Here is a 70,243-nt window from a genome sequence, read left to right on the forward strand (position 1 = left end):
TAAATATTTTTTTTTCCTTCATCAAATCATCCTTCCAGCTTCCTCATTATCATTCGCTTCATGCAATACCAGTTCTACACAGATAAATATAAACTTCCCTCCATGCAATATTTTGCAACCCATTTTTAATCAAACTAAACGTATGTCTCTTCCATTTATTAATCTCCGCTAGTATTTAATTTGAAGAAGTAAATAAATAAATAAATAAACGTATGAAAATGGGTTCTTGAGAAGAAGATGGATCCGACGTAGGAAGACCCCTGATTGTCTGAGTTGATATAACAAGTGGTTCAGTATGGTAAAAAACGTGTCGGAAGCCCAATAATAACAGTGACCAACAATTAAATATATATATATATATATATAAAAACCTATGATATTTGCTTTGCTTTGGGACATAAAGTAATTAAAATAATAATAATAATATTTATTATTTTATTATTCATACAGAGAGTGAAAAATAAAATAAAAGAGAGAAAGATATATGTTGGTATCGGTAGTCTGCAAGATTGTTAGCTTTTTTACACTTTCGGTAGTTTGTGGATGTGTTATGGAATGTCGCTCTCATTAATACTGTTTAGCTTGTTTTTATGATTTGACACCAATTTCTTCAACTCTGTAACCCATTCATCTATTCATTAATTACTCTCTTCTAATATATTTCTCCACATCACAACACTTCTCTTACTGATCTTAATTCAACTAATTAATTTTAACTTCCTTTTATTCTTCACATCTTCTCTACTTTCCTTCATTTTCAAGCTTTAGTACTAACACATACACACACACACACACGCCCCCCTATTGTTTGTGTATAGCACCAAATTTAATTAATGTCCTTTGTTTTCTTCCTCCAACATTATTGTAGCTTTACAAGAGAGAGATCCCGTTTTTCATACACAATTCCAAAGTATTGAACCACTCGCCCCCATAATGGGATCAAACATAATCACCTAAATCATGTAAGATAATATAATAATCATAATAATAATAATAATATAGAACAAAACAAAACTAAATAAATAAGATGAATAGGGCTAACATTTTCGAATTTTGTTAATACACATCATCATCTTGTTAGGGGGACCGGGAAGCAAGGTTGACAATATTTTTCAGACACCACAATGAGAAAAACACACACACATACATATTCAAACCACAATCAACTCATAAGATATTCTATAATTATTATTACGTATAACAAAACCACATGTCTAATTATGATGCAGCTGCCATTACATTCTACAAACACACATATTTATGATTGAACAAGAGATAAATATATTTGATTTGAGAAATTTAAGGAAACTTGTTTTTCAAATCATATTCAGACATGTAATAATTATTCCATTCTAAACATTAGAGTAATTTAATATGATCGACTCCCCCCTTTTGATCAATATAATTTATATAAAGAATAATGTTTGACATGCAAATTAAATGTGAGAATTCAGTATACAGATGGAAGAAGAAGAAGAGGAAGAAGATTAATGAAAATGACAAAAGCAAAAGGGTAGGGTAAGCCATGCTAGGGCTTCAAATGGTGGCTAACTAATTCAACCATTTTGCAACTTATTAATTAAGCAAGAAAAGAAAAGCATGCACTAAAGCATCACATAGTACTTATTAAACAAAGATTATAGGTGAAATGCATGTGAAGAGAAGAACTAATCATTTGCATTTCCCTCTCCTACATGTAATATAAAACCATAGGACTGAGAAATAAAAAACAGACATGGGAGTTGTCTTGCAATATATAGTTTTTTTAAGGAGAGATTTAAATGTTAGCTTTTAAACTTGAATGCAACACCAAATAAATTTATGCATGGGTAGGGGAAGTAGGAGACTCGTCCCCGACATAATATCCTCGTTATCCTAGGTTGTCGTTTATGATATGAACTATTATTTAATGAGACTGTCACAATTGATATAGTTGCTTACGAGAGGAACAATCATTCAATAAGACTACGACACTTAGTATAGTTGCTTAATATAATAACTACAACAGAAATTAAGAGAGTTCATTTTGAATAATTTATGTATAGAAAGATTGAAAAGAAAAGGTAAAGAAAATGAAGAATTATTGTTGTTATTTGAATTGAAAGCGGTATAATATATATATATATATAGGGGTAAGCAGGAAAAAAAGCAGTTTGAAACTGCAGAAGCAACAACAAAACGGTAATGGAAAATAATGGCAAACACTTAAACACGCAGAGAGAAAAAAAAAAGAAGAAAAGAGAAAGACAACAATGAATAATAATAACAATAATAATAACAATGATGAAAAAAACTTAAAGAAAAAACAAAGATACAGACACAGCACAAGACTCTACGCAACCACAAACATGTCGTACACAAAAACGACTTTGGATTTGAAGAAGAATAATTTTATATGTTCAAAAACTACGCATTGAAATTTGAACCGAAAATATATAACATTTTAATCCAAAATTGAAAAACAAGGCAACAGACTTTAACGCATTATTCTCCAATTTTGCTCTTAAAACATAACAACAATAACAATAATAATAATAATTATAATAATAATCTGACAAGAAAAAGAAAGGAAAAAAAAAAAAAAGATGAAGAAGAAGCATTTTCTCAAGTGAAGGGTTTTTTGTTTTTGTTTTTTGTTTTTTTGTTTTACTACAAATTATCAGCAGATCTATTGCGTCAATGTAGATAATAAACAGAAAGAAAAGTTCGTGAGAGATCTGGAAGAGAAAAATGAGAAAATGAAGCTGCCTAGATAATAGCTTTGTTTTTTTTTTTTTTTCTTTTAAGATCTTGGTGGTAGGAAGAATTGCGTACCCGCCATGAAGCTATTGAGCGGCGTTGAATATAAGGAAGAAGGATCAAGCAAGGGTAATGCCGCGGTTGAACCACCGCTTCCGGTGGTGGCATCAGCGGCTCCAGCGATGAAATTCAGTGGTTGCACTCCACTACTACTCCCACCACCACCGGACGAGGTCTCACCCGGTGGAATATAATTATTTTCCGGTCCTTGATCGTATAGAATTCCTTTGAAAACATGTCCACCAATATTTACCGCCGTTTGATACGCGTATTGATCGTCGGTATCATCAGCAGAACTAACACGAACGCAACGAAACACAGCTGGAGAGTTCAACTCAGCTGGGAAATTCCCAATTTCCAACCCTAGAAAATGAGAGATTTGTAATAATTATATGAAATAAAAGAAATTTAGGTAGGGATTAAATTAAAGAGAGAAGGAAGATGATGAAATGGGGTCAGGGAATACTGAAAAACAGAAAAAGGTAAGTGAAGAGAAGTTTTGACATCTGCAACACGCAATCTAAAGAAAATAAAAGTGAGTGAGAGAGAGATGATTGTATTTTTGTACCAGAAGTATTGTTGTTGGTGGGGATGAGAGTGCAGGCAAGTGAAGAGGAGTTATAATCTCTATGGCGTTTGGGATTATTGTCGCCGCCATGGAGTTGAAGTTGTTGTTGATGATGATGATGATGATGGGTTTGCAAGGCAGCAAGTTTATCTTGGCGCTCACGACGCTTGGCGGCAGGGACCCAAGTGCTTTTTACATGGGTTTCACAATGAAATCCTCGGCTCTTGCAACATGTCCTACATCTCATATGACTACAATCTTTCTTCGCTTGGTTACCACAATCTTGGCAGCTGATTCCACCTCCACCCGATCCCGAACTTATCATCATGAAATTACCCGATCTGGAGGAGGACTCATCGGAGTTCCGGACGGCAAGTGGTGCGGAGTAAGGAGTAGTAGTAGTAGTAGTACGAGATTGTGTTTGAAAGAGAGGTTGTTCTTGATGATGATGATGATGTTGCTGCTGCTGCTGCTGCTGCCATAGCTCCACGTTACCGGCTTTGTACCAAAACAAACTGCTATCCGGCGGGGGATGAATAAATTGGTTGGGGCGGTTGTTATTTTGTTCTTCGTCTCTTCCTCCGCCGCCACCGCCTAAAGTGAAAAAGCCAGACATTGTTGCTGTGAAGACCCAGAACCTGAGGGTGACCTAAAATCCATAATCAGAGGGTCGAAGCCCTCTGCCTGAATTGGAGGCGCCTGATCAATTATAATTATAATTATAATTAAAATTGGGGGTTTGATGGAATATGATGATAATCCTCGTATATGAAATTAGTTTTGGGAATGGAAAAGGGGGAAGGAAAAAAGAAAAAAGAAAAAAGAAGAAGAAGAAGAAGAAGAAGAGAAAGAGATGTGTGAGTGTGTAGTGTAGTTAATTACCAAACTGAGATGCAGCTGTTGCCTGCTGCTGCTACTGCTGCTGGCTGCTGGCTGCTGGTGATGGTGGCTTATAGTGGGGGCACAGCGCGTTAATCAGGCTTTCAATTCTCTCCCCCCCTTTGTTTGTTTTTTCTTTTTTCTTTTCTTTTAACTCAGTGTTAGTAATACATCCACATTTATGGCTCAGAATTACACCTCTCTCTGCAACGCCGCCATGCCTTTCTTTTTCCACCCCCACTTCTCTCTCCTCTCTGCGCAGTTTTTCTTTTCTTTTTTTCTTTTCTTTTTTTCTTTTCTTTTCTGGAAACTGAATTTAAGTCTCCATCCAAACTCAAAACACACACCTAAATAATTTCTGCTCTTCTCTATCTTCCTGATTCTCTTGTAGTTATTACCTCTTTTTCCCCTGAAACTACTACCTTACCTTTCCAGTATCCCCCATGGATCCACCATCCATCTCACTACTCCTAATCCCATCTTCATCAACTCCTCTCCCTCTATAATTCTCCCCTCATCTAATGGTTCTCCTCTTCCCACGTGTCAACCCACCAGCTTTTGCCCCCATCCTTCCTTTCGCGAAAAACCCGCTAACTTGTCTCTCACAACCGTTATCTCACCTATTTCCCCCCCTTTTTTTATTATTTTTTTTATTTCTTCTTCTTCTTCTTCTTCTTATTATTATTATTTTGTATTTCTAACAATATAAATTCTTTTTCTCTCTCCCTCTTTTACTTTCTACTTATTATTATTTTTTACATCCTTTTAATTCTATTTTCTCTCCCTTGTATTGAATTTACCAATTACAGCAAGGTTTTTAATTCGAATATGAAAATATAGATTGAGTTTTATTATAATTCAACTTAAATTTTATATTTATGTCATCCCCCAATGGTTAATCGTCGGTTTATTATTGGTAGGAGATGTGAGAAAGGGGTTGATGAACCCGGTCGAAGAACGAAACTGTTACTGTTAGTGTCCCATAAAGATATTGAGGCCCAGCCCCTTAAGCGAACCACATCAAACTGGACCTAATCGGGCTTAACCAACCTTCACTATATATTGCTTTGTTTGTAATGAGGGTGAAGTGTGTGTGTGTTTGCGTACGGAAAAGAAAAGATAAATAAAATCTTTGGTTATGTGAGCTTTTTGTGTAATTTGCTTTGGGCGATTTAAGCAAGGGGAATTGCTTTTTTATCTTCTCGTTTCCTGCTTTCGGACTTATGTCTCCCAACTTTCATCAGATAAAAGCAGACCCCATCACTCGTAACTCCCACACCAAATAAATAATATAATTTCCAAAATATCCAAAAATTATATCTTCACTTCTTTTTATCCTTTCTTTTTTCTTTTCTCCTTTTTTTGGTACAAAAATAAGAGAAAGGCTTCAAATTTTAAAATGAACTCATCATGATTGGAACACACACAATTTTGAAATTAATTTTTTAAATTACAAAAAGACAAAATCCAAAATCCAAAATCCAAAATATATGCATAAAAGATACCAATGTTAAAATTAAGTTATTTTACTATATCTAACTTAGTCAAACCTTACAAATTGTTTAATGTTGTTCTTTGAACACATGACACATTTTCTACTTATACTGACTACAAATTGAGATAATTCCAAATATAATATCTATATTAAAAAACATAACAACAATAAATTTATACCATCCATAGACCCGGAACTCTATCGTTGAATTGATTACAATTACGTTAGTATGGGAAGAAAAATGGAATTGAAGCAGTGGATTGCATTGAATTTGGAAGTATTTTTTTTTAAAAAAAAAGTAAAGTGAATTGTAAAAATGTATGTTGATCTTAATTGTGATATATAATAATAGAAAAAGAAAGAATGGGTGGAGGAGATTTGGGGAGTGAAAACGAGAGAAGATAGGGTTAAAAATTAAAAAGAAATAGTGAGATATTAAATATAAATATGAATATTGCTCAGAGTTGATGGCGTGGCTTCACAAGGACACAGCGCCACTTCTCCTCGTACCTTTTATTTAACTATAAATAATCAATATCTCCCTTTTTGCCTTTCCCTCCCTCCCTCCCTCCCTCCCTTCTCTTTTAATTTGAACCCTTAACCTTTCTTTAACATCATTTTTTTTAAAAAAAATAAAAATCAAATTTAACCACAAGTTCGTATCTATTTTATTTTGAAATTTTTATGTATGTATGTCTTATCGGTAAGATTCTAAATTATAACTCAACTTTAGTTTTCTCTAAATAAAAAACGAAATTGAAATAAAATTACAAGTTTTTAGAATAGTTTTTGAAAACATTTGAAAGAAAATATATTGTGGGGAGCATATTTAGAGAGTAACATGTGTGTTGGACCTTTTGGTGGGACATATTAGAATCTCTTACACCCACTTGTGAGACACATGTCTATTATAATTAAGGTAATATCTCTACTATTTATTATTTTTATACACATATATCTCTATATATATATATATATATATTTAATTATACCAGGTTATATGCTTCTTTTAATTTATAGTGTCACGTGATATCTTCTTTTCCCCCCTACTTCTACACACACATTGTATTTTATTACTACTTTTCTAATAATTAGAATACTAATGAAAGATTTTAATCATAATATAAAATCTACTATCTTTTTTATCAGCAAAAAAGTCTTATAGATCCCCATTAATTAAATCCATAAATATATTAATATACCAAATTGACCACTACCAATACCATCATCACCCATCAGCATGTAATGTTTTCATTCTTTCTTTCTTTTAATTTTGTTAAAGAAACACTAATCAATGCAATGAGTTATTCTTTCTATCTTAGTCTATGTACATATAGAAAATAAATTAATTATGAAAATATTTCATTTATAAAAAAAAAAAAAAGTATTGAGATAGAGAGAGAGAGTTGAAAATTGAAAGAAAATAAACAAAGAAATAGGGTGGGGGACTTAGATGTGATTGTCAGGCTTTTTGAGGGAGGGGGTTGGCAACTAAAATTGCGCATGCTATTAACAAGGGTTTCTAATGGAGAGACCTACGAGAATTCATCCCCTAAAGTGGAAACATCCATTTTCCTTTTCTTTAAAACACTCCTCCAAACCCAACCCTTTTTTATATTACTTATTTTTAACCCTTTTTCTTTTCTTTTTACATTTCACTCACAAAACACAACAATAACTATTTATTCTTTTTTTAAAAAAATCATTTTAAATGTTTAAATTCTTAATCCAAACTTGAACAAAATCTAGATTACAAAAAAGGAATAAAATGTAGGTAAAAGGGTATATAGAAGAATATATTTTAAATATAGTAGAGATTGAAACACCATTTTGATTATGTAATTTAAACCTTGATTTCGCTTCTAGTTTATTATATTAATTGACATTTTTTTTCTTTATATTTTAAAAGGATATGCATAATATTAATTAAAATGAAAGAAACTTGAAATATAGAGAGGAGAGAGAGAGTGAAGAAAAATGAAAATGAAAGGAAAAAGGTGAAAAGAAAGAGAAGGAGGGGAGAGTGAATGATTTTAAAAGTGGGAGTTCCCAATAAGCGTTTATACCTTATGAATGAATGGGCCTTCTGTCATCATCCATCCTCGAGCCTTGTGTTTGTTCCCATGGTTGACTCCCCCTCCCTTCAATTCCCCTTCCCTCCCCTTCTTCTTCAAAACCAAAAACTCTATAACCTAAAATATTAATAACCCACATTCTCTTTCTTCTTCTTCTTCTTCTTTCTTTTTTCTTTTTCTGAATTTTCTTTTATTTTTCAATGATATTAATTCTAACAAAATAGAATGGAATAGCAGCTGCCTTGGCATGCCATATTACAATATTACACACCACAAATCCCAAAGTTAACTAACTTGAATGAAAAGAAAAAAAAAAAATTTGAAAGGAAAGGATATAGGAAATGAAAGTCACTGTCGTAATAAATTAAATCAGGGGGTTGGGTTTTGATTGGATTGGAAACTGTAAGGCCATGTGATCGATCACCATTCACCTCCTCCTCTCTCTCTTTTCTTATTTTTCATTATTATTTTTTAAAAATTATTGAGAACCCATTTTGTATTTACCTTTTTATTGTCTCATAGTGTTTCTGTTGTCAATTTTGGTTTCTATTTGTAACCATTTTCATTCTTTTATTACCTTACAATCCCGTCACCATCTTCCCCCATCCATTTTCCTCACCCTCTCTTTTTCCCTTTCCTCTTATTCATTTCCAATCCCTAACCCCATTTCCCTTTTCTCCATTCTTCTCTTTTTCCCTATTCCCAAAACTATATACCCTTTCATTTAACTCTTCTCTCTACAAACAACCCACACAACTTTCATTTCTCCTGCCTTCACATCAACTAGTGCTCCTTTGAGTCTTACAAGCCTTTGATACCATACTAAAAGAATATGATGATCTCCACTCAATAGCTAAAAAGAAATGTTTGAAAACATATAAGTTTTAGTACAAAAAAAACTATTGGACTAATGGAACTCAATTCAAAAGATGTTACAAAAACCTTTTCACTACTACAAGACATTCGTCAATTGACCGTTATATATAGGCAATACATATTAGATTACATTAATTTTAGTAGAGGATCGAATAATGATTTTGTAACTAGCAATTGTTTTCTTCTTTCTAATCACGTTTTCAATATAGCCTACAAAAGTTGACTCATGTCATACCGTTGTTGTAGAAGAATTTTAGTAGAAAATTAAGACAATATAAAACTCTCCCCAGCAAGCATCTATCCATTATTGTTATTATTGAGTGAATGTGATTGATTTATAATTTCATTCAAACCAAAGTGTATGAATAAAAATAAAAATTAATCACAAGGGAAGGGAAGGGAATCAATGTATAGAATATAAAATCCTAAATAGTAAATAAGAATAAATATTCACTCAAATCCAAATAAGTGAAAATTTTGGCACATGATCACAATAGAATTTATTATAATGTACAACATTTCAGAGAATGTCAGAAGGGAAGGTTTTGCTGTCATGAAAGCATTTTTAGAGCCTCTAATTTGCTTATCCTTGTGGAGGAAAAAAAGAAAGCTTTTATTCATATCTGAAAAGTGCTTTGCATATATATATATATTATTTTAGTTAGGAAGACTTACATTACAACCATTCACCATTGAGACATTTCTATCTCTTTCATAGTGTATAACTTTATAATTGAAAAATCATTCCCTTTTAAATCTTTAAAGAAATTGACGTTTGAGTCTAATAAATTTTTATTAAACTTTAAATTACAGAATAAGTTAATAAACTTCTTTTATTGTTATCAAAATATCAAATAATTTAATAGCATTTCAATATTTTTAATTTATCTTTAATTTTATAATTTATATCGTCATAATAATATAGGGGTCATATGATCCGAAAAAGAAAATTTTAATCCCTAACGTAGATCTCCCTAGCTTATTAACTTCTCTTACAATGAGTCCATAATTTATTAACACCAACTCCATTAACTTATTAACTCCTCTATGGTTGGCACCACAACTTAATTAAAACCAACTTTATAAACTTTCACTTCTCTACTCTTTTAATTTATTTTACCTCACCCTCTGTCCCTACCCTTCCTCCCTCCAATTTATAATCTATATGCCATAATTTTAGGACCTAAAATTAAAAGAAGAAAAAAATGCATGGGATCCAAAGTAATACTCTTAAGAAAAAAAAAAAACCAAAATATTCATAGAATAATGTAGTAAGAAATCAAAATTATTTCAGATTTGAAGCAAAGATTTACCAACTCTAAATTAAAAACAATTGAACAGTAGAAACAGAATATAAACACTTTGTAATAAGTAATTAATTTGTGGATTAAACTTCCAATTATTGTTGGAAAAGAGCTTAAAGAAATCCAATGGTGGGAGAGTAAGATTGAAAGTTTAAGAAGGATGAAAAGCCAAAGTGTAAAAACAAAAAATGGTAGTAGTACTTTTAAGGACATATTGTAGAATAGAGGCATATTTTGAAGAATTAGGGTGGGGCCTAAAGTTTGAAGAGCTATCTTAGGTTTCTTTTTAGGTAGGTAATCAAAGACTTAAGGAATCTTTCAAATCTTTCTTAGTAAGGAGGATACCTTTCTTTCTTTCTTTCTTTCTTTCTTTTTTTTTTTTGCCTTAGGGTTTTTGTCTATTAGCCTTAGCCTATTGTGACCACATCTCTCTTGATCATCATCTGCATCTTAGTAAGATTTAAATTGGAAATAAAGGTAACATCAAAAAATTAAATATCTGAATCAAATCCTTTATATATATATATACATTCAACTCTTTAGTTGCTCTGTATACATCAATAACTTTAATTCCCATCCATCTCTTCATATTATTGCTTTCATTTTCCTAAATAACCTACCCTCCACCAATCATTCATCCAATTTTAATACTTCCCTTCTCTTAATTCCATCTATTTAAACTTTAAATTGTTTCGACCATAAATCAATTTAGTTTACGTATCAACATTTTGGTTGAAAAAACTTAAAGTTTATTGTTAATTATACTTCTAAATTTTTATTGGGAAATTCAATTCAACCCCCTTCTCCATTAGATTAGTTTTGAAAATAGTTTATGCATTTCAATGTTCTTACATTCACATTTTCAAATGTTAGTTTACAAAATGAACTATTAGAATTGATGCAAATAAAACTATATATGTAGTTTAAATTGATTCATTCATGAAAATTTATAAACTTAAATTGATATAGACGAATTTTAGATGATTTTACACATTGAAGGATGTAAGTGTCTACATTTATAAAAGTTGTAAGTCTAAATTAATACAACTGTCGATCACAATATTAAAGGATATAATCACACAAGTATTTGGAAAGCACAAATTGATATTCTTTTTCTAAAATTTACTTTCCCAAAGTAAAAATTAATAATAGCTTGATAACAATGTGAGGTAAAGATTAGGAGATTATCCTTGACTAGTTGATTATACTTTGGTTTTTTTTAGAATTGACTTCAAGATTTTGACTTCTTAATCAAGAGTATATATCTCAATAATTAATCAATTGAGTGTTGACACTTATTTATCAAAAATCTTATATGATTTTATAATATGAAACGTGTTATAACGTTATTCGATATTACAGTAATAGACTACTATGATTTGTTTTAAAAGATCAAACATGTGTAAGATCCCAAAAATTTATTCAACAAATTAAAATAACTAATTTATTACAAAAAAAGCATAGTCTAAGAGTAATACCTATTCTTAAAACAAGGTAGATCCTACTTTGAGTTATACAACAAAATCATGAAAGTAGATATCATGCTTCTTCTTTAATTTCTTTATCACAAAAAAATAAAGTTCTCTTTCAATTTTTTTAACTTCCAATAATCACATTATTCTCAATTAGATCGACACTTCTAATAAAAAATTTAAAATAAACAAACGATGAAAGAAAAAAAAAAAAAGAGAGTGTAATTGAGGTTTTGAGGGTGATATGGGCATGTTTTAATTAAATTGTAATAAATGTATAGCATTTGTAGGACGTATTATCTAACTAAGCCATTGAAAGGTCAAATAACCAAGAGGTTCTTTAATTAATGTTAAAATAAATTCAAAGGTCATATAATTGTGGTTATGGCCATTAATGGTTGCTTGGTTTGACAACCTTTATTCAATTCTTCTTTCTTTCCAACGTCAATACACACTTAAATGAAAGTAGGTTTAGTTTCATTTTTAACATATCTCTTCTTAAGGTTAAAACTATATTTCGTTTTTTATTCAAGTTAAAATCCATTTTAGAAGTCTTTCATCCACATGTTTTAGCGGATGAAATTTCGACTGATCCATAATTGGTGACTTATTTGATAATATTTTTCTTTTAAAAAGAATTGACATCCACGACGTAATTCGTAAGACATTAAATTTACGACATCATAAATTGAAAACTCACTTTCTCAAAACTTTTGTTATTTATCATGATTATTATCATTATTTACCGACCATGGAACCAATCACAAATTCACATATTAATCATCACTCAATGGCATTTCATAGAAACACCCTATACCATGTTGTTATAGATTTTTATGATATGGTTTTAAAGATTTAAATTTGAACCAATGTTTATATTTGTTTGTGGTTATGAATTTCTTGGGTACTTTCTTAAATATTACATTAATTTTTTTATTATATTGTACCAATTAAAACAAATTGATAGAATATTATAAAAAAAAATTAATTTAATTTATTGTCATTCATAAGATATACATATACAAATGTTTCATCCCAAAGCTGGTCAAGGATTGATTATATATTAGTAATACATATAATTATACTAATGTAAATTATATATTATATTCTTGTACATAATTAATAATCATATGACTTTAGTATGCTTCCAACCAAAAAAGTGTATATTTTGAACCTCAACATGACAACATTTTAAGCTCTATATCTTTCATGAATAAGTAAATATTGAAGAATAATGTGTATTCATAAATATACAGAGAATATATGAGTATGAATATATATGAAATGTGGTTGTTACACAAAGATGCTAACATGTTTATCAACTTAATATATCAATATGACAATATTGCATACTCATGACTAATTATTGAGAGAATCAGAATAAATACAGATGGAGAAAATTTTCCTTTAATTTCTATTCTCACACATTAACTTTATGAAAAGAATAAGGATTTCTTTCAGCACAGACTTGACACAAAATCAAGAGGATATATATATTGGTTTCCTATAAATCTGAAAGGAACAATCAAAACATTATCATATAAAATAATATAAAGTAATAATACGTTATTCTCATTCGTATACTGTTATGTTGATATACTTCATTTAATATATATTTTTTCCTTAGTCCTTTTTCTGTACTTATGATTCTATAGTATACATATAAATCACAAAACAACACAACAATAATACATGAATTCATTCTAAGCTCAAATAACCTAATAATTTAAATATAAACTGCTTTTCTGATTCCCCTACTTTATTTAATTATTTTTTTATTTCTTTTTTAATCTATTCCATTTGGTATATATGTTTATAAGAAAACTTTTGGGAGAATAAATATTGATTTTCTTTATTGTATTTTTTTTAAAACGAGGGATTCGTAATTTTACAAATTTTAAAATAAGATATATAACTATGAATTTGGATCTATAAATCAATTAATGATTTTAAAAGATTATAAATGAAGATGGAACACTTTTCAAATATAGAAAAATAATAGACAATAATATACACTTGACCCAATTCAATAGGCAATTATTTTTAAATGTAGAAAAATATATCAAAATATTTTCGAACAATTTTAATAAATTTTAGTCTATTAATCGTTTTTTCTTTCTATAAAAAAAAGTAAATAATTTGTTTTTTTATTATAATTATTTAAAAACCCAATAAAATTTATATAAAATCTTAAAATAGTCAAACTTTGCGTAGTCACATTGACTCCAAGAGAAAAGAAAAAAAGAAAAAAAAAAAAGAAGAAGAAGAAGCAATAAATTCATTAAATAGATGACATAAATTAAGGAGACATTTTGACTTGTAACATTCTACAATAGAATTGGAAAAGAGCTTTAAACACGCAACAACAAACCCATTACTTCCCCAACATTTTTACATTATATCTTTATCTTTCTTTCTTTCTTTTTTAAAAATAAAATATATAAAGTTGAAGAAAGATGATGAAGAAAGATCTGTAGGATAATTTTAATTGGGCAGTTAAGTTAAGTTAAGTAAAGAGTTGATGGGAGGCAGAGGCAGCTTAAACTTAAAGCAACATAAATTAGAATTAGATTTGATGATAATCCCCCTAAGATAAGTAGGGTAATTAAGGTCATTAATTTGGCTCATCGAGCTTTGTACCAAAATTTGCCAATTATAATGGGTTAATTATGGATAAGTCGACAAGGCAAAGAAGCCTTAATGGGATTCCATTTCATTGGCCTTCCTCTCTTATTTTAATTTCCTTCTTGTGGCTAATCTAATTATTATTTGTGTTAGCAAAGCATCATATAAAATCGGCAGTCAACCAAAAATGATGCCCTACTTTAGTTCAACCTTTTAATTCTAATTATTAAAGTTCTGCTGCTTTAGGCCATCACCTACACACACACACACACACACACACACAGTTGCATAATCAAATTATATGTATATTCTTTTTCTTTTTCTATATGCTTTCTTTTAAATATCATTTTTACTCTTTTTACTTCCCTCCATATACTTTTAATACATTTTAAATTTAACATTCAAATTTATTATTATTTTCTTTTATCAATTTTTCTTAAATAGTAATGTAAGAAAAATTGAATTTGTAAAATTGAACAAATCTAATCAAAATACTAAAATTAAAATGATATCTTAACCTAATAATATTTAGTAGGAGTTGAAGCAATCCAATATATATATAGCTAGCTTATCTTTTTCTTTAATCATTCAATTTGTTGGTAAATAAGTTTAACACTATTAAAGTTTGAGTGCATGTTAGATAAAATTGAAGCTTTCATACTGCATTTGATTAAAAAGAAAAACATTTGTCACATCAATAAGATAAATATATATATATGTGTTTTGTGTGTTTATAAAAATTAGGATGTGAGCAAATAAACAATATAAGAAATGATGAGGAAGAGAAGAAAGAAAAATATGGAGAAAAGGAAGGGCAAGGTTTTCGGAGAAGAACATAACCTTTGGGAACACTCATCATTAAAATTTGTTCCTTGATTTGACAAGCCACCTCAGCATACAAACACACTTACAATAACATTTAATAGGCCCCATCACTCCACATATACACACATTACACACACTCATTTTGTTGCTTAATCTTAATCATTCTTAATTATAAGAAGAAGTAAATATGAACAAAGTTCAATTATAGCAATAATTCAAAATCACATTCATACACACACACACACATATATATACTGGTTGACACGATGTAAACAGAAGGTAAGAATAAGAAGGCCCTCATATGATGAGTGATATTGTGGATTATCTTAGGCTTTTGCAGTGAAAAAAAGAAGAAGAATGGGTCAGGGCCCATTAATGTAAAAATCTCTTTAATGTATTGGGCCATTTCCAACCACAAGAAGATTTTATCCCATTATTCTCCATTTCACTGTATTTGATTCTCATCCTCCCATCTTCTTCTTTTTTCTTCTTTAGGGAATAATTGAACTCAATGTTTTCATATACTTTCTTCAACCTTATATAAAATAATACAACACTTTTCAATTTGGCTCTTTTTTTGCCCCCTCTTACTATATTATTGATATTGAGTTCTCTAGTTTCCTCTCGGGAGATGTATAATTTTAAAATGACTTTAATACTGTTCTAACATTCCAAATTTTACTTAACTAATAAATTATCAAGTTCAATATTATCATTAACCAAAAGATTAGTGATTTGTATCCTCTTCTACTTGGTAACGTTGATACAAGGCTCGTAATTAAGAGGCATAGACTAATCTTCTTTCCTGAAAAATCAACTATATTTTTTTTTATAGTAATATTGTGTAGATTAATGGTTCAAATTCACATGCTAACATAACTAACTACTTCTCTAATCATAAAAGATGGATGAGCAACCATGCGTTGCTTATAATATTTGAGAGATTTAACATGTTTGTTATACGTGCATTTCATTGTATAAATAATAACATCTCAATTTAGTTTTAGTAATATTCTTATTGTGAACTCATTGTTCGATAGCATCTTAAAATAGATACTAGCTAGATGTGGGGGAAGAGACCATAACTTTAACAATGAAAAAAAAGAAAGAAAAAAGACAAGGACAAATGGAAGAGAAGGAATGTTGCATGGAATGAAAGTAGGAGACGAAAGAGAAGGAAAAGACAATGGATCTAATTGTCCCATTCAGCAGAATTATTATATGGCCAATTTCGATTGTTCATTTCAAAAAAACTTGGGTGTGTCTCCGAGTCCTTTGGATCTTTAAACCTTCCAAATTTAGAATCCTTTGTCTCTCTTCCACAATTCCCCTTTTCTCATGTTTCTCTATCCTCTTCCCATATTATTATTATTGTTGTTATTCCTTCCCCTTTGAACTCACCATTAACAAAACTCCAAGCTTCCTCACTTTCATTTTCCTTCTCTCCTTATGGCTCTTGGAAGGCCTCGTAGTAGCAAAAGATCATCCTCCTCTTCTTCCTATGCTTCAACCGTTACAACTGTCGTCTTCTTAGCCTTATGTGTTCTTGGAGTATGGATGCTGACCTCCAACTCTGCTGTTCCCCCGCAAACCACCACTCGCACTTCTTCTGACTCTTCAACTTCCTCCACCTCCACCATTGCCACCACCACTGACTTTGTGTCTTCCTCTGAGGAACCCCAACTCCCCAAATCCGAGGACAAAGAGTCCACTCCTGCCTTTGAGGATAATCCTGGTGACCTCCCTCTTGATGCGATTAAATCCGATGATAGTTCTAATATTGTTAGCGATAATGATGCAAAATCTCGTGAGGATCGTCCCAAGGATAACGCCAATGATGTGCAAGAACCTAGAGATAACAATGAGGCTCAATTGTCGGAAGAGAGTACAATGACTCAAAACCAACAAGTGGAAGCAACCCAAAAAATTGAAGAGAAATTAGATTTGGGAGGAAACCAAGAACAAAATACTAATTTACCTGATCAAAGCAATGAATCAACAGAGCATGTAGAATCTGACAATAGTAAATCCAATGATACACCCAATGATACATCGTTGGAAATCAATGGGCAAGAACAACAGCAGCAGCAGCAACAACAACCGGAAGAACCTGAAAACAACGCTAATCCACAAGATATTCAAGCAACAATCGCAAACATAGAGCAACAACAAGCAACCGATATCCCGGAAATAAGTGGAGACTCCCAAAACGATCAACCGAAACTTGGGACTGAAGGCGAAAAAATTACACAAGAACCTGAAATTCATAACCAGGATGATGATAAGGCCCAACAACAGACACAACAGCAACAAGAACAGGACAGCTCAAACACGAATAACAACAATGAAGAAACTCCCTCATTGGAGCAAAATCAACCACGAAAGAGACACCGAGGCAAAAATAAGTCAACTGAGGATCAAGAATCCCAACAAACAGAATCCAAAGAGAGCCAAGAAGTCCCAAAGGACTCGAAAACGGAAATCAAAGTGGAAGAGACAACTACAGCAGGGTCACTCGAGACCTCGGGGATACCCAAGGAGTCAAAGGAGTCCAAAAAGTCATGGTCAACGCAGGCAGCGCAGTCAGAGAACGAGAAAGATCGTCGACGAGAAGAATCAAGCAGTGATGGCAGCATCTATGGGTACACATGGCAGATGTGCAATGTCACAGCGGGACCTGATTACATTCCTTGTTTGGATAACGAGAAAGCAATTAAGCAGCTACGTACGACAAAACACTTCGAGCACAGGGAGAGACACTGCCCGGAGGAGGGACCTACCTGCTTGGTCTCTCTCCCGGAAGGTTACAAAAGATCCATTGAATGGCCTAGAAGTAGAGACAAGGTAATGTATAGACAGATGATTCTGTGACTTGTGATTAGTCCATCACGAATCCTTCTGAACTTGATCATATCATTACTTGTCTTTGTTTGTGGATCGACATAGATTTGGTACCACAATGTACCACATACAAAACTTGCTGAAGTGAAAGGCCACCAAAATTGGGTCAAGGTCACCGGTGAGTTCTTGACTTTCCCCGGCGGTGGCACCCAGTTCATCCACGGCGCTTTGCACTACATAGAATTTCTTCAACAAGTAAAACAAAATAACCTGAAAATCAAATTCCCAACTTGATTTCAATATTAGAATCCAATATAAACTAATATATCAATTCAATGCAGTCGGTACCGGATATTGCATGGGGAAAGAGAACAAGAGTGATATTGGACGTAGGCTGTGGAGTCGCCAGCTTCGGCGGCTTTCTGTTTGAAAAAGATGTGCTTACAATGTCGTTTGCTCCAAAAGACGAACATGAAGCTCAAGTCCAATTTGCCCTGGAGAGGGGAATTCCAGCCATTTCTGCTGTTATGGGCTCACAACGTCTGCCATTTCCAAGCATGGTTTTTGATACTATTCACTGTGCTCGATGTAGAGTGCCTTGGCATGTAGAAGGTTATATAATCAATCATGGATTTCTTAGTCTTTATAATTTTTAATTACAATTTTAAAATGGTAAACAGTACCACTTTTTTCCGGATGATACAGGTGGAATGCTTCTTTTAGAATTGAATCGAGTGCTGAGACCAGGGGGTTTTTTTGTTTGGTCCGCAACTCCAGTGTACCAGACCCTAGAAGAAGACGTTGAGATTTGGAAAGGTGTGTTATTAGGCGAGAAACAAAACATGTTTAACAAATAAGCGACTGCATCACTTGTGGGTTTTTTTTTTCTTCAGAAATGTCTGCTTTGACGAAATCTATGTGTTGGGAGCTTGTGACAATTCAAAAGGACAAGCTGAACTCCGTAGGCGCTGCCATTTACAGGAAACCAATCTCAAACGAATGCTACGATCAAAGAAAACACAAGCGTCCCCCAATGTGCAAAAACGATGACGACCCAAACGCTGCATGGTAACCAAGGCATAGGGATATCTTGTGCGCTGCTTTTTACAATCGTTTTAGTTAATGATTAGTTTGATTTGATTTGCATTGGACTTTCATTTTCAGGTATGTGCCACTGCAGGCATGCATGCACCGTGCGCCGGTTGACAACACTGTGAGAGGAAGCAGCTGGCCAGAGCAATGGCCTCAGAGGTTGCAAGCACCACCTTACTGGCTAAATAGCTCCCAAATGGGGGTTTATGGCAAACCGGCTCCTCAAGATTTCTCAACTGATTATGAACATTGGAAAAGAGTAGTGAATAAAACTTACATGAATGGATTAGGCATAAATTTGTCCAACATTAGGAATGTGATGGATATGAGATCTGTTTATGGCGGGTAGAGTAGTTCATTCTGTTTCTTTTCAACTCACCCACAATTTATAACTTCCACTGCAAACATTTAACATCATGTAAACATTGTGATTGCAGGTTTGCAGCAGCTCTGAGAGACCTTAAAGTCTGGGTAATGAATGTGGTGAATATTGACTCTCCCGATACACTTCCAGTGATCTACGAGCGCGGTCTCTTCGGAATTTACCATGATTGGTGTGAATCCTTCAGCACATATCCAAGAACATATGATCTACTACATGCTGATCATCTTTTCTCCAAATTGAAAAAGAGGTAGTAGAGAAACTTACTGAAGTCCTCCATTTATGTGTTCTTTTAAGCTTCTCCTGCAAAAATAAAGACTACCTTTTTCTCTTGTATAGATGCAAACTGCAACCTGTCTTGGCAGAGGTCGACCGAATAGTAAGACCTGGAGGCAAATTGATCGTTCGAGATGAGTCCAGTACAATTGGAGAAGTGGAGAACTTGTTGAAGTCTCTCCGTTGGGAAGTTCACCTGACCTTCTCCAAAAACCAGGAAGGGCTGCTGAGTGCTCAGAAAGGTGATTGGCGACCAGATACTTATGCTGAGTCTTCCTGATTTTGTAGACAAAACAAGCATCCAATTCTAATAAGATTACCCCTTAGAAAGATTTCTAGACCAGCTAGAATCTTCGAAAGAGTTGCAGTAGGTAAAATAGGTGCATACCTCGCTTGCAATCAGCTGCTTTGAAACTGCGAGTGCTTCAGTAAAGAAAGAGAGATATTTGGTCCACAAATTATTAGAATTATCCATAAAGTTAAAAATCATTACAAGATATTGTATTTTGACACTCTAGCTGGAAGAAAATATATTTAAAGTTAATGTGTTCGTTCCAGCTTCTTGGGAAAATACAGGCACTTTGTCTCCACTGGATAGATGGTTCTTCTAAACAGAAGCTCAACTCATATTGCTGGCTAATTTTTAATCAGAAGCTTGCCCCTTAATTCAATAGCCTAAATTTTATCACTAACATAGGAATACTTCAAATTAAAGCTTCAGCACAAAATTCATCTTCAATATGTGCGCCACTACAACATTGGTGAGACACAGCAAAAGCAATAGAATATCCAAATCAAACACCTTTTGAACATGGCTTTCATATAATGAAAAGAAAAAATGCAGATTCTCATTAAAGTAGAGGGCGAAATTTGCAACAGAATTCTCTGTTGCAGAGTTCAAACGAATAACAAATATTATCAAAAGTTTTCACAACGTTAAACTCATCTACACAGCTCATGTAGCTTAAGTTCAATAAATATGTGGTTCATCGTTCCAAGAAGGCAATCAAGTTGAAGCCAGAAGTTTCTGCAACTGACCATTGGCAACCGCAGCCTTCAGATCTGTAAAAAGTATGAAACCACACCGAACCAAACAGTGATGGAAATGAGAAATTTACTCTACTAGAAAAAGACATGAAGAATTCTTTTAATAATAAAGGAGCTGAGAGAGCTCACCATCAGAGCCACCAATGTGCTTGCCATTCACAAAAATTTGAGGAACAGTCCGCTTTCCAGTCAGGTCTAGTAGAACACTCTGAATTTGAGATCCATCATCTGAGTAAATGTAGATACTCATTATGTGGTCATGAAAAATGAAAATGCTTCTTCAAACAATCATTAATATTGGAAACGATCAACAAAATTAAACAGTTATACCTCGAAGATCAAGCTCCACAACAAAAGGTTTTTCATGGAGTTCGCTGAATATACGTTTGGCACCCAAGCAATATCTTCCAGAAAAATAAAACAACATTAGAATATGAGTCGCTCGATAATTAGAAAGGAACAGAGAGAAACATTTAAAGGACCATATTTTGAAGTTCTTCAGTTTTTGTATACGAAGATTCTTTCTTTCCATTTTAGAAGAAACACAAGGCATGGTTTAATTATAGATGAAATAACAAAACCAGGAGAGAGAGGAAAGAAAACAGTTTGCAGTTGGAACCACCAAGAAAGAGATGAAGAATTCCAACCCAATATCAAGAAAGAAAATTTTCTGGCTCTGTCAAAATGGGGCCGACTAATTTGTTCAGATGGAGATATAAGCTACTTTCTTCGAGTCCAAAATTGGTCAAAGACAAGTGAATGAATAACTCGTATATCCTATATTCATTTCTCGAAAAGCCGGGATTCGCTAATATTAGAATTTCAGGTTCATTGGCAGCAAACAACTCATTAAAAAAATGATTGCTGATCGACTGATAACAATGTGCAGACATGCCGCAACGAGCCACGGAATAATTCAGGGAATAGGAAAAGGAAAAAATATATATATAAATAAAGCGTGTGTTTGTCTAATTAAAAAAAGGGAAAGAGAAGAAAAGAACATACGGGCAGTAGGATTTGGAGAACATAGCAATCCTGTTAGAGTAGATGACGTTCTGAACGAAAGCGGAAGTGGAAGTGGCAGCTTCAGCTCCGGTAAGGGCATCTCTAGGATAAAGGGCGGCGAGAGTGATCACCGCCAGAACCAGAGTCAACTGAAAATGAAATCCCCGCATCATCGTCGTCGTCGTCGTCGTCATCATCCTCCACCAAAATTACACACAATCCTTCGACACTCTAAATCTCCGTATATATCATGAGGCCCATTTGGCCTACTGGGCTTTTGACGGGTCATCACCCTCTTTTTTTGTTCCTCCACTACCTAACCGACACTTCATTCAAAAATATCAAAATTATATTTTTTGATTATTTGACCAGTTTTTTCTTTTCTTTAAAATGAAATGAAATTCGAATTCTAATTGAATGACTGACAAAAATCAATATCATCGATTGCTTAATGTCGAATCAGTTAAAAGGGTTTCGCATAAAATCTCGTGCTGTGCTATGACAAATGAATTGTGTTTATTGGCCTTCATCTCACTGAACAATTGTTCTTAAAGAAACAGATACAGATTCAATTTAATTTGAACTCGTTGAGTTTACAACAGCAAACAGATTCAATTTTCAATTACAAACTGGGGCTGGAGGAAGCCTGAAATTGAAATCTCAACAATTGGGGGGCGCCGAACCTTTCTCGCAAAGCTTGTTGTAATCTTCAAGCTCTTCGTAATACACGTCCCACACACATCGAACACATCCACTCCCACAACAATCCCCCGGCAACGGCTTCTCCGGCGGCGGTGGCAATTTCACCATCTCCTCTTTCTCTTTCTCTTTCTCTGCTTTCTCCTCCTCCACGCCTTTCTTCTTCGAATCAACTGATGATTGCATTTCTCTGGTTCCCTCGCTAGCCATGATCGAATTAGGGTAAATTCTTGACGATTGGAAATTGGGAATTATTTTGGTAGGGACTCGTCTCATAGCCCAGGGAAGAAATGGCCGCACATACTCTGGCCTTAATCGGCGAAGACAATTCGAATTATGATTCGATAAAGATGACAGAAAAAGGTAATTGGGAGCAAAATTTAGGTCGATCAATTTCATAAAATAGATCGCCCCCGACAGCCAATTGTAGCTACTTGTCGTCGGAAGGGTCAAACTTGTTCAAAATTGGGTGCCCTAATTATCGTCGCTCCAAAACCGACGACACGGCGCCGCCATGGGCTTTAATTGGGCCACTGGCCCAATTAACAATTTCCAGCCCAAATCCAAAGGAAATTGCTCAGAAAAAGTGTAAATACATATTTTAAAAATGAAATGGAAGATTGCAAATTGACATTATTCTTTATTGTATTATTATTATTATTTTGCAAATTGACATTTTGTATCGTATTAGATTTTGATCACATGATGTTTGTGACATACGAGGTTTCGATAGTATGGGCTAAGTCATGCATCGGAAGGAAACCATGTTTTTTTTTTCGGTTGTCTTGTCTTATTCAATTTTCTATATGTTTATACCTCACTTTTCATTACTTCCAAAAAACAAATGAGAAATAAAAAGACGATTTTTCCATTATATTATATATTTCTATTCTAATTGTTTCTTACCAAGGACTAATGGTGAAAAAGTCATCAGTGTGCATACAACACCAGTCTTTTGTTTTTACAGGGGATATTCTAACACACACACACACTCGTGTATGTACACTGACGATGGTAGAAGGAGATTTGGCAGTGTTTTTGTTATCTTTGCTTTGCTTTGTCTCAAACCCATAATCTATAGGCAGTAAAATGAAATAAAGAAAGAAGTAAATAAGGGGGCTCTTAGTAGTTTCTAAAGATAAGAATTAAATGGATAAAAAATAAAGAATGGAATAAAGGAGGTTGATAACTATAACGGTCTTGAAGCATATAATAAATGCACACACACTGGAGACCCAATTGAAGCGTGTACATTAGGGGGGATCACAAGACAATGGTGAACGACTCCTTACTCTTCCACTACGCCACTCGATGATCCATCACATTCCACATTTTTCCATTTAAACCCACTAGATTCCCCCCCCTGCCTCAATCCATCAAACTCCCTGCCAATTGCCAAAACCACTCCTTAAAATATATTTAACTCCATATCCATTTCTTTTTCTTTTTTTTACCTTTACCGCTTTTGATCAGCCATCACAAGCAAGTTCTATATAATAACTTCTTCTCCCCTCCACCTTCCCATTCTCCTAAACCAATGGAATTCTCTCTTCATTTCTTCTTCCTCTTTCTTTTTTCATCTCTCTTCTTTCGGTTCTCTGATTCATGTCATCCCACTGACAAACAAGCACTTCTCCACTTCAAAGCCAAAATCACTTTTGACCCATCTCAGCTACTCCTTTCTTGGAAATCTACCACTGACTGCTGCTCCTCCTGGGACGGCGTCGCCTGTGATTCCTCCGGCAGAGTCACCAATCTCACCCGCCCTGGGATTGTCTCCGGCACTGACTTCATCGCTGATACTTTTATGTCTGGTTCTCTCTCCCCTTTTCTTGGAAACTTGTCGTCTCTTCAATTTCTTGACCTTAGTAATCTCAAAGATATCAACGGTCGAATTCCCTTGGAATTTGGCAAGTTATCACGACTCACTCATTTGTTTCTCGATTCCAATAAACTCGTGGGTTCCATTCCTAGAACTTTTGGGTGTCTTTTTCGATTGGAAAAACTCTATCTTGGCAATAATTTGCTCTCTGGAATCATCCCTCCTTCAACTTTTACCCATTTCAAGTGTCTTGAAGAATTGGGTCTTTCCGGAAATAGACTATCTGGGTCGATTCCTAGTTCAATTGGGAAGCTAATCCAGGTGAAAAATCTCGATCTCCATGCCAACAATTTCTCAGGAAGCATTCCTATGAGTATTGGTAAACTTAAAAGTCTCAAGTATCTCGATTTGTCTGAAAACGAAATAACAGGGAGCATTCCAAATTCGATTGGTGAACTCTCTGAGTTGGTATTGCTTTACCTTAATCAGAACAAGATTACCGGAAGTATTCCCCCTTCGATTGCCGGACTAGGTTCTCTGATATTCTGCCGTTTGTCGGAAAATAGGCTTAGTGGTCGGTTACCGGCGTCCATCGGTAAGCTTCAAAAGATACAGAGACTGATTCTTGAGAACAACAAGCTTACTGGGAAATTGCCTTCTTCTATTGGCCGTTTAACAACGTTAACCGATTTGTTCTTCTCTAACAATCTTTTTACTGGCAAGATTCCCAAGACATTTGGAAATTTAGAAAACCTTCAAACTTTAGAATTGTCGAGAAATTTGCTTTCTGGTGGGATTCCTCATCAGTTATCTAAATTGCAGAGACTACAGAGCCTGGATCTTTCCTTTAATCCTCTTGAGTTGCGAAGCATACCAAATTGGTTTGCAAAGATGAAAATTTTTAGGCTATTCTTAGCTAAAACAGGGATTGAAGGGAAGCTTCCAAAATGGTTGTCTTCATCCTCAATATCGGTTCTTGATTTATCGAGCAATGGATTAACAGGGCCGTTGCCTCATTGGATTGGAAATATGACAAATCTTTCATTCCTCAACCTTTCAAATAACGGATTTCATTCATCAATCCCAGCTGAATTCAAAAACCTTTTGCTGTTAATGGATCTTGATCTTCACTCCAACCACTTTACAGGGTGCCTTGACAACATATTTTCAAAAGGGGTTCAAGACCCACTAGGCCATTTCAATTCCATTGATGTTTCTGGGAATCACTTCAGTGGTTGTGTTGATCAGAATATTGGAGACAGAGCAGCAATGTCTTCAATCAAATCACTTGTTTTATCAAACAATAAATTGGAAGGATATATCCCCAAGTCGTTGTCGAAACTCATCGAATTGCAGGTGCTGGAGCTGGCTGATAACCGGATTTCCGGTGAAATTCCGGCAGAGCTGGGAGAGGCGGCAGAATTAACCACGATTTTGCTTTCGAAGAATAAGCTATGTGGGACGATTCCGAAAGAGGTGTTGAATTTGAAGAAGCTTTGGAAATTCGACGTGTCGGAAAACAGACTTTGTGGGAAAATTCCACCGCATAAAGCACATTTCCCAGTCTCTTCATTCAAACATAACCGTGGACTTTGTGGAACTCCTCTTCCCCCTTGCAACCATTCTTAGTGTTCTTTTAGTTTCCTTTAGATGATCAAAATTGTTTTATTCTTTTGTTGTTTATTTATTTGTTTTTCTTTCAAATTTCATTCCTATTGTATTTTGATCTGTTTAGCATTGAACCGCTTCTTCAAAATTTCGTCATTAACTTGTCACTTGTCAGGTATGCCATGAATACAAAAGAGAGTTGAATGGGGCCTAACAAACTGAACTTTTTGTCATCTTTTTACTGAACCTTTTGTACTAGTTTTTTGGGTGGTTGTGTAGATTCCAAATTTATAGAAAATGACAGAAGGAAAAAAGGACACTTACTTTTTCAATATTTAAATAAATTTCGACTTCACCAAAATCATCTCAACGGCTACTTCTCCTTCCGTATACTTCTGTCTGTTTCCCTTTCAAATCAGCATCTTCTATTCCCTTCGCCGCACCCCATGACTACAAAATCTAACTCTCTTTTTCCCAATCAAAATTACTCACTTACTTCCATTCTATGGTTAAAATATCTCCCCAGGGTGTAACAGTACATCATCTCTTTTATGATTATAATCACACTGTATACAAATTTCTTTACTTTATTAACAACTTAAATTATAATAAAAAGTCCAGGAAAACAAAATCATCCTTTCGTTTTTGTTTTTATATGTTTTCTAATCTAAAATATCTCCAACAAGGAGAGACAAGACGATGTATCATTGATTATCAATTCGTAATGTTTTTCTTATGTTGATTCTGAAAACTTTAGTTACATTCTCGACATAACTAAATGTAAAGAATTGTGTTGATTTACGGTGTATTTGTGTAAAATTAAAAAAGTGACTAGTGCCACAAAAAAACATGTTACGAATCAATTTTGAGGTTAAAACAAATGGAAAATTAAACACAACCCACGGTTTTACAAATAACTTCTTTTTAAAGTTAGACTTGCAGTTTGAGATATCTATACTATTTTATTTTTTGTTAGTCTCCTGTTGACAACAAATATGTTTAATCATGAGAAAACTAAATAGTGTTAATTATTTGTTTGCTTGCTTTAGGCGTTGATATTAAATTAGATGTATTAATGGAACAATCGGTAGACCATACTCAAAATATCTACTAATATAATACAATGTAAACGAATTAGTAATTATAAAAAAGTATTTAGAATTAGTTTTCGAAGGACGTTAGTGATACGTAGACCATATTGCTCAACATTTTTCTTGTAGTTATTATATACTTAATTATTGACCCAAAATAGTAACACTTGCAATTATCAATATTAATTAGCTGCAAAATTAAAATGGATGGGCAAAGCAAAATTGGAGTCCAGATAAATGTGGAAAGAGCACATTGATTATATTCATTTATTAATTATATTCTACATGGTTTAAAAAACCAAACCATAATCTAAATGTTTTTGGAACTTGGAATTTGTTTTTGGATCTTTTTATATAAGAAATTCCATTGGAATGAGTAAATACTAGAAGAAAACATCAAATTGGCTCACTAAAAACGCTTTCAAAATTAAAAAACTTACAAAACACTTTGTTTGAGTCCATTTTTAACATTAGTTACAATATTGGTTTTTATATGTACTTTGAAATTTCTTTCATTATTGTACTTTTAAATGTCTAATTTTAGTTAATATGATAGTCCAATTATTGTACTTTTAAATGTCTAGTTTTAGTTGATATGATAGTCCATATACTTTGTTGTAGTTTTTTTCATTACTTTTTATTTTTATTAATATTTGACTATAAATTTTAAAAATATATTTACATATTGTGTTATTTGAATAAAATTATTGTGATTATTTAATCCAGTTTCAATAAGTTTTGTATAGAGAGACTAAATTTAAGATTTAGTTAGAATACAAAACTAAAATTGAATACTTAAAGATACAATAACAAAAAAAAATTGAACAAACTTAAAAGTAATATTTTAAACTTAATGTATATTATGGCAACTCTTTGTAAACTTTATAAAAAAAATAAAGGGTAACAAATTTTATGTTTTAGTAACGAATCTGATGTTTTAGTGGTTTTATCGAGTGTAAAGAATTGATTAATTAATTAATTATTATTATTATTTAAAAAAAGAAGGTTTGTACTAATTTAATAATAATTTGGTTTTTATAGTTTGATTTTGATTTATGTTGGTTTTGTATGTATAAGTAAAATGCAATAGTAATTTTTAAAAAAGAAAAAGGAGAAAAGAGTATTTTTGAAAAAGTATAAGATGAATGCATATTGAGATGTAAAAATAAAAAGATGGGTATTGGGTTTATCTCTTTAAGAAGAAAAAAAAAAAGCGTTGAAAATATAGAAGTTAAAATGAAGATTTGGAAAATGAGAGTGTGCATGGGATGGGACCAAACCAACCAAATAATAGTATTTAGGGTTTCAAAAGAAAGAAAGAAAAAAGAAGAAACGAAAAGAAAACGGAAAGAATGGGAAAAAGAGAAACGGGCAGTTTCAGACTACAGGTCAAGGGCACCTTTGGTTTCCTTCATTCAATGTATTACACTTTTAAACCTATATCCCCCATTTCTCTTTTTTCTTTCCTACGTTTCTCAATGTATCCACTTCCCCAACTCCATTTCTGAAACACCCCTTGGCCCTTTCTTTCTTTCTTTCTTTCTTTCTTTCTTTTCTCTCAGTTTTGAATGCATGGACATCGAGTCTGCTTTCAAATCCACCCCCAAACTTCTTTTCGATGACTTTTGGTCTTCCAATCTTCAAAACGCTTCATCCCCATCTTCCGACCACATTTTCGTAGATCAATTCCTCAACTTTTCAGATGAAGAACAGCAAGAAGATGAAGAAAAAAACAACCATTCCTCCGTTTCTCCTCCCCTTCAACTTCAACAAGTACATCACGACACCGACCAAAATTCCAACCACAGCTCCACCAATTCCTCCGAAGATGACTTTTGGTCTATTACTTCAACAGATTTTGAAGACCTTGACTGGCTCTCTCATCTCGTTGCCGATTCCACCCAAGAAGAATACTCTGCCCCAACTCCCTCTGTTTTCTTGACACACAAACCTAGAAATCCCCTTCCCAATTTTCATTCTTATCTCAACACCCCATTTCCTTCAAAACCCAGAACCAAGCGACCAAAGATCTCCGCCCGAGTCTGGTCTTTAACGAATTTAATTCCATCCCCGCTGCCGGCGAAGAAATCAAAGAAGAATCATACAGACGAGGGCTCCGGGCGGGTCCAGGCGGGGCGCCGGTGCAGTCATTGTGGCGTTCAAAAAACCCCCCAATGGCGAGCCGGCCCACTTGGAGCAAAGAGTCTATGTAATGCATGCGGTGTCCGGTTCAAATCCGGACGGCTTTTTCCCGAATATAGACCGGCTTGTAGCCCGACGTTTTCGAACGAGCTTCACTCGAACCACCACCGGAAAGTACTGGAGATGCGACGTAAAAAGGAAAGAGAGAGACCCCAGTCCGGCATGGACTTAGTGTAAAAGGAACCCGGTTCAGATAAAAAGGCAATTAAGTTTTAGTGTAAAAATGTCATTTTCAGGGAGCCTTATTAGGTGCGGTAGGTCATCGGCACTTCTTTGTTGTTATCAATTTAATTAGAATACCTTTTATTTAATATATTTAATTTATCCGTTTCTTTTTGTTGAAAATTGATATTAATTCTGTAAAAAGAAAAGAAAAGAAAAGAAAAGGCGTTTTTTTTTTTTTTCCTTCCCCTCTCTGAAAAAGCAAGAAAGATGATATTGCGTAAGTTTTACGTGTTGTGAGAGTAGTGAAGTTTGTGGAATCTTGAAATGGAACATTTTGAGAAGGGGAGGAGTTGTCTACTTCGTTATTTGGAAAAACAGAAGTATAGGATACTTTTAACGCCGTTTTAAACTCGGTACCTACTGCCACTCACTTTTCATTTAACACTACACCCCTCCACTTTTTACCTTACTAATATAATCTACTTTTTCTTCATGTTTATCTCTTTCTTTCACATTAACCTCCCTCCTCATTTGCCTACACATTCCCCATCCTAATTTCTCCCATTCATTTGGTCAAGGTTTCAAATCTAAAGAAATTTAAAAAAGAAAGAATGAATTGATGAAATGAAGGAGAAGGAAGAAGGAAGAAGATGCGTGTCACCCACTACTACACCTAAGCAATTTGATAGGCGGGCCCCACTCAGTTTATTAAGAAGAAAAATAACCTTTTCTTCTTTTTCTTAATTTTTTGAACTGTGGTCCTCCAAATTACTATTATTTACTCTTTTTCCCCTTCCAATCATCTATCATCATCACGTGATGCCCCCCATCCCCATCCCCATCCCCATCCCTTTCTTTTTTTTTTTCTTCTAACTACTCTCCAACCTCTCTCTCTCTCTCTATATGTATAAATATTCAATATTCTTTTCCCTCTTTATATTATATAAAATAAGAAATAATAATTCAAACTACTTATCTTTCATATATTTTTTCTATAACAAAAACGTTTTACCTTTATCCTGTTCATAAATTACCCAAGTAGAAGTTGATTATTACCTTAGTAATACATTAAATTTTTTGAATTAATTGATAATTTAATAGACGGTGCATAATTACAAGAATCTATTAAATGAAGCAACAAAAATTATATTTTCTTTATCATCAACCAAATAAAATGTTCTGGGTTGTTACACAACCATGGCACAAGAGCAGAAATACCACTCATAATTTCTACAATGCAAAATTAAATGACTACTTAGTTATTTTTCAAGGAATTAATAGTTAAGCAAAATGTGAATTTGTAAGAAGTACATTATGTTATATTATGGATCTGATTTACTTTCTTAGATAAATCTCCATACTTCTTTTCTTTTTAGTTTGAGGGACCTTCTCTCCTACCCAATGCTTTTCCATGACCGTGACCGCCGCTGCCGCCCCCGCCACATCCCCAAATCCAACAAAACCCTCTGCTCCCTCCTCCCCAAAACCCCATCCTCCACCACTTCCTCCCCCTCCTCCTCCGCCACCACCACTTCCTCCTCCTCCTCCACCACCACCTCCTCCCCCTCCTCCCCCTCCGCCGCCACCACCACCTCCACTACCTCCTCCCCATCCATACCCTTTCCCATTTCCCCTCCCCCTCCACCTCCACCACCTCCGCCCGCGCCGCCTCCACCTCCACCGCCACCATTGCCCCCACCCCCTCCCCACCACCACCATTTCCGCTTTTTCCATGCTTCTTATTATGTTTTGTATCTTTCTTTCTCACCCCAACATCACTTCCCCCTCCTCCACCACCACCTCCGTGGCCCTCACCCGATGAATTCCGCCCACCCTTGCCGCCACTAATAGTCATATTTCTTCCCCTTAGGCTTTCATTCAAATCAGACCATCCATTGGATGTACTACCAACACTCTCGTTTATTTTAAAACTCTTCACCTCTTTCCCCTCAACCAAGTAAATGCTGATCAACACAATTCCAAGAAACAAAAGAACCCCACTTCCCCTTTCGCTCTTCATTCTGATTTATCTGTTTCAAAATTCAAACTTGGATGGATGATTCAATTTTCTTCTCCTCCCCACTGATCTCTTTTATACCCTTTCTACCTCCATTTCCAATTTCGTAACCAAACCAAACTGTCCCCACCTCAACTCACCCATCAACCTACTAAACCCTCTCAAAGCCTACAACCTTACATTAAAACAAATGATACTTCTGAATCTTGTTTTTGTCCATGGCTGGGAAAATAATGATACTAACACCCATTTTCTTTTTTAATTCAATAATTAAACATCCATTTTCCATAACCATACTCCCAAAGCAAGATTCTTCAAGATTATTATTTGATCAATTTTAAATGATGTGCGATTAGTTTGAAGTGTCATTTTTGGATGTACACTACCAAAAATTCAACTAACTTTTAAGTGGGACAACACTAGACTCTCATAAATTATGAAGAAAAAAAAAAGGTGGTTTCTTTTGCTTAACGAATTAGAATGGGATGGGAAAATGAAAGCACAGTGGTTTCCACGTGACGAAATAATAAATTTAGAGACTCTAAAGTGGAAGAGAAGGGCCAAGCCAACAGCATTTCGATGGCAGTGCTCGAATTCGTTAATGCTTCAAAGTGGATTCCACAACAAGATATTATGATGAAAATTATGTGTGTATGCATTCTTAATCTCAAGTTGAATATATTCATATACATTTTATATTTTTGTCGTATTTAATTGAATTGATGCATTAGGAAGGCAACATTAAATGGGTTCTGGCTGTGTTGTACCAGAGCATTACTATAATTATAATTATATATGTACATATATTAATTATTTTCTATAAAAACCAAAAACATTCCCATTTCTTCAAGCTTATGTTTTTCTGTTTATGTCTTGGCCATTTCTACCTTGTATGTAAAGTGAGGGACTTTTGTTGATTTGCAAGGCAAGTATGGCAATTTGTTGCACTTCATAATGTTGAAGGGTATCTTTTAGTTGTCTCTACTTCACCATGGTTCTCCAAGTGGTGCATTGCTATTATTTTCTTTCCAATTTTATTAAAATAATAATAATAGTGCTCTCAATTGATAATTTATAAGTGGAGCTTTGAAGTTGGAAGTTTAATAATCCTGTCCTAATTCTTTGATAACGAACAGAAAACTAGTAAAAGGTTGAAAACTGTAGTCCTAAAATCGTAGAGCAAGTCCAAAACATGCTTTGATTGTGTGACGATGTAAACTCAAAAAACAATGCCTCACCATAGTCGAAAGAGAGCATTGAACATGAGACTCTAAATCATTCATCAATGATTTCTCTAAGCAACCCGAATAAGATTTTCTAAATAAAATCAGCAACTGTCTTTTCCATATATCTTCTTGAAAACTAAAATTCATACCAATTTCCCCACCTCCAAAATAACCAAAATTCTTAGTAAAGAATTTACCCAAAATCAACTCCTCCCTGCCTGTATCTTCAACCCCACAATTTCATTCTCTTAGCACCACGAGTCTCCAATATGTGGTTAATACGCATGTTTTGTGACATATCATGTTTGTATTGGCAATTAACACCATTTCGACATCCTTTTGGACTGTTAAAGTAAATGCAATATTTCTGATTCTTGGCTTTTAAATGTTCTGCTTTCATCTCGTGCACCATATTAAGATTATATTCGTTCTGATTATTACCATTTAATCCAATTTTCTGTTCCTTACCATCCTTCTGATCTCCACCATGTTGTCTTACCAAGTTCTTATAATAGTTAGCATCCTTCACTATCTGACCTTTTTTCACCATATTTACCTGTGCTATGTCCACTTGGCTAGAGACTGCACCAGTTCTAGAATAGTTACCAACATTCGACATAGTGGTTTTTACCTTCTGGGGTTCAGGTGCGAGAGAGTGGCCTGGGACTGAGTCTGCCTTTACATTAGATGCTGCAATGTTAGTCACCTGAGGAAGTGTAGTTTCTGAAGATAGATCTCTATTCGACACACCCGATAAGTTTCCGTTTGAGAGCTTTGGTATAGTATTGGATTCTGGAATAGACAAGGAAATCGAACTGGTCGCTGGATTTGACATGGATATTGGAGCAGCAGGTGCAGTGGGTGGACTATTAGAGACTAATTCAAATAGAGGAAGAGTGTTAGTCAAATTCTGAATCATTGTTGGATCACTGAAAATCTTAATAAGCAAGTTGGTGTCGATCAAGCTTCCCTGCTCCTTGCTTTTCATTAAAACAGCAAATGCAGCAGAGGCTGCAGCTACCACGTCCACACCAACATCAACTAGCTTTTCAGACGGCTTTTCCCCTGCTGCTACTGATGATGTTTCAATGGAACTTTTTGGGATTGCAGGATCCAACTGAACATTGGAACTAGCCATCATCTGCTTAGAGTTCGTTGAGAAGTTTCCAACGGGACCTGAATCTAACTTCATAACCCCACATTCATCTTCTTCAATAGGAATGATTGGGACAAGAGGAGTGAGGCTATCATTGTAAGTTTCACTTTCAATCTCTGTAGAAACACTCGCACTATACAGGAAAAGACAAGGAGATATGAGAAATTATTGGACAAGCCGAAGTTCAAAACATTTAAGCTTTCAAACTGGCCTCAAAATCATGAGTTAGTTTAAAATTATTACCCAGTAGGGATATCAGAAGCCCGGGGATAAATTGCCTCCAGCAATCTCATTTCCCTAAAATTTTGAGTTTTTATCTCCGTACTTTCATCTCCTGCTGTCACACGCCAGTGGCAACTCATAACAAACTGTTGAGAAAGAAATGGTATTGTAGTTCGACAGATGGGACAAAGATATAAAAGGACAAATGTTAATGGAGAAAACACCAGAGAGAACATATAAAACTAATTGGTATTTGATGAGGAGAGGTGTCTAATAGTGCTAGCTAACCTTGGGAGGACAATTCCACTTAATCAAAGGAATGCCAGAAATATCTACTAATTGGTTTCTCAAGTGAGTAATATTGAATCCAGGAGGACAATTAGGTTCTTTAGTATGGGCAGGCAACATCCAGGAGGTTTTTGCTTGGAGATGTTCACAAGATTTCAGCCCAACTTTTGATGGGCATTCCTCTGACGAGAATAACTTCACCTATTTAAAAGACGCAAGCATATTTATTCACCATAAAATGATATCGCAGAACATAAATTTGCATTAAAGAACAGGCCACAGGGAGAGAACCACCGAAGATAAAGATTCTTTCAACCACATTGGAAGATTTGACAACAACGAAACCGATCAAGCTATTGAGTTTCAATTACAAACATCATCTGGTCAATAATATGCAATATCAAATTATCACTAAAATATACTTCAAATCAATCTGCCCTGTGTGCACCCATTAAGAAGTTGCCTTCAAATAAGGGGCATACTCATAACCGAGTACCCCGAGATTCTCAGTAAGACAAACAAGACATGACCAAAGGCATTTACAGAAAAAATAAATAATAGAAGATATCATATATGCTCTTAAAATGGGAAAAACAGGCATTTAGCCAATGTGACATTTCAGGAGATACCTATACAGTTTCAGGGAGTTAAAAAAAAGAAAGAAATTAGGACAAACAAAAATTTTCTGGAAAGGCATTTATAAATGGCAAGAAGTAGGATCGATCACCATCAATTTGCTAAAACATGCTACAGTTAAACATTATTCCATAGATTTTTACATCTAGCATGCTTTTAGTCTTGCAAGAAAAGGGATTTTTTTTAGAAATCTAGTATTCACTATTCGAAATTGAATAAATAATAATACCCAAGAATGTTGGTTGTTACTCTTAAATGGCTATCACTGGTATTGGTATTTTCACACAACCACAATTAGTGTCGCCCTTGGAAGTTCTTGAAGATGTATATAATACTTCTTCATTTTTTAGTTTTCACCACCCAAAAAGAATCCTTATCCTCTACGGGAATAGAGCGTTCAAGAACTGCTATTATGGACCATAAAATTGGCGTGGTTGGGTTCCCCTTCTATATAATTTTTTTTGGTCAAGCAAATTAATTTTTTTCATTTTTTTTTCTCTTTTAAAGTAAAAAAGCATAATGTATTTAGAGTAATATTTTCTGCCTTGCACATCGTCGTTTAGATCAGGACCTCATTCGATAGAAACTCTGCTGTACATCATATATTTTACCTTCAATTTTCAGAGATTCATAAATTTCTTGTAGTGATATTGGTCTTTAGAATCAAAGAACATTTCTAAAATCGTTCGAATGGACTGCATTTAACTCAGTTCTGCATAGCTGCGATAATGTTTTCCATCTAGCCCGGTGGTTTGCTCGCACGGCAAGATTAATGTTTTTAATTACAGATTTTATTACTTAATCCCAAATTTGGCTAACTTTTTGTGTTCTCAAGATAAAAAATTCAAGTAGCAACAAAATGTCGTTAATCCCTCGGTCCCAAAGAAAAGCGATGTAAATCAATCAATACTATAAATTTCATAGAAAAGGAAAATCATCAACTATAAGCAGCTTTTGTTTTTCCATTGTGGTTTTCTGATTTTTCACCAAACAAATTGAGATGACGAGGTCGAGACCATTAATAAGCTAACTAATCTAGTAAACTAGAAACCCTATGTATCCAACGAAAGTTGTGATTAGAAAATGTTAACGATTATACCTGACAAAGATTAAGATCGTGAGGCCACGAAACACACTTGGATTTCCTCGACCGCTTCATCTCTAAATCTCAGATCAAAAAGGAGTGAAGTTTGAGAGTAAAAGCATAAAGCAAGCGAAACAAACAACCAATGGAAGAAGATTTAATAAAATGTAAAAAGAAAAGGCCGATCCGATTTTAGAATAGAAAAACACAGAATGGGGAAAGAGGGAAAGAGGGAAAGAAAGAGGCGACGGAGGAGAAGTTGGAAGAAAACCCTAGAAAGGAGTGGGTAATGGCGGTTGAGTGAGGTGTGTAGGAGTGGGGTATTTTGGGAGTGAACGTGACGGCGGGAATGCAAAATGGATATTATAAGGACGGCGTTTTGTGAGAAAGAAGCTGAAACGGAGGGAAGAATATCATACGAAACAACGTTGATTGCTAAAGTGGCGGCGATTCGAAACCAAATTAAATGTAAATCAACACTTTTAATTATAGGTTAAATCAAGATTCGTATCAATTATTTACGGCCAAATTTCATACATTTTAATTTTATATTTCACTACATTAATAATTCAGTTTGTATAAAACTAATTATAATATATAAGCAATATTCATATATTATTATCTTATTTTGAATCTAATACCTATATTTGGTAGAATATATCATCTTAAACACTGAAACCATGGAACTATTATTTTATCCAAATGTTGGGCCGGATCCAACGCATCAATATTGGAAGACAAGCATGTTTTACGAGCCCAGGGTAGTAGGAGTTCAATGGGCTCACTAAATTGGACAAACTCATTTTTTCCTCGAGCCCAATAACTCAAATTAAAAAATCGGCCCGTTGCAAATCCACCGCTCAGTGATATGCCGACGTTATGCAATAAGTGAAGTAAAAAACAAAGCCAATATCGTCGTCCGCCGGTGGCCGCCATTGTAGACTCAGAAGTCTCCACCTCATACATAGATGGCCCAAAACACTCGGAATGCTATCGAACTCAAGATATCATCGCCTACTCAAAAGTAAAAAAAACTCACATGTAATGTAATGCTATAGGTTCTTCAGTATCTCCCTTTCAAAAAGAAAAGATTGTATTATACACCTATGAAAATAAAAATATTATATATGTGTGTGAAATATTGTATGGAAAAACGTTTATATCACCTTCATTTGGGTACCTTTCATGGTGACATGAATATCCTTTTGAAAATATGGTGGAGATGTCAGATGAGTACAATTATTAAAAGAAGTTGAGCATTTATTGTAAAATATAACAAGGGTAGGGTTCCTTGTTTGTCAATCCTAGCTCTGTAGCTAACAATAGATTTCTGGTTTCAAAATTTCAACAAGTAGGAAACAAAATAAAAGAATCAAAGTTCTTCAAATCCATTTTGAAAATTAATGTAGATCAGGAGATAAGAGAAAATGGGAAATTAATTATGAAGTAAAGCTCCAATGAAAAGCCAGAATTAGAAATTGGAAGTAGGAGAATTGACAACTTCCCACCACTTAATATGTGGGTATAGAGTGGACACGCCATTCAAATATTAAACCCTAGTTGAGCACCATATATATTTTCTTTTTTGTTCTATCCTCATAAATTTGTCTTAATAATTATCATCACATAAATGGTGAGAGAGAGTAGAACAATCTGTTCATAATCATATCAAATTGGATTTACATTAATCAACTATATCACTATGTTACATCTTTAAGTCAAATTACAAGTTTAATCTCTAACTTTTAAGTTTTATGTTAATGTCAACAAAAACTGAACTTTGAAACTCTAAATCCCAAATATGAGAATTGATATAATAAACTCTTGTCCTTTTTAGCATTCTACAGAGTTCGGGAGAGTTCCCTCATGAATTCACATCCAAATCTTTATCTATTTAACAACAATTACTAGTATATTTATTCTATTGTATATAAACCTAACTATTCAATCAGTCACTATGGTGACAATTCCCCCTCCCCCCATATATTTTTTTCAAAATATTTTCCTTTGGATCCATATTATTCCTTTGACAATTGTGATTTAAAAAGTGGAATGCACAAATTTTGGTGCATTTTAATCTTTTTTTTACGTAGTTACTTTGATTTCTTATTTTCTTCTCTTTTCTTGCTCGCTATTTGACATCTTATGTAAAAATTTTAAATTCTTATTAGTGATAAATTTATTAATCAAACTATAAATTAATAGTAAATTTTTTTGTTAAGTTGCTCTAAACGTGTTTTAAGTAGTAATTAAATACACTAATAATAAATGTACAAGTCCAAGACCTTTCTTTTAGTAAAACAAAGTAACTTCACGGGTGTTTAGGTTCAAATGTTTTGTATTCAAACACTTTGAGAAATATGACACAACTCGTTGCTTACTTTGGTTTCCATTATAAAAAGAATAAGAATAAAAAAAAAACAGTAAAATTTTATGAATATAAAGACTATATAGTCTATAGCACAAAAACGTATATTTTAGATATTCATATTTAAGGTAAAAATGTTGAATTATATGTGTGGCATAAGTTTGCATATGTTAAATTTTTACGTAATTCCAATACTATTTTGACTTATTTAACATTTTGGCAAGGATCTTACTCCTATTGGTCATACTATATGACAAATAAACATATAAATTAAATGTTTCCCATTGAAAATAAGGACTACATAAATAGGAAAATAGTGTATTTGACATTAGTGCAAAGAAAAATTCAAAAACAAACCTGTAGGTAAGATATAATAGAATTAAAAAAGTTAGAGGAGGCACTAAATTTGAGGATGAAGCAACTGTTTCAATCTAATCAAGTTGGTAGATCATACTTCAATTACAATAGTTGTAAAATAACCTTGTCTAAATTAATATTCAATCAATTTTATTAAGACACCTTAAAAACGTTTCTCATTACCATCTTTTTTTACAATTTTGCAAAATCAATTCTAGAAGAAGCTGACTCTTAAAAGTGAGTGTAGTTTCCAGTGATAGTAAACACAATATTGATAACACATCATGTACTAACAATGAATTTTAGGGCGATGGGTTTAATATATTTGTAATAAACAATATAAATGGTTGCATGTCATTAGCTAGGTTAAACTATACCAAATACTATTAGAGTTTGGTTCCATTTTTACTATACTTTCTAACTTCAAAAAAATTATTACGATACTTTTAAACTTTTAGGCTTCATTTGATATTGTTTATATTTTTTGTCTTTTAAAAAACATACATATTTAATATCTATTTTCATTTTTCGTTTTCAAAATTTATAGAAAATTTCTCAAATTTAGACAAAAATAAAGAAATCACGTGAGAAATAGTTTCTCCCTATTCTCATTTTATTTAAATTTATATCCATTATACTTTAAAATATCTAATTGGCTTATTTGTGAAGAGACGTGTCTATATTCATTATTTGTCTAATAGTCTTAGTTCAATTCTCAATATTAATGATTTTTTTTATTTATTTCTTCAAACAATTCTCAATAAATAATTTAATTAAAGAATGAGAACATAATGAACAAGAAACAGAAAACGAAAACGTTATGAAACGAGTTATAAATAAACCGTTTCTAAAATATCTTTAGTTTTTTTAAAAAAAAATATTTTCATTGATGTAAATGGTTGAAATTAACGTGACAATAATGTGTAAAAGTTGAAAGATTTAAGCCACATCAATTCTCATTCATTGATTTTTATTAACACCATTTTGTTGATATATATATATATGATGATGAAAACCACTAATTCTCATTCATTTTCCCAACTCAAATGATATATATTGCTGTTTACATCAGTTATATAATATATATTATTGGCACAATCAATTTTTATATATTAGGTGTCATGTCAAATCTACTTGCACAGTTATTTAATCTTATAAAATTGTAAATAATGCAGCATGTGCCTTCTAATTAATTTTACACATCAACTACCTTCACGATTTACACCAACTTATCATTTCAAAATAACTAAGGATCCACATTTTAGAACAATTCCAAAATTAATTTTAAGCATATCAAAATTTAGAGATATAAAATTGAAACAAATTAACATAACCTTTTTGGGTTAGTATGTAAAATTAAACCTACAAAGTGTTGATTAATTTATTTGAAAACTTTTTGTTTCTTCTCTCCCTATTATACATTCCGATCGGATATCAGGTTTCAAATTATATTGTTATAAATATCACATGTTTTAAATTAATTCTTCTAGAACTATGTTAATTATTTTCTCTAACCTTTCAACTACTCACTAAACATATATATATGGGTTTCAATTTTGAAATCAATTACTTATTATAACTTTTCAACTACTCACTAAACATATATATTGGTTTCAATTTTGAAATCAATTACTTATCATCTTTTGTTTAAGATAACGTCTCTCTCGATTTACAAGGTGGATTCAATTCTTTCTAAATAAATATTTGGTTTAGTTCAAAATTTTATTTGCTTGAAACAATAGACACCTAAAATAACAATATTTTTTTCGATTTATCATTTGAAACAGATCTAACTAACTTAGAATTAATGAATTTTAATTTCATATAAAAATATGAATGAACTCATGTTTAATAGGATTGTGAGTATGTCATATTTTTAATGTGAAGTTATTCATTCTGAAATGGGTGTAATGCAAACAAAAGAGGTTCGTACAACGTTATCAATTTATTTATTTTGATTGAATGACAAGCAAATATAAATCCAAATTTAAAAAACAAAAACAGTCTATGCTCCCATTGAAATTGCTTATGAGAATGGAATGGATCGGAATTAGTAACTTAAAATTCGGTTCAAGCTTCCCCCACGGCCCCCACCTAATTAAAAAAAAAAAGTGAAAGAAAAGGATAAATTCAATGAAATGTTTACCACGACTTGAATCATGAAAAATACCAATTAAAATGCTTGAACACAGAACTATTTTGAACTACATTTTTTATATATACCATTTCAAATAATTGATTCAACTTAATTAAAAGCTTAAACTTACCTATAAAAACTAATTTATACAATATTTTTAATATTATAAAATTGACAAATTACTTATCCCAGGACAAAATAAATGATATTTTTAATATAAAGTATAAGTAGTTTATATATATTTTTTTAATTTTTTTGCAAATCCATCGATAGAATTTAGATCCCTCTCTTAATTTCTATAATTTTAATTGTTTGACTTTAGTCTATGAATTTTTATAAAATATATTTAAAACGGAAGTTAGAAGATCTTAGAAAAATTAATATATTTTTGTTATATTTGAAAATATTTTCAAATTTTCTTCCGTAATATTTGTTAAATTATCTGTGAGTAAATATTAAATTAGTTTTTAGCTATTAATTTAGGGTTTTGAGTCCGTCCATAATTAATTAAATTAACCTCTATTAATTGATATTAATTCATGTTGTGGATATGTCATTTGTCACTTCTTGGTCAACATCAAATGATTGATCCCAACCTTAAGTTGCACAAAATAATATTTATTAACATTAATATTAATAACCACAACTTATTTTTCTGCTTTACATTTTTATCACTTATTTTCTAAAATTAACTAACTCAATTTTCAAACTTATTTATGGGTAGCGGTATGCTTTCACAATAATCAACAAATAAATTAATATTCAATAAATTTTAATTTTAAAGCAATATTGAACGACTTATTGTATTTCATAAATTAACAATAAACTAGTGTAATTTGGTTACTGAATCTAGGAACCTTATTAGTTTAATTATTTCTATATTAATAATTAAGTTATAATATTTTATTTATTAAAAAAATTATATGATTAATTTCAACCAATTCAAAAAAAATTGCAACAAAATTTGTTATAAAAATTGAATCAGCCTGGATGTTTCATTTGGTTGGTTGGGTGGATTACTAATACTACCCATTATGCTTCGAATTTTTTGATTCAAGATTTTTCATCCAACTTTTACGTTGTGTTTTCCAAAATTTAATGAGTGTGATGATTTAAACAAATTTCTTAAGTGCATAAACATTATAATTAAACATCAAAATATTATTGAAGTCTAAATTTTCTTCACACATAATTGTGTTTGATATTTTATTTCTTTCTTTATTCTTTTTCAATTTCCCTTATTATATTAACACTCCTTTTCTAAGTTGAATTTAGAAAACACTCTTGAAATGTTATGGTCTATTCAGAACGAATCGTCTTTTAAAAGAAACAAAATACTAAATTCTGTCGATCCTAATACCCAATAATGTTTGAAAATTTTGATTGCATTTTCTATGAAAGTCAATTACAGAACTAAAATGTCCCCATCAGAAAACAAAAATGATCGCAATAAGGGTAATTGGTAAAGCCACGTGGTATTGAAATTAAGAACTACTCTCTTTATATTTATGTGGCGGTTCTCCCAAATATGTTCTCTCTTTTGAAATTAAACCCCAATTCCCATCAATTTGGATTCAATTTTGAAAGTTGCGTAAGAAATTGAAATTAACAATTGTAATTCAAAATACAATATATCCCAACGACGGTCATGTCAATCAAACCACTGGGCTGGGGGATTGATTTTTAAAATGGTATATATTGTGGTATGTCTACAGATTCATCAAATCCTTCTGAACACCCTATATATAATGTTATTTAATTAACTACCAAATTTTCAAGTTAGAAAGAAGGGTGAAGTTCAAAGTATATAAGATTCATCTCGAATAATTTGATCTGTGTACATCTAAACTAATTTGATTAGTGACTGATTTTTTCTTAACTTTATTATTATTTATTTCGTGTGTAAAGGATAAGATTGGATTAAAACACAGCTAAGTATTAACTAAAATATAGGGTGAAATTATTTGATCCACGTCAACTTTTTCATTATCTATTTAAATCTCCATTTTTTCACTGTTTATTCCAAGCAATCAACATCATTATTATATTTAATTAAATGACGTTAGAGTGATGCCAATCCACCTAATCATTTTATATTAATTCATATCATTAAAATTCTAATAAAGCCCACGTGACAACTTTAAAGTAGTCATACAAATTTCAAAAATTCTTCCCATATATTAGTTATTATAATTATACTCTTAAATTTTAAATTTTGTACATCCAATCTACTATTATTATAAATTTAAAAGTTTAATCAATCCCACATATTAGATTGAAAAGTTAGAATTTCATTTGTTTATTATTGTTTTTGCTTACTTTTGGTTTGAGTAGTAAGATTATATTCTACATTTGGGTTAGATCTTATTTTAGTAGGAGTTCTCAAATTTAGAAATTAACTTTATCTGCTAAATCTCCTTAATTAAATGATTAGGGTAGTTGGGAAAAAGAAGTAAGATATGCAGTTTTGTCAGATTAATAATAATGAATCAGCTAAAATGTAGATTGAGGAATTTTTTGCAAACAAAGTTTGTTTTTATGTGAGTTTACAATGAAACTTTTTTAAGTAGTTATTTTTTATGCTCAATCCAAATTGAAACATCTCTTGCATTCTTGGTTTGTAGATCTTAATCTTTTAATTTTGGTATATATACCAACTCCTTAGGTCTTAGGTTTGTTTGTTATAGTTATTATTTTTCATTGGTGCTTTTTACCTTAAGCCCATTCTTTGACATTTCTTAATTATTACTATATTTAGATAACATTTTATTCAACAATTAAAATATCTATTGTAGCTGGTGATGGTGAAAATTTGGAATATAATTAATATCATGATCGATATGACTAAATTGACTCCACAAATTTTTGTTGTTTGTTTCTGAAATATTTCATTTATCCAATCTTTCCTTTGTGTGGTTAACAATATATATAAGATTTTCGTACAATTTATTGATTGGCAAAATATTAAGTAATGCACAATTCAACAAAAATATACATAAATATTAGGTAAGTGGTTAAATATATTAGAGTTAAAATAAAAACATTATTTTTTTAATTACTAATTAAAAATAAAAACTATATTTTACTCCAAATTAGTATTTGAAATTGAATAGGTACATTTAAAGAAATTTAAAAACAATAAACATTTAGAAAAGGAAAAATAATATTTAAGTAAGTAAAAGCTTGAAATGAAAGTAAGTAATAATCAGATGAAATATATAAAATAATCAAAGTTTAACCAAACCATTTTGATGGAATGAAGGATAGATGTATAATTTGGTTATTATATTTTTTTTTATCAATTTCATCTGAAATATTTAATTAATCTATATTACTGGATGAGCTTATAGGGAAATAGAAATTTATGAATTAACTACGGACATGTATTTGCTCATGTGGGTGTTTACGTGGATGAAATTTGAGGGACTGGGTCACTGTTCGGCGTAGATGAGTATGCCCGAGCCCCACCCAACCAAACAACAACAGCTCACATGGTAAGGGGTCGTAGTATCACATCAACATAATTTATTTAATTTATATTTACCCGTGGCATTTAACTATTTATATTCATTTGTCATTTCCAACTTTATTAATCCAGGACAACAATAGAAGTAACTTTGACTTTCACTATTACAACTTACCATTAATTATAATATTAATATTTTAATTTAAATCCTCGTTGCTATGATATTTACTCTTTTTCATTTATATCCCTTCTTACTCTTTGTTAATTCTTTTTATTATTTCTACATGAACAAGATTAACATATATCAATTACTATAATGTCATAGACGGATTATACTAAACAACTCATTTTCCTTAAACACCCTCTTAAAAAAAGATTTCTTCGTTAGGAAGTTTACGTAGTTTGTTTTACATCAATTCTAGTAGATTAGGTTCAATCAAGATAACGTTTCACTGTATTTTTCAACTATTCTTTTGAGTATCTTGGTAGTCTCAAAAATGATATATGGCCTTTAAATCATATTATATTTGTTCTTTATTGTGATCAAGGTTGTTGTTGTTGGAATTTGAATGGTTATGAGTTGGGTGTTAAATTTTTGTGTATTGTAAATGTTATTTAATTGAGTTGGTCAAAATTAATTACACTAACGTGACCTATTGTATATATTATGAGTACACGAAGATTGCATACAATATAATGTGTGATCTTCAATGAGCCATGTCGCCACCATTTATATCAACTATTTAGCCCCACTAACGTGACCTATTGTATATATTCTGAGTACACGAAGATTGCATACAATATAATGTGTGATCTTCAATGAGCCATGTCGCCACCATTTATATCAACTATTTAGCACCCTCCCCACCCCCCTCCTTTTATCTCCTAACTTTTCCTAAAATACGAATACAATACATTATTTTAAACTAATAAAAAAAGCATTAAATATAATGTTAATTAGTATAATTAATAATATTAAATATGGAAATAATCCATCTAAAACCCCTAAGCTCGCTTTAAATCTCCAACATTCATAATCTATATCAATCACCACATTTAATAGATTTCTTAATTTAAATAAAATAAACTGAAACTATTTACTAACTATAACAAAATTGTTATTGTTATGTTGTTAATAAATTTTAAATACTTTCAATTTTTCTGTTTGCTGTTTAGGATAATTAGGATAATTCTTCTTAAATTAAATTTATAAACAGTGTATTTTTTAAAACAAAACAATATAAATTCTCAATTAAGTTTTCATTTTAATATTGTTTGATATATATCACTAAAATGAAATTATAAATTCATATATCCCAGTACAGGTATTTTTCCAACCAATAATAACAATAGTAAAAGAAGAAAAAAAAGTTGGAAGTACTTTTCAAATTTATATTATTGCACAGTGCTGTGTGGGAAAGATACTATAAAGAAAGACTTTTTTTTAGGATTGTAGGTAGAACAGTCGAATTGTAAATCGAATAAAATATCTTAGAAAATGAAAGATGACATTAAAATTTAAAAATTTGCTAATAATAATTATTGTAATAAAGAATAAAACTTAATATTTGCCCCCACTCTCCATCTATAAAAACCCACTGAAATGAATCCACTTGAACCTTAGCAATAAACACAATCTCTCAGTTACCATAATAATGGATTCTCAATCTCTTCTTCAACCTCTCAATATGGCAGTCTTTTTCACTCTCCCTTTCTTGGTTCTGCTGACACTTCTGATCTTCCGTCGTCTCCGGCCAAAACTACCCTTTCCACCTGGCCCAAAAGGCCTCCCCTTCATCGGTAATATGCTCATGTTAGACCAGCTCACTCACCGTGGTCTCGCCAAACTTGCCGCACGCTACGGCGGAATCTTCTATATGCGCATGGGCTTTCTTAACATGTTCACTGTCGCCGATCCTGACATCGCTCGCCAAGTTCTTCAGGTTACTTCATCTTAAATAATAATTTAATTTGTATGGTGCTCAAATTTTTAATATCGATATTATAATTATAAATAAATTTAATAAGAATAAAAAACAATATTTTTTCAAGGATGATAAAGAAAATTAAACTATTTACACCCACACCCACACACACGAAAATGACAAAATTTGGTTATGGTTGATGAAGATTTAAATATCTAAATTATGGGAGCCTTTACTCATTTTTCATGTGAAAGCTTTTCTTTAAGAAAATTTAAGTATGATACTAATGCTTTTATTTGCACTGTGAACTAGGTCCATGATAGTATTTGTTCTAATCGTCCGGCCACTATCGCCATATCTTACTTAACCTACAGTCGTGCCGATATGGCTTTTGCTAACTACGGCCCATTCTGGCGACAAATGCGTAAGATTTGCGTCATGAAATTATTCAGCCGAAAGCGAGCTGAGTCATGGCAATCGGTCCGAGATGTGGTAGACAACACTGTTAAAAAAGTCGCTGTCCAAACAGGGACCGCTGTGAATGTTGGGGAGCTAGTGTTTGAACTAACGAGAGATATTATTTATAGAGCTGCGTTTGGGACGAGCACATTACAGGGTCAAGACGAGTTTATAAGTATCTTGCAGGAATTCTCTAAGCTTTTTGGAGCTTTCAATATCGCTGATTTCATTCCGGGTCTTAGATGGATTGACCCTCAAGGTTTGAACAAGAGGCTCATTGAGGCTCGTCAATCCCTCGACAAATTCATCGATTCCATAATCGACGAACACATAATGAAAAAAAGGAACGCTTCTTCAAAATTATCAAATTACAAGCTCGAAACTGAGAGTGATATGGTAGATGAGTTACTGGCTTTTTACAGTGATGATTCATCGATAATAAATGAATCAAATGATATACAAAACAACATCAAACTCAACCGTGACAACATCAAAGGCATCATCATGGTAATTATAATTAGGTCAATGTTAAATATATGAACCTTAATAAATCGTAGAGATCATCGTCTAACAATGTGCAAAATTTCTTCATCTAGAAAAAAAATACATGATACTTTTTTTGCGCAATAAATAGCATGGCATTTAAGTTTTACACAACCCTTTCATTATAAATGTCTTATTTCCTACACCTGTATTTTCAAAGTTTTAATTAGGTGGAGTCCACTCCTCTCTTTCTACTCAAATAATAATAAGAATATAATAAACTGTAAAATTTACAAAGTTAAACTTTTTCTTTTTATATTTTGTAGTTTTATCATTTATAATACTATATATCATATAAAATTTTGATTGGTTACTTGTTTTGAGTTTATGTATTGCACTCTTTTTTTCCAAATAAAACAAAATGGACTAGAATATTTATAAATATAACCAAAAGTCATTAATAAATATCAAAATAAACTCCCATATTTATAATTGATAAATGTATTTATTACACTATATAATTCATATATTAAGAAAATTTACTATATTGTAAACTTTTTTTTTTCTTGAAGGATTATTATTTAAAATAAAGTTTCATAATTATTTATATATACACACTTTTTTCTCAGCAGTTTGTAAACTTTATTTTGTTTAAACGTCACGTGTCTGTTTTGTGTAGGGCTACGTTTTTGTACTCATCCTTTTTTTTAGTTTTACAACATGTGAGGATCGGAGTAAACAATATTTAGGTGGTGAAATGGATTTATTCTTTTTGTAGCTGATTCCAATTTTAAAGAAAATAGTGAGACAGAGCTGAGATATAGTATTTTTCTTAATCTGGTGTGAATATATCAGTTTTAATTTGTGTTTGAAATTATAAGGATGTTATGTTTGGTGGAACGGAGACGGTAGCGTCGGCGATAGAGTGGGCCATGTCGGAGCTAATGAGAAGCCCAGAAGATTTAAAGAAAGCACAGCAAGAACTCTCCCAAGTCGTTGGTCTCCAACGACGTGTCGAAGAAACCGACCTCGACAACTTGACTTTCTTAAAGTGCTGTCTCAAGGAGACCATCCGGCTGCACCCGCCGATCCCACTCCTCCTCCACGAGGCAGCGGAGGACGCGGTCATCGCCGGCTACTTCATTCCGGCAAAATCTCGAATCATGGTGAACGCGTGGGCCATCGGGAGGGATCCGGCCTCATGGGACGACGCCGAGACATTCCGGCCGGCCAGGTTTCTAGAAGAAGGAGTCCCAGATTTCAAAGGGAACAACTTCGAGTTCATTCCGTTCGGATCGGGAAGGCGGTCTTGCCCAGGGATGCAGCTGGGTCTATACGGACTTGAGATTGCGGTGGCCCACTTGTTGCACTGTTTCGATTGGGAATTGCCGGATGGGATGAAGCCAAGCGAAATGGACATGAGCGACGTCTTCGGGTTGACAGCTCCGAGAGCGACCCGGCTTGTGGCTGTGCCCACAAAACGGGTTTTGTGTCCACTTCTGTGATGGATATAATTTGAAAATGGTATCTTTTATTTTCAATTACCAAGTTTACAAAAAGAAGAAGAAACAAAGAAAGCAGAGCTGAAAATCTAGGTGGGTTTGATGATTGTGCATATATATATGGATGTAAAAAAAAGTCCATCTCAATAATTTTTTCTCTCATTTTAATGAAACAGTAATTGTATTTTGCGTTTATGGACCTACGTCTTCTACCTTTGAATAAATTGAAAAGGGTTTGATTCCATGAAATTTCAAGGGTTTTTTCTTCCTCCACTTCCCAACATGTGTGCCAAAGTTAGAAAAAGTTATTTTTTTTATTTTGGTATATGTGCTATAAAAACTTTAATCCATTAATTACATTGAAAAAGTTGAAAAGGATATGTAACACATTAAATTATCAGTTTAATTAACGGCTAAAGAAGCCTAACATGTTTAGAAAATAACAATTAATGTTTCCGCTTAAATTTTAGAGTCCTATATCAATTAAAATTCTAAAATAATGTCATAAGTATATTAACTTATACCAATCATTAAAATCCTGTTTCAAAACTGTTAATAGTATATAGCTTTTACACTGTAAAATACTTCTTCAAATGCAATCATTAATCTAAATTAGAGAAAAATACATAAATCAAATGGATAAATATATATTTTTCTTTCTTACATGTTACAGAAAAAAAAAAAAAAAGAGCCGTATTGTTTATTAGCAAGTTTTTGTTTTCAAACTTTTTTAATTAAGCAGATGATCAGATACTCTATTGAGATTATTATAATATTTGAGGGCTCAACATCCACATCATATTTTTAAGGACAATTTTTGCAATTTGTCTTAATTTTAAAAGCGTTTTTTTAAAATAATATAACTATGTATTTAAAATAAAAAATATAAACCAAAGAGAAAAAGTTTAGAAAACAGACTTATAAACCATACGTGTACGTCATATATAAAGTTGGTATAGTACATTGCTTGCAAATGTAAAAGTTGAATACATATCATCAAATTAAGTGTTAGTTCTATAAATTTGAAAGAAAAATATATTTTGTACAAAGCTTCATTCAACCAAGAGATATTTTCAAAATATGTTTAAAAACACCGACAAACATAGTGATAGATGATAAAACTTCTGTGAATCCTTTTCTTCACAAGATTATCAAATATATCTATGAAAAAAAATCTGAGAATAGATGATATAAATGGAGAAAGTATGATTGGATGATTTTTATCATTCCCCACCACAGACAGAGACACAAATAAAAGCAAATTTATCCAAATATGTTGAAAAAGTAGACAACAAGGCACTAATTGAGTTGGATGTGATTGTGAAGCAGACGTGTAGGAAATGCCGATTTCCCCACTTCATGTTGAAGCAGTGTTATATTGGAAAGCTCAATCTTTGTATTACTCCATTGGAAACAAAAGACAAAATACACAAACCCACAATATAACATATATAATTACCTTACGTCCTCATACTGTTTCTTGTATTATTCATTAAAAAGTGTCTCCCAGATGAGCTTAGCTGACCACCATACAGAAGAAATGAAACCTTCGACGATGTTATATCTAAAAGTTGATTCAAAGAAAACCTTGGAGGTTCATTCACTCAACAGAAATATTAATTAATAACATCGTGCAACTAAAAGATTCCAAAAACTGTCGTATGAAATCCCAAGAACAAAATCTAAACTTATCCTATTTTCTCCCATTTTTTACTCAGGGTTTTTATATTTCGTTAAAAATATTTGATTTTGGAAAATTTACCATTTTAAATAGTTATCTAAAAATCCACTTTTTCAAAACTATTTCATTTTTTGCTTTGAAAATGTGACGAGAAAACAGTCGTAAAAGAAAACATAGAGCGTATAAAAACATAAACCAATAGGTATGAGTAATAATATTTGTAAATAATGACTTAGTCTGACCTTAATTTCAATTTTACGAGAAGAACAAATTAATTAGAATATAATAAGATTAGGTTGAAGAGATGAAGTAGCAATGTAAGGTTAGCATGTTATTTTCACAAGTTGTTGATCAAATCATTGAAAATGTGGTGTTGAGTTCAATTCAACAGATTTCATTACATTTTCATTTTTTTGTTTAGATTATTACTTTTTTTCATAATAAGATAAAAACATTTCAAACTTGAACCATACACTAAAAAACGAAAACAAAACAAAAAATTATACTAAAAATTATTTCTATCATATACAGATTTGTTAATATGTGATTTTACCATGTTGAATTTGATTTGATACTTTGTAATTTTATGAGGTTGAATTTGATTTATTGTAACATATACCATCAAACATTAGGAACAATGCCCTCACTTTACATGTTGGAAACATAAAAGTAACTATGGAGAATTAGACATCTATGGCTTAATCCATTGAACTATACTTTAATCATGAAATATATATTGTGTTTTTTAATTTTTTTAATAATATGATATTATGATTGCATTAAAAGTTTTAAATGTTTTGATTTATTTTATAATATATGTTTCTATTCTAGTTGAAAAAAGTTTATATACCTCTAAAGTAAAAAAAAAAAAAAATTACTTAATACTAGATGAATGATAGAGTAAACTTTTTTATAATTAAAATATTATGTCATTAGTATATGAGGTATACAATTCAAACATTTTTTTAGATAAACAAACAAGCTTAATTGATAAGTAAAAAAAGAATAATAATAATAAAGAAACAATTATAATTGTTAGCAATTTTATAGATAATATCAACCGTATATCAACGTTTTTAAAAAACTAAAAACACTACTAATATAATAAAATTTTGTAATGATAGATTTCTATTGCTGATAGAGTCTTAAGGGGTGTTTGAGACAAATAATGAGTTGTTATAGTCCTAGTTATTAGTTTGATTATAATATTTTGTGTGTTGGGGTATGAATTATTTTAGTTTGGATTATAACCGTGTGTTTAGTGGGTAGACTATTTCAGTTTGATAAGAAAATAGTAAATACTTGTAGCTAATTGGATATATTTTAAAACAGTATTTACTATAGTAAGAGGCGATTATTATAGTCATATATAATATTTGTCCCAGCCTTATGGTCTGTCGGTGACAAATATTTGAACAATAGTCTATTGGTAATAAACTCTAACTAATTTTACCATGTTTACACTTTTTTTTAATATTGGGGATATACAAATCTTTTGAATATAATGTTTATATTTGCAACGGTTAAAAAATACTTTTAAAAATGTTATAATACAAAAAAATCACCGACAATAATAGACATAAGCATCTTGAAGGAAGATTGTCAATCCACAATTACTTTAAAGGATACACCTGCTTATTTAAAAACGAACAAATTTAAATGGATATAGAGTAACTATCAATATTTAATTCAACTCAATTATTATTATTATGTCTAACTTAACTATCATAATTAGTTTTAAACATATATATATATATATTAAGCTCTAAGAAATTAACCTTTTAATCTTTAATATAATTAAAGTATTAAACTAGTTGGAATGTGATGCACACTCAATATGAATGAAGCTGTCTTTTTATGAATGGATATGGACATTCGAGCTTAATGATTTAAATTTCAATCAGTCTTCATATTGTTGATGATTTATAAAAATAATAAAATACTTAAGAGGCATTTTAAAATTAAATATTTATCTTTGGTTTGTGTCCAAAGAGAAAAGGAGAATATGCAAATGTTGAAATTTTGTGTGACTTGTAGCCATTCCACCTTCACACTCTATCCCTTCAATTTGATATATCAAATGTGGATATTGGATTTTTCTTTTTTTTTGTCCTTAAGCCCAATATTTTTGTTATTAATTTAACAATAAAACAAATAACATTTTAAAAAACAGCCAAATATTAAAATTATGTACAACATAATCATTAATTTTTTTTACTATAATTTGTAAATAATTTATTTTTTTTGGAAAAGGATAGAAAATAGATCATTTTAATAAATATTTACAAATTTTGTGGTTATTTGTTTTTCTATCAATAACAATTTCCCTTAATAAAATTATATATTTATTATAATTATTTTTAAAAATACAAATTTTACATTTTTAGTAATTTAACATTATTTTTAAAATCACTTTTAGAATTAAACACAATAATTCAAAACCACCTTTTAAAAATTTGAAAACCACTTGTTTTTTTAACTAAGCACATGTTTGATTGTCTAAAAATTGTATCTATGTTTCTTTTTCTAAAATGAGTGTTCAAACTATGGCCCAAAGCATAGCTTAAATAATAAACATTTTTTAACCATGTCTCATTTCAAATTTTCAATAATATTCTACTCAAAGTTGCTAGTTGGGCCGAGGCCCAATGAGTTTGTTTATTTACACATAATTCCAATATCAACAACATGCAAAATGTAATAGATGTTTCACATAGTCAACTTAGACTATCCCTTCAAAAACCATAAAATTTTGGGGTTAAATTCTATTTAACCCCGGTTAAGTTAGATGGGCGAAAAAATGAATTTGACCATCCTAACCAACCCAAAATTGTACTATTCTACGTAATTTTGTCTTTTAATCATTATGAAGCAGTATATTAGAATTAATATAGTAAATAACGGAACGTTTGCAGTATGTTCTTCTTTTTCTATCGCTACCACGAATGTCTATGTGCTACCACGAACTTCACTTTAATTAACTATTCTTTGATACTTTTTTTCGAGAAAAATGAGTTTTCCTTAACTATTTCTCATCAACTTTATTTCTCCCATTTGTATTGTTCCAAGGTTTGGTTGTCTTCCACAAAATTTTGGGTTGGTCGAAAAACTATCCTAAGCTAACCCGGTCCAATTGAACTATGAAGGCATCACATTGTCTTGAGTTTGGAGATTGATTTCAATTTAGTTTTTAAATTTTAAAATATTATAATTTAGTTTATTGATTTCAAAATTTACCATTTAAACGTTTCATAATAGTTATATTTTTTTAGGTAAATATTAATGTTTATTAATTAACTTAAAAGTATTAAAGTTAATTCAATTTCATTATTACGAAATAAAATTAAAAGTTTAACCTTTTGAATAAATATAGGAATAAGAGATTGAGACTAATTAATCAAACAAAACATTTAATTTAGAAAATGTAAACATAAAATTAGAACAAAATTAAAATGTAAGGAATAAGTGGTAATATTTTGTAATTTAAGTACCAATAAATAAAGTATGGGAAACATTTTGAATTTTGAAACTAACATTAGACAGAAAGATATTTAAAAAAAATAAAATAGAAAATTAGGTTAAAAACATATAAATGAAAAAGAATAAAATTGGTTTTTATAATATATAGGTTGAGGATTTTGGACCTTAGCCATATTTTGGAGTTAGCGTGGGAAATGGGGAAGACCAAGAACCGTATTTTCTCTGTACAAATACGAAAAACTTGGCCTTAGAAATCTTAATTTTCACCACCTGTCTTCCTCCAATCGACAACAAACTGCTCAACGGAATTTTTTTGATCCATCCAATAATCCAAACAAAAAATAACTATGCAGCAGAGATCGAGAAGACGGTGTGAGGGCACGGCTATGGGTGCCATCGTTCTCGATCTTCAACCCGGCCTTGGCCTTGGCCCTTTCAATCTAGGTTATTTCTCTAATTCCTTTATGTTTCTTTTCTATTTTCATCTCTTTCTGATTCTTGCTTCCCTAGTTCTTTTAGATGCATAAGAATCATTTTTGATTACTGTGTTTAGGAATGCCAATTTGTGAAGCATTTGCACAAATAGAGCAGCGCCCTAATATCTATGACGTTGTCCATGTGAAATACTTTGATGAGGTATTGCTCTTTGTCCATATTGGAATTAAAGGCATAATCTTGTTCTGAATTTCTTCCACTTCCAATGTTCTAATGAACTCTCTATCATTGTAGGAGCCTTTGAAACTTGATATCGTTATCAGCTTCCCTGACCATGGCTTTCATCTTCGATTTGACCCGTGGTCACAGGTATGTATTTTGGTTCTCTTATCATTTTCATTGAAAGAGATAACTAGGTTTACAAGGGCCTTAGAAAAGTTTTGTTGTATGGGTTGCACACTTTGAGTTTGATTGTAAGTTCCTATGACTAGTTTTTGCTCCAAATTAACTAATGCTAGTTTTTACTGCTTGCTAGAGACTACGTCTTATTGAAATATTTGATGTGAAGCGACTTCAAATGCGATATGCTACTTCTCTGATTGGGTAGGTGATCTAACGCTCACGCAGGTTTTTTTTCTTTCATAAACTAATGGTCATTACTTGATTGTAGAGGACCATCCAATCTTGCTACCTTTGTAGCTGTGTATGCACTTTTCGGGCCAACTTTTCCTGGAATTTATGACAAAGACAGGGGTGTTTACACTCTGTTCTACCCAGTATGTATTTATACTTCCAGGCATACCTTTGCAAAATAATATAATACTCTGTCTGCCATTTATTTTTCATGTTTGATATCATCTGTTTTCTGTTGTAGGGACTTTCATTTGCATTTCCAATACCAAGCCAATATACAGATTGTTGCCATGATGGAGAAGGTATTTTACATAATTCTGGTTCTCTTTGTTTTTCTGTCTCTTGGATTTTAGCGTTCTAAGGAGACTAAATTGCTACTCTTAAATACCCAAGCGGAGCTACCTTTGGAGTTTCCTGATGGTACAACTCCAGTTGCCTGCCGTGTCTCCATATTTGATAGTTCTACTGTAAAAAAGGTTGGCATAGGAGCCTTAATGGATAAGGCTTCTGCTCCCCCATTGCCTGCTAGCAGCCTTTATATGGAGGAGGTCCACGTTAAGGTCTAATTTCTCTCTTCATCTGCAACTTTTGTTATCAATGCATACCTGCTTACTTTTTTCAATCTGGTCCAGCTTGGTGACGAATTATACTTTGCTGTGGGTAGTCAGCATATTCCTTTTGGTGCATCACCACAGGTAAGTTTGTGGCCCCTTGACATGTTTAGTTGTTTATGTCTTTTTATCCTAAAATACTTATCCATCTATCAGATTAATTAACTTAGTGACATGCTAACTTTATTGAGTATTTTGTCCTTTTTTCCCCACTGAGCACAAAGCACATGAATTCATTTTGATTAATGAAAACCATGGTATGGACATTAACTACAAGATCGAATAAGTTAAAATGAATCTTACACCAATAAGTATTGGATGTATATATTGTAATACGAAATGCACCCTTCAAGAGGTTCATGATGGTTGTAGAAGACATCTATGGTTGAGACAATCTCCTCCTTTCTGAGTTTTACTTCTTTGACTTCATAGTTTTATTTTGGTTTTTCTTGAGTTTTTCACATAATTTTATGTTTCCTCCCCATTGAATTTCTAGTATTTCAACCACGGAAAGAAAGTGTCATGGCCGAATTAATGGTTGTTTAAATTTACCTCTGACACAATTTTTCTACTCTTTCCTCTCTTTCTCAAACATGCAAACTTTGTTCAATGATTTGCAGGATATTTGGACAGAATTAGGTCGCCCTTGTGGAATCCATCAAAAACAGGTATGCTTACATGCCACCTTGCACTAGAAGTTGTGAGTTCAAAGATGTTAAAATATTTTATGTTGAGCTGAGTTTGCTGTAGAATTTACATTTGAAGCCATGACCAATTTTGTGGGGTGGTGAGTGGAATCAGGCATCTTGGGCTTAATGATACAACTAATTAAATTTATTGTATATATCAAAATTCAAGAGTCGAACTGTATATATTTCTTTCCTTGATAGCCTAATGGGAATTTTGATTTTTTTTGTACAGGTTGATCAAATGGTTATTCATTCGGCTTCTGATCCCCGTCCCAGGACGACCCTTTGTGGCGATTACTTCTATAACTATTTTACCCGTGGTTTGGACATCTTATTTGATGGGCAGGTACTGGTGTCTTTCTGTGTAGTAATGTAGCGTTTCTCATGGTATATGTTGATCTTTTGAGCCTTATAGTTCTAAAGTACCGTGTTTAATTTGCTCCTGCAGACTCATAAAATCAAGAAGTTTGTTTTGCATACCAACTACCCTGGTCATGCTGATTTCAATTCATACATCAAGTGCAATTTTGTAATCCATGGTTGGGACCTACATTGAACATTAACTTTTCTGAATTATATTCGTGCAAGAGTGATTGACCATTATAATGCTGTTTCATGCAGTTTCAGGTTCTTTTGATGAAACGAACTGTAAAAACACTATAACCCCTAGCACGAAGTGGGAAGATGTGAAGGTAGAAAGGATGTTGCTTAAATTATTTTATCACGAGGATCAATTCCTTGTATATTTTCGGTGATGGTTTAAACCTGTGCTGATCGAAGCCTATTCAATTGGGCATATTTTTGTGTTTATCAAAATTTAATCATCTGTAATGGATTCATAACTCCGTAGATGTGGCTAATCATCATGAAAAATAAAATTCATATCAGAGTTCTTACACTCCTTTTCCGTTTTGAAGTTTTTTTTCCCTCTCTTCTTTTTCTTCTTGGTGGTAAAAATGGAATGTCTGACATTTTTTCCACTGTGAAACTAGGAAATCCTCGGGGATTGTGGGCGAGCTGCCATCCAAACACAAGGTTCAACAAACAATCCTTTTGGATCTACTTTCGTTTATGGCTATCAGAACGTTGCATTTGAGGTGGGTTTTTTCACCCTTTTGTTGGTTTTTATCAGTGTTTTACTTGCACCTCCCTGTCTTAAAAATCACAATGATTTTGAGCACACAGACAATATGAGATGATTGTGTTATTTAAAGACGGTGTGTATTTAATGAGCCTCAATGGCATGGGCAGGTGATGAAAAATGGTTACATCGCCACAGTTACTCTCTTCAAGTCATGATATGTAGGCGCTTTCTTCCCCTAGTCAGTTTGTTTCAAGCTAATTGTGAAGTTCACAAAGATGGTTCTTACTCTGGTTCAATTTATAATGGCTGTCCACAAAAAGCGAAGTGATCAGCCACTATGGTTCAGTTCTTGAGCAGTTCATGCTGGTTTGCCTATGTGGGTTATCTGTAGCTATATTGTCTATGTATATTCCCACCTTGTATGAAGCATCAAATACTCAACTAGGCATTATTATCATGTTGGACAACATAATGATGTACATAACTATTGATTTGTAAATAATATGATTCTGTTTTAACTATATTGTTCATGGGATCTTGTTCCCCCACCATTGATTTTTGTAGTTCATCCCGAGTTTAAACAACACTGTTGATCACTGTGGCAGCTCAAAAGAAATCTTGTGAGTTCTTTATTACTTATTTTAGACTGATTCTCCGTGTGTTCTCATTCAACTAAAAGTATTTTTCTCAAAATTTAACAATGTTGGTTTAGAATCATTACCTAATTTAGATTTTAAATACAGAAATACAAACTACTTTATAAATACAGGTGCTTTTGTTAAAAGCACTAATTCAAGTTGAATCTTTTTAGGATCACTCATGATGCGGGTAGAAAAGAAAGAGAACAATACAGTGGAACTTTGGCTTTGCCTTTGCCTTTGCCTTAGGTTCAGTTCCAAAATAAAAATTTAGAACGGTAGAGATTTATCACAGCATTTCAACCTCGTTTCCTAAACTTAAAACTGTTTGAAAAATGTTTCCCACCTTATTGCTGGAAATATTCCAAAAATCAAAATTAAGCATCTAAATTTATTGAAGCACTACATGTTTAAATCAATCACTTTATTAGGCCGCTTGGAATGCCCATCTCCATTTGAATAATCTTTTGTAACACCTGACACCCTCAACTCTTCATGCTTTTCATTCTCACCCCTCTCTTCATTTTGGCTTTTTACTTTCTCAACCTGTTCCGTCGGTTTTACATTTAGGTCCTTCACATCATTTTGTTTATCCCCTGGAAACTGCAAGATTCATTACCAAACAAAACCTTAGTCCTCTTTACATTATTCTGTATGAATGCATGCTAAACAGAAACATTAACCAAGATTGGTAGATATTTCCATTACTATAGTATTCTATATCCTTTGATCATTCTTCAATATATACTTTCTTTCTTTTCTTTTTTCTATCAACATTGGTCAACTAATCCAAAATATGGAGGCATATTGTATGAAGTGATGAGAAAAAAAACATTGCATTATAGGATTTGATATTAAAAATCACAGACCTCAACTCTCTGCCTCAGACGGAGATATCTCTTGTGCATTCTTTTACCACCAACATGAACGATCACGTCGCATTGTAAACACAAGGAACTACCATCTATCTCACAGTAAAAGAAAGCTGCAAATTACATTATTAATTTCACAAAGAATAATTGTTAAACCATCCAAACCCTCACACAAAAAAAGGGAAAAAAAAAACAATATATATAATTATACCTGGTGCATTTTCACAAATATCACAGCGAGGAACTTCACTTGGATTTGCAAGCCCAACCCTTACATGACGGCTCGCAAGCTTATTGCACATGTGTACCTTTCCCAAATACATATAAAAACAATCCAAAAAATCAACAAAAGAAAAAAGAAAACACACACTTCGATAAAATCATGAAAATAAACAAAGAAACACACTGGTTGCTTTTGATAACATAATAATTATGATCATAAAACCTTTGTATCACAAATTGCACAAAGAGCAGCCTCATCAGCAGCACAAAACAAAGTAGCTGGAGCACTTTCACAAGAATCACAAAGTATCCTCATTTCAAAACTGATACCTTCTATCCTCACACCTCATTGCCACACCCCCACAAACATGAAAAAAAAACAAATAAAAAAAAAACAAACCATTAAAAAAGATCAAAACTTTTACGTTCAATCTCAAAAACCCATCTCATAGAAAACACACACATAACTCTAGATCAATAAAAACCTGAAAATTTAATAAAGGGTGTCTTAAAAATTGAATCTTTTTGGTCGTTTCCCCCGAGTTTCAGATAATTGATGATGATGTCTATTATCTTTGCTTTGGTGTCGGCCGGTGTTGTTAGGTTATAACAATAATGTAGAACAATGACACACAATAATAGAAAGAGAAAAAAAAGGAAGAAGAAAGAAGAAGATGAAGAAGATAATATAATATAAAAGAAAGGATAAAAGGAAGATGAGGTGGGTGGAATTGTCAGCAAGAGGAGAGTTCGAGAAAAAAAAATATGTTAAGGAATTAATAGGAAGTGAAAGATTTGGTTTGTGTCAACTTCTTAAATTTGAATTGTAATTACAAAAGAAATGATAATTCATTCATTAACCACAAAAATTTTAAAAAAGGGATGAGATTCATTAAAATTGAAATGGAAATTGGCTCGTGGATTAATTTCAGCCACCACTTGCTGTTTTTCATATCTTAATCGGGACCCATTTCCAACCCAAGTTTTTTTTTTCTTTTTGTTGAAGTTTTATATCAACCATATGAATGCCACGTGAGTTACACCCAAAAAAAAACTTTGATTTGATATGATTCGATATTTGTGGTGAGAAAAATATGTTCAAAAGGAAAATTGAAAATATCATATTCATCCACTTGTTTTATGTTTTATGTTTTCAAAGGTTTAGATTTTTTGATGGGTAAAGGCCAAAGGGGGTTTGGGGTTTGATTGGTTGGTTTTCTTGGCATTGGTAAAGAGTTGCCATTGAATGGGAAGTTTGTTCTGTATAATCAATTTCGATGACAGCATGTAAATTTTATTAATAATTATATGTTCTTGTTTTGTAATATATATTGCCTCTGTCCTTTTCTTCCCACTTTTAACTTGCTTTATTTAATATGAAGATAAAAGATGAAGTTGAAGAATTTGGATTCCAATTGTGTGTTATGTTTAAGACTAAACCACACTCTAACTTCAACTCTTGTATGATTGGACATGCATATCATGGAGAATCAAATTCACTTTTCTACTACATTCAAACAAGTTGGTTCTTCCAGCGAATATATGTACTATACTCGTACTAAAAGACGTAAAAAGTGAGGTATTTACTAATAAAACTATATAGTTGGAAAACACACACACACATATATATATTTTAAATTATAATATTGATGACGTGTTTTGTGTCGCATCTTAAATTGCACCTTTGTTTACGCAGTCCACTTAGTTTTTTTTTTTTTAATTGGATTGTTACATTCTTTAAGAAAACGGATACATTTGATTACTTGAACTCCAACTAGCAAAATTCTTGAAGATGTTCTTGGCATTATATTTATAAACAATAAAATAATAATCATTGTTATTAACTAAATATCTGATAAGGTGTCAACTATTATTAATAAACCAACAAAAATGTGTTTTATGTTATAAGATTTGCATAATTGTTGTTTTATAATATATTGTAGTTAGGTCATTCGGACATTATCCATCTTCGTACATTTCTTCTTACATTCATATCAAAGAAATTAAAATATTTGAAGAAAAGAAAAAAAGATTTGTCAAATAAAAAATCATTGGAATGCACACAAATAAATCATGTTTGCATCTAAACATTTGTCCTATAATTATGTTTACATATTTAATCTCTAAAATTTGAAACATTTTACCCACAAAGCTCATAAACTAATTTTAATTTTGTGTCTTATAATTACTTATTAAAAAATTATAAAAATGGAGTGATCTAATAAATTTGGATTGCAGGTCTAATAATTAACATAACCATGGTTGTCTAAATTAGTATATGAGTTAATATTCTACGAATCCTCATAGCAATAATTTGTTCGAGAGAAAAGTTAAAAGTAACGGTTCTTATCACCATTGTCCATGGTATAATGACTTTTGTATTTGAATGGTTTTACATGGTCTATAAGTGCAACCATTATAGGTTTCATGATTTAATAAAAATAAATCCGTTTTATTTAGATTAATTAGTTTGGTACAAGAAAGACATTAAAAACAAAAACAAATTAAAGTCAAAAGAAAACTAAAGTCAACAAATATACAAATATGTTAGTGGTGGACATATTTTTATTTTGAATTTGAAAAAGAAAAAGAAATTGATGATATATGAGGATGTTTTGGACAATAAAGAGAGAAAATTAAAAACCAACTTCAATAGAAGTTTGGTTTAATTTATGGTGAGAATAAAATCAAACCAAATGAATGATATATAATACATATGCATTAAATTTAGATCTCATGTAGTATTTACAACTTATAAATATTTATTTAAATTAGATAAATAATGAACCGTCTAAATGTTACTTTTATATTTAAAAACTTATTATTATCTTCAAAGTATGTTATTATTATTTATACAAATACAAAAAAGGCAAACCGTTTATTGTTTAATATATGTGTTAAGGAAAAGACCCATAAACTCCATAAATTTTTAAAAAAAGAACAAACAAAATAAAAATTAAACCATTTTTATGAACATACAAATGTCAGTTGAGCTAAGCTCATGTTGACATTTTTAATATATTTTTCATTTTACTTGCAATTCTCATTTAGTTCATATTCAAATTTGAAAATAAGGAAAAAAAATTGAATATGCTTGTCAGAAAAATATATAATAATACAGTCATAGAAAAAATAATAAAACAAACGAGGAATTTCCGAAATCTTCGCGCATTTGTTTTATTATTTTTAACCTATATGTATGCTTTAGGGATTCTGTGATGGTCTAAACCCTAAACTATCTGCATGTTCACCATTGGCCTTCAACATTCATCACCACATTTGATCCAAATGACACACAACACTATCATACTCATACTTCACAAGTCTTCAACACTATCTGCATTTCGGTGTTGATTGTTGCCTCCACCCTCTAATAGAAAATCTTCATGACTTTATAACACACACAATTTAAACTTTGAGTTCAATACTATTATCAGTTCAAACTTCAACTTCACCTACTTCATTTCTATTACAATACCACACACCAAACAGATTGAATATATGTTCTATTTTATTTCTACATTTTGTTTTTCATTTCAAATATGTATGAGTTTGTTTGTGGACATTTTCTATGCTCTAATTTATCCTATGCTAATATTATAATTTGCAAGCTAATTAAGTGTACACATGTATATATGAAAAGGCACGTACGTGAAATATATATCTTTATATTGTGTATATGTTATGTAATTTATCGAAAATTTATAATTGTTATAATTATATTAATACATAATTCATTGTATATATTCAAAAAAATTAAATCAAATAAGTGTATAGATATAACAATTTTACAATGTATCATTTTATATACTAAATAATATATTAGAGGTATATTTTCATTTTTCAGTATATTTATCGATACAAAAAATAAGTAATGATAATATTTTCGAAAATCAATAGAATTTGTAGAAGTAGAAAATAAAAATGATAAGCACTTACATACATTTGTACACAAGTCGAACAACATGAAAAAAAAATTAGAAAAAAGAATCATGTAAGAAACTATATAACAATGACAACATAAAATGAAAGTAAATGAAATTGAGAGGTTAAAAGAGAAAATAAACCAAATCTTTACTGTTTAAAAAAAATGCACTATTTCACATTAAATAAATAAAATCTTAAAACAATTAAAAAAATGTATTATCTAACCTTAAATATACTCCAAAGTAAATGGAATAATAAATTAATTAGAGTTTTATGAATATTTGAGCTTGATTTTTTTGTAATATTATAATTTATTACACTATTCTATTAATGTAAAAGAAAAGAGTGAATTTATTAAGGTGGAAAGCCCACAGTTGGAAGGAGTGTTCACAGCTTTGAATAAAATATAAAGCGACGAGATAAAGACTGGGCCATGAAAGGATGGGGCGATTGGGAAAGCAAGAAGACGTGCAATTAGAATGGGCCTAGGCTGAAACTGGAAGCCCAATTAAGAAAGCCTATAAAAGGTTGGGATAAAAAAGGTAAAGAGCTTTGATTGGCCTCATAATAAAGATGTCCTGAAAAAGCTGAACCAAACCCCTTAACTCCTCAATTATGCACTTATTGGCTCTTATTTCTTCATTTTCTTTTCCCCTTTCTCTTTAATGGTTTTCCCTCTTTGGGGATGCCCATTATTCCATTGCCCTATTTACTCCTTCATACCTTCCCGTGATAACTATTATTGTACATTTTTACATTTATAAACTACATCCACTTCTTCTTTTTCCTGGAAACCAACAACTGAAATCATTTTAAAACAGAACAGAGTTTTTGTATACTTCCTAAATTCTTAAATAGTTTTTGCTTCTTCATTTTCCTTTTAATTATTCACTGTACTTGTTTATTTGTTTCTTACTTTAACGTTGATTAATTAATATAACTATATTGTCAAAAAAAACTGACAAACATTATGCAATAGAAGCAAAAGGGTGAATGTAAGAACAAAAAAAAAAAAAATCATATTAAACTTGTGATGAATAGTAGAATTTGAAACACGTATAAAGATTAAAAAAAGGCTATTTTCCCCATTATTAGAACACAGCACCGTACAAGATTGAAGATTGAATTACTTTTTGTAGAAAAGATGGGAGAGAGAAGAAAAAGAGAGAGAGTGAAAGGATTAGTTGGCAATTATTGGTGGACATTGACCATCAAAATCTCGAGAAAGAATTAAGATAAAATTGAAAAAATGATGACATTCAACCAACTCTCCCTTCCCGCTAACATAGACACAAAATTATTCAAATCCATCACATTCAATTTTTAACCTCCTAATTCCTACTAAACATCTAAATGATATACTAAACAAATAAAAGCAAAAATACAAAGCCACAGACAAAATTGGATTTTATTTCCCAACACAAATATTTTTGGGAGTAATGTAATGAAATGGGAGAGTTTTAAGATTGATGTGTGTGACAACGACCACTAAACCAACGCCGTGGGTCCATTTTGATTTTGGGTTATTCTCTTTTTTTTATAGATAAATAAAACTAAACTCCAAATAGGAAATCATAATTAAAAGACTACAAATCTAAGACATTTATGGTGGGATATTTATTAATATTATAGGATGAAATTCAAAAGAAAAGAAGGAGGGAGGTTTGGGGGGGTTGTATTGTATAGTAATGTGCGGAAAGTAAAAGGGAGGAAAATGACATAATGTTGTGAAAGGGGATTACATTTGGTCACAAATTAGGGGCGAAAGTGATAGGAAGAAAGAGAGAGAAGGGGGGGAAAAGGTAAATAAAATCGGTATAGTATAGATTTGAAAAGAAATGGAAGTGAGCAAAAAAACAAGTGCACAAAAAATGAAAAATGTTTATGAGTCAGTGAGTTATTTATGACATAGTAAAAGAGTGCTTTTACATTTTTCTGCCATTCACAACAGCTGAGTGCCATATTCGGCCTCTCCTTTTATGGTAAACCCATTTGATTCCACTTTTTCCAATAAATAAATAAACCATGTGGTAACTAATTTTTTTACCATCTTATTATATTTATTAATAACTTGACTAATTTAAACTTTCAAAATCATCTAAATAATATCAATGCAACAATTTTAATTTAAGAAAAAAAAAATACAATGTGTGCTTTCTACTATTAAAAAGATGGTTTTTTACTATTAAAAATGTTTTATTCAATAGTAACAATGGGTGTGATTTCTTTTAAGATAGTAAGGAGATAGATGTTAAATTTGATTTTTTTAAAAAAAAGAAAAAGAAAAAAAAAAAGACCGAAAGTGACATTGTAGTTTGTAGTTTTTTTTATTTTATTGGACTTTGTAAAATAGACTGAGGCTCAATCCTCCAATCATGGTGGTTAGTTTTGGCTAAAAACACTTTTAGAGAAGCTTTGTTTTCTTTTGAAAATCTCTGTATCTTTTTTTAATTTTTGTATAACTATTTCAATCTGTCTTGTACAAGTTTCGAAAGAGAGGAGGTAAGGTGAGGTGATGGATAAATAACAAAAGAGTAGACGATGAAATTACAATTTACAATTAACAAAATTAACATATTCCAGATAACGTGTGATGTCAAGCAAATCTTTTAACTATATTTTTAATTTCAATCAAGTGGGTAAATAATGAGCTAGAATGATGACATGTCAATTGTCATAGCTTATAATTGTGACATAGACAATATATTGCCAGGTTAAATATAGACATGCTAATGCTTAAAAAAAGTCTAATGCAAAGCCTAAAATGTGTAGCTTACTTTTGTCCAATTTGTATGCATTGAATATGGAGAAAAAAACTATTGCATCTACATAACAAAATATTAATTAAAAAAAACTTTTAAAGGAAAATAAAAGTAAAAACTAATAAAAACCCATTTTGTATATATATATATATATAAAAAAAACAAATGTCTTTAATAATAATTCCAAACATGCTTCTTTCAAAAAAATAAATAAATTTGTGAATAACAACAAGGACAATATTTTTTTTCTTGTTTTGAGAGGTACAAGAATATAATAATATAAGCTTTATAGATACAAAAATGTGACTATAATTCACAAATTCATAAAACCATATTGTCAAAGGAGAATATGGAAATATAAAGTTGTAAGTGAGGAAGAAGTGTCTTGGGCAAAAAAGGCAGTCTTAAGTGCAACCATTTTCCCATCACTTTTCACTTTGCTCATAAAGTCCCTACATACTTATGCTTCACTCTATACATATGTTTGACCATTTACCACATCTCCATTTTATTCATATAATAGACCCCCTTTTTATTTTATTTTTTTTATTTTCAATGACAACTTCATATGTTATTACAAATTCATTTAGCCTACTTATATCCTAATTCTCCATCCATTAATTAATTACCTTCCTTAATTTGGGTTGATTTCGCTTAGCTTCTAATTGGGCTACTTTCTCAGGAAAAGGAAATTAATATTGTATAGGTAATGATTTCACGATTTATTTTTAAAAAGCATGGTTACATTTGTTAACAAATTTAAAAATATATATATATAAAAAAGGTTAAATGTATTAAATTTTGGCTGGGAGATTACATTTTTAACCCTTTTTTTTTTTTATTTTTCAATTCCAAACAAAATTGTGATAAATTGTCGATGGAAACCTATAGAAATGATTTAAATCTTCACCCTTCCCTAAAAAAGTGGTTCTCAATAGGGTAGTCATAGTCAAGGTGTTTGAACTCCCACTTTAGTCAGCCAATAAATTGTATGAAATACAAAATTAAAGGCATACATTTTATAATATTAAGAGGAAATGGAAATGGAAATGTCCACACAACCAAATGATCAATTCATTCACTCACTCATCAACATCATTATCCTTTCGTATTTTTTTAAAGTATAATGGAAAGGATTGTCCAATAAACTTATTATGATTGTGTATACTTGTCGGCTAGGGGAATTGATTGTATTCTATTTTATATATCTCTGAAGAAAAAGAATGTTTAAATAAATAAATAGGGATCCTTTCCAATAATTAAATAAATATAACTTTAATCTCTATTTCGGCTCTCTACATCTTCAAATTTCACTTTTTTTTTTCAATTTAAGAAATCATAAGTTTATTATTTCGTCCATTATATATATTAAAATTACAGGAAAAAACATTAGAGTAGTTGTTTTAGTAGGAGTAATGGTATTACATGAAAAAATGAGTATAGTAGTTGATGCTAGTTTTTGACAATTTATATAAAAAAGAAGAAGAAATAGTTTAGTGAAAGGCTACTATAGTACTGTTGGAAACAAGATATGAAATGAGGATGAACTCTGTTTGATTGATTGTCATTAATCTACTAATATCTTAATTAAGAAGAAGTTAATTAAAAGAATTGATTTGGGAGTATGAAAAAGGAAGGAAAGGAAATAAATATGAAACGATAAATTGAACAGCGATACATCAAAAGAGAATTATTAATAATGAAAAGGAAAGGAAATAATAAAAGAGAGGAAAAAAAAAGAGAGGGCGTAATAATGATAGAGAAACCCACAATCACATGAGAAGAGAGTAAAACGTGAGGCCCAGCCCATGTCCATTAATTTAACATATTCCCACATTTACCCTTTTCCTTCTTCAAACACTTTCAAACCAAACCCCCATTTCAATTTCCTCCTCTGCGTCTCTTATTCTGAATCTCTCTGTTGCATTTTGTGCGTCACTGTTTCCCTCTCAGTTCTCTGTCCCCTCTCTGGGCCCCTTCCCATCCCACATTATACGCTCTTCGCCGCACCCATTTCCCCATTCTTCTCCCCCAACGTCTCTCTCTTCCATTCACTCTGTTTTTTTTCTCTCTTTTGACTGATAATGATATGATCTCTTGATGGCTCCATTCTTGTGTTAATCTTCGTGGGTTTTCGTTTTTCTTCCTAGTTATGAAGCCTCTTCTGTTTTTTTTTGTGTTCCTTTGCGGTGGTTTGTTTTCCTCCTCCGCCGATACCGGCGCACAAACCCAACTGGAGATTCAGGCATTGATGTCCTTTAAACTTAATTTACATGACCCTCTTGGTGCATTGACTGCTTGGGATTCTTCCACCCCGTTAGCGCCATGTGACTGGCGGGGTGTTGTTTGTACTAATAATCGAGTCACTGAGCTCCGTTTGCCTCGTCTTCAACTCTCCGGCAGGTTGACCGATCAGTTGGCCAATTTGCGGATGCTACGGAAGTTCAGTATCCGGTCTAATTTCTTCAATGGTACGATTCCGTCTTCTTTGTCCAAATGTGCGTTGCTGCGTTCTCTTTTCTTGCAGTATAATTTGTTTTCCGGTGGCCTTCCCGCCGAGTTTGGGAACTTGACTAATCTACATGTATTAAACGTGGCGGAGAATCGTCTATCCGGTGTCATCTCCAGCGACCTTCCGAGTAGTCTGAAATATCTCGATCTTTCGTCAAATGCCTTCTCTGGTCAGATTCCGAGGAGTGTTGTGAACATGACGCAGCTTCAGGTTGTTAATCTCTCTTTCAATAGGTTTGGCGGGGAGATTCCGGCGAGCTTTGGTGAGCTTCAAGAGCTTCAACATCTCTGGCTAGACCATAATGTATTAGAAGGGACGTTGCCTTCAGCTCTCGCGAATTGTTCTTCGCTTGTCCATTTGAGTGTTGAGGGAAATGCTCTTCAAGGGGTGATTCCGGCCGCCATTGGAGCTCTCACGAATCTTCAAGTTATTTCACTCTCGCAGAATGGTCTCTCTGGTTCAGTTCCTTACTCCATGTTTTGCAATGTTTCGTCGCATGCGCCGTCGCTTCGGATCGTTCAACTTGGATTTAATGCGTTCACGGACATTGTCAAACCTCAGACAGCGACGTGTTTTAGTGCTTTACAGGTCCTCGATATTCAACACAATCAGATAAGGGGAGAGTTCCCCTTGTGGTTAACCGGCGTTTCCACTTTGTCAGTCTTGGATTTTTCTGTCAATCATTTCTCCGGCCAGATTCCGTCTGGGATTGGGAATCTTTCTGGATTACAAGAGCTCAGAATGTCGAATAATTCGTTTCACGGTGAGATTCCTTTAGAAATCAAGAATTGCGCCTCGATATCTGTCATTGATTTTGAAGGGAATCGCTTAACCGGGGAGATTCCGTCGTTTTTGGGCTATATGAGAGGTTTGAAACGGTTGTCTCTCGGTGGAAATCGTTTTTCCGGTACTGTTCCGGCCAGTTTGGGAAACCTTTTGGAGCTTGAAATCTTGAATTTAGAGGACAATGGGTTGAACGGAACCTTTCCGCTGGAGCTAATGGGGCTTGGGAATTTAACAGTAATGGAACTCGGTGGGAACAAATTGTCCGGCGAGGTTCCGACTGGCATTGGCAACCTGAGTCGTCTAGAGATTTTGAATCTCAGTGCTAACAGTCTCTCTGGGATGATTCCGTCCAGCCTTGGCAATCTCTTCAAGCTAACAACTCTCGACTTGAGCAAACAAAATCTTTCTGGGGAGTTGCCATTTGAGCTATCTGGTTTGCCTAATCTGCAGGTAATTGCTCTACAGGAAAACAAATTATCTGGGAATGTTCCTGAAGGATTCAGTAGTTTGGTGGGTTTGCGTTATTTGAATCTAAGTTCTAACAGATTTTCGGGTCAAATCCCTTCAAATTATGGGTTTCTTCGATCACTTGTTTCTCTGTCATTATCAGACAATCACATTTCCGGGTTGGTTCCTTCAGACCTTGGTAACTGCTCTGATCTAGAAACTTTGGAGGTCCGTTCAAATGCTCTTTCAGGCCACATTCCGGCGGATCTTTCTCGTTTATCTAATCTGCAAGAGCTCGATTTGGGTAGGAATAATTTGACTGGCGAAATCCCAGAAGAGATCTCAAGTTGCTCGGCTTTAGAATCCCTCCGTCTGAACTCGAATCATCTTTCCGGGCCCATACCAGGGTCGTTGTCAGAGCTCTCAAACTTAACCACGCTGGACCTCTCTTCCAACAATTTGAGTGGTGTTATCCCTGCAAATCTTAGCTCCATTACTGGATTGACGAGCTTAAACGTTTCGAGTAATAACCTAGAAGGCAAAATTCCATCCTTGCTAGGCTCTAGATTCAACAGCTCATCTGTGTTTGCTAATAATTCTGATTTATGTGGGAAACCATTGGCTCGGCATTGTAAAGATACAGATAAAAAAGATAAAATGAAGAGGTTGATTCTCTTCATTGCAGTAGCCGCCAGTGGAGCTGTCCTCTTGACTTTGTGTTGCTGCTTCTACATTTTCAGCCTGTTGAGATGGCGAAAGAGGCTCAAAGAGAGAGCATCTGGAGAGAAGAAAACAAGCCCAGCAAGGGTTAGCTCTGCTGGAAGTGGTGGCCGTGGAAGCTCAGAAAATGGAGGGCCAAAGCTTGTGATGTTCAACAACAAGATTACACTAGCGGAAACAATTGAGGCCACGAGACAATTCGATGAAGAGAATGTTCTTAGCAGAACTCGCTATGGATTGGTTTTCAAAGCTTGCTACAATGATGGCATG

General features: G+C 32.3%; 10 protein-coding genes across 12 annotated transcripts in view; 6 read left to right on the forward strand and 4 right to left on the reverse strand.

The window, feature by feature from the left end:
• Positions 1-1,368: 1,368 nt before the first annotated feature.
• LOC101207689 (protein SHI RELATED SEQUENCE 1) lies at positions 1,369-4,945 on the reverse strand. The gene is made up of 3 exons (XM_004149950.3): positions 4,250-4,945; positions 3,368-4,066; positions 1,369-3,162 (listed from the first exon to the last, which is right to left on the reverse strand). Exons 2-3 carry the CDS (start codon positions 3,981-3,983, stop codon positions 2,783-2,785), a joined length of 996 nt encoding a protein of 331 aa, XP_004149998.1. The 5' UTR covers positions 3,984-4,066; positions 4,250-4,945; the 3' UTR covers positions 1,369-2,782.
• An 11,200-nt stretch (positions 4,946-16,145) lies between these two features.
• LOC101207445 (probable methyltransferase PMT27) lies at positions 16,146-20,180 on the forward strand. The gene is made up of 8 exons (XM_011659732.2): positions 16,146-17,762; positions 17,865-18,014; positions 18,101-18,371; positions 18,465-18,575; positions 18,653-18,827; positions 18,924-19,196; positions 19,289-19,483; positions 19,573-20,180. The coding sequence occupies exons 1-8, from the start codon at positions 16,368-16,370 to the stop codon at positions 19,787-19,789; spliced, it is 2,787 nt and encodes a 928-aa protein (XP_011658034.1). The 5' UTR covers positions 16,146-16,367; the 3' UTR covers positions 19,790-20,180.
• Positions 20,181-20,295: 115 nt separating this feature from the next.
• Positions 20,296-21,884, reverse strand: LOC101222985 (glutaredoxin-C3). The gene is made up of 4 exons (XM_004149928.3): positions 21,562-21,884; positions 20,887-20,960; positions 20,686-20,784; positions 20,296-20,571 (listed from the first exon to the last, which is right to left on the reverse strand). The coding sequence occupies exons 1-4, from the start codon at positions 21,756-21,758 to the stop codon at positions 20,516-20,518; spliced, it is 426 nt and encodes a 141-aa protein (XP_004149976.1). The 5' UTR covers positions 21,759-21,884; the 3' UTR covers positions 20,296-20,515.
• Positions 21,885-23,415: 1,531 nt separating this feature from the next.
• On the forward strand, positions 23,416-25,913 carry LOC101207198 (probable leucine-rich repeat receptor-like protein kinase At1g35710). Its single transcript, XM_004149948.3, has one exon. The coding sequence runs from the start codon at positions 23,798-23,800 to the stop codon at positions 25,709-25,711; it is 1,914 nt and encodes a 637-aa protein (XP_004149996.1). The 5' UTR covers positions 23,416-23,797; the 3' UTR covers positions 25,712-25,913.
• Positions 25,914-28,058: 2,145 nt separating this feature from the next.
• Positions 28,059-29,328, forward strand: LOC105435937 (GATA transcription factor 7). The gene has a single exon (XM_011659733.2). The coding sequence runs from the start codon at positions 28,354-28,356 to the stop codon at positions 29,158-29,160; it is 807 nt and encodes a 268-aa protein (XP_011658035.1). The 5' UTR covers positions 28,059-28,353; the 3' UTR covers positions 29,161-29,328.
• Positions 29,329-32,340: 3,012 nt separating this feature from the next.
• On the reverse strand, positions 32,341-36,203 carry LOC101206957 (zinc finger CCCH domain-containing protein 6). Its single transcript, XM_004149947.3, has 4 exons — positions 35,793-36,203; positions 34,058-34,258; positions 33,791-33,915; positions 32,341-33,680 (listed from the first exon to the last, which is right to left on the reverse strand). Exons 1-4 carry the CDS (start codon positions 35,850-35,852, stop codon positions 32,618-32,620), a joined length of 1,449 nt encoding a protein of 482 aa, XP_004149995.1. The 5' UTR covers positions 35,853-36,203; the 3' UTR covers positions 32,341-32,617.
• Positions 36,204-45,707: 9,504 nt separating this feature from the next.
• On the forward strand, positions 45,708-48,723 carry LOC101205783 (cytochrome P450 84A1). Its single transcript, XM_004134830.3, has 3 exons — positions 45,708-46,048; positions 46,343-46,996; positions 47,854-48,723. The coding sequence occupies exons 1-3, from the start codon at positions 45,761-45,763 to the stop codon at positions 48,475-48,477; spliced, it is 1,566 nt and encodes a 521-aa protein (XP_004134878.1). The 5' UTR covers positions 45,708-45,760; the 3' UTR covers positions 48,478-48,723.
• Positions 48,724-53,799: 5,076 nt separating this feature from the next.
• On the forward strand, positions 53,800-57,671 carry LOC101205551 (UPF0183 protein At3g51130). Its single transcript, XM_004134829.3, has 14 exons — positions 53,800-54,079; positions 54,189-54,271; positions 54,365-54,439; positions 54,606-54,673; positions 54,741-54,846; positions 54,945-55,005; positions 55,097-55,263; positions 55,336-55,398; positions 55,935-55,982; positions 56,236-56,349; positions 56,452-56,542; positions 56,625-56,695; positions 56,996-57,100; positions 57,255-57,671. The coding sequence occupies exons 1-14, from the start codon at positions 53,983-53,985 to the stop codon at positions 57,300-57,302; spliced, it is 1,197 nt and encodes a 398-aa protein (XP_004134877.1). The 5' UTR covers positions 53,800-53,982; the 3' UTR covers positions 57,303-57,671.
• A 207-nt stretch (positions 57,672-57,878) lies between these two features.
• Positions 57,879-59,600, reverse strand: LOC101206016 (B-box zinc finger protein 18). Of its 3 annotated transcripts, XM_004134831.3 has the most exons (5): positions 59,305-59,596; positions 59,043-59,179; positions 58,809-58,905; positions 58,595-58,710; positions 57,879-58,328 (listed from the first exon to the last, which is right to left on the reverse strand). In XM_004134831.3, the coding sequence occupies exons 2-5, from the start codon at positions 59,133-59,135 to the stop codon at positions 58,128-58,130; spliced, it is 507 nt and encodes a 168-aa protein (XP_004134879.1). In that variant the 5' UTR covers positions 59,136-59,179; positions 59,305-59,596; the 3' UTR covers positions 57,879-58,127. The 3 variants fall into 3 exon arrangements, with proteins under 3 accessions (XP_004134879.1, XP_031743620.1, XP_031743619.1); XM_031887760.1 differs by having other exon boundaries at positions 58,595-58,689; positions 59,043-59,600; XM_031887759.1 differs by having other exon boundaries at positions 59,043-59,596.
• Positions 59,601-67,363: 7,763 nt separating this feature from the next.
• LOC101203208 (probable LRR receptor-like serine/threonine-protein kinase At4g36180) overlaps positions 67,364-70,243 on the forward strand; it is a 3,937-nt gene continuing 1,057 nt past the window's right edge. The window contains exon 1 of the mRNA XM_004134984.3: positions 67,364-70,243. This exon is cut by the window's right edge and continues 1,057 nt beyond it. Within this exon, the coding sequence (XP_004135032.1) occupies positions 67,661-70,243 (2,583 nt within the window). The 5' untranslated portion in view covers positions 67,364-67,660.

This window comes from Cucumis sativus, chromosome 6 (assembly GCF_000004075.3).
Source record: "Cucumis sativus cultivar 9930 chromosome 6, Cucumber_9930_V3, whole genome shotgun sequence".
NCBI lineage: Eukaryota > Viridiplantae > Streptophyta > Magnoliopsida > Cucurbitales > Cucurbitaceae > Cucumis > Cucumis sativus.

What these genes read in the sequence shown, in the direction of transcription:
- LOC101207689 (XM_004149950.3), bottom strand. Translation starts at nt 3,983, where the DNA reads ATGTCTGGCTTTTTCACTTTAGGCGGTGGCGGCGGAGGAAGAGACGAA. An exon ending in CACCAACAACAATACTTCTG is followed by an intron (nt 3,163 to 3,367) that starts GTACAAAAATAC and finishes CTCATTTTCTAG; the next exon opens with GGTTGGAAATTGGGAATTTC.
- LOC101207445 (XM_011659732.2), top strand. Translation starts at nt 16,368, where the DNA reads ATGGCTCTTGGAAGGCCTCGTAGTAGCAAAAGATCATCCTCCTCTTCT. An exon ending in AGTGCCTTGGCATGTAGAAG is followed by an intron (nt 18,372 to 18,464) that starts GTTATATAATCA and finishes CGGATGATACAG; the next exon opens with GTGGAATGCTTCTTTTAGAA. An exon ending in AGACGTTGAGATTTGGAAAG is followed by an intron (nt 18,576 to 18,652) that starts GTGTGTTATTAG and finishes TTTTTTCTTCAG; the next exon opens with AAATGTCTGCTTTGACGAAA.
- LOC101222985 (XM_004149928.3), bottom strand. Translation starts at nt 21,758, where the DNA reads ATGATGACGACGACGACGACGACGATGATGCGGGGATTTCATTTTCAG. An exon ending in TTCTCCAAATCCTACTGCCC is followed by an intron (nt 20,961 to 21,561) that starts GTATGTTCTTTT and finishes TTTTTCTGGAAG; the next exon opens with ATATTGCTTGGGTGCCAAAC. An exon ending in TGTGGAGCTTGATCTTCGAG is followed by an intron (nt 20,785 to 20,886) that starts GTATAACTGTTT and finishes ACATTTACTCAG; the next exon opens with ATGATGGATCTCAAATTCAG.
- LOC101207198 (XM_004149948.3), top strand. Translation starts at nt 23,798, where the DNA reads ATGGAATTCTCTCTTCATTTCTTCTTCCTCTTTCTTTTTTCATCTCTC.
- LOC105435937 (XM_011659733.2), top strand. Translation starts at nt 28,354, where the DNA reads ATGGACATCGAGTCTGCTTTCAAATCCACCCCCAAACTTCTTTTCGAT.
- LOC101206957 (XM_004149947.3), bottom strand. Translation starts at nt 35,852, where the DNA reads ATGAAGCGGTCGAGGAAATCCAAGTGTGTTTCGTGGCCTCACGATCTT. An exon ending in ACGATCTTAATCTTTGTCAG is followed by an intron (nt 34,259 to 35,792) that starts GTATAATCGTTA and finishes TCTTTTAAATAG; the next exon opens with GTGAAGTTATTCTCGTCAGA. An exon ending in AGTGGAATTGTCCTCCCAAG is followed by an intron (nt 33,916 to 34,057) that starts GTTAGCTAGCAC and finishes CTTTCTCAACAG; the next exon opens with TTTGTTATGAGTTGCCACTG.
- LOC101205783 (XM_004134830.3), top strand. Translation starts at nt 45,761, where the DNA reads ATGGATTCTCAATCTCTTCTTCAACCTCTCAATATGGCAGTCTTTTTC. An exon ending in TCGCTCGCCAAGTTCTTCAG is followed by an intron (nt 46,049 to 46,342) that starts GTTACTTCATCT and finishes ACTGTGAACTAG; the next exon opens with GTCCATGATAGTATTTGTTC. An exon ending in ACATCAAAGGCATCATCATG is followed by an intron (nt 46,997 to 47,853) that starts GTAATTATAATT and finishes TGAAATTATAAG; the next exon opens with GATGTTATGTTTGGTGGAAC.
- LOC101205551 (XM_004134829.3), top strand. Translation starts at nt 53,983, where the DNA reads ATGCAGCAGAGATCGAGAAGACGGTGTGAGGGCACGGCTATGGGTGCC. An exon ending in GATTTGACCCGTGGTCACAG is followed by an intron (nt 54,440 to 54,605) that starts GTATGTATTTTG and finishes ACTGCTTGCTAG; the next exon opens with AGACTACGTCTTATTGAAAT. An exon ending in TTGTTGCCATGATGGAGAAG is followed by an intron (nt 55,006 to 55,096) that starts GTATTTTACATA and finishes TAAATACCCAAG; the next exon opens with CGGAGCTACCTTTGGAGTTT.
- LOC101206016 (XM_004134831.3), bottom strand. Translation starts at nt 59,135, where the DNA reads ATGAGGATACTTTGTGATTCTTGTGAAAGTGCTCCAGCTACTTTGTTT. An exon ending in GTGCAATTTGTGATACAAAG is followed by an intron (nt 58,906 to 59,042) that starts GTTTTATGATCA and finishes TATTTGGGAAAG; the next exon opens with GTACACATGTGCAATAAGCT. An exon ending in TATTTGTGAAAATGCACCAG is followed by an intron (nt 58,711 to 58,808) that starts GTATAATTATAT and finishes TGTAATTTGCAG; the next exon opens with CTTTCTTTTACTGTGAGATA.